At 32.1% G+C, this 72,089-nt stretch overlaps 7 protein-coding genes across 9 annotated transcripts; 5 read left to right on the top strand and 2 right to left on the bottom strand.

Moving 5' to 3' along the window:
• Nucleotides 1-2,707: 2,707 nt before the first annotated feature.
• LOC108345576 (senescence-associated carboxylesterase 101-like) lies at nt 2,708-5,760 on the top strand. 2 transcript variants are annotated; one of them, XM_017584183.2, is made up of 4 exons: nt 2,708-2,913; nt 3,078-3,423; nt 3,602-4,135; nt 4,423-5,760. In XM_017584183.2, exons 1-4 carry the CDS (start codon nt 2,897-2,899, stop codon nt 5,257-5,259), a joined length of 1,734 nt encoding a protein of 577 aa, XP_017439672.1. In that variant the 5' UTR covers nt 2,708-2,896; the 3' UTR covers nt 5,260-5,760. The 2 variants fall into 2 exon arrangements, with proteins under 2 accessions (XP_017439672.1, XP_017439671.1); XM_017584182.2 differs by having other exon boundaries at nt 2,711-2,913; nt 4,420-5,760.
• A 2,533-nt stretch (nt 5,761-8,293) lies between these two features.
• LOC108344586 (senescence-associated carboxylesterase 101-like) lies at nt 8,294-10,847 on the top strand. Of its 2 annotated transcripts, none has more exons than XM_052867949.1 (4): nt 8,294-8,446; nt 8,611-8,956; nt 9,134-9,667; nt 9,809-10,847. In XM_052867949.1, the coding sequence occupies exons 1-4, from the start codon at nt 8,430-8,432 to the stop codon at nt 10,634-10,636; spliced, it is 1,725 nt and encodes a 574-aa protein (XP_052723909.1). In that variant the 5' UTR covers nt 8,294-8,429; the 3' UTR covers nt 10,637-10,847. The 2 variants fall into 2 exon arrangements, with proteins under 2 accessions (XP_052723909.1, XP_017438506.1); XM_017583017.2 differs by having other exon boundaries at nt 9,806-10,847.
• A 6,359-nt stretch (nt 10,848-17,206) lies between these two features.
• Nucleotides 17,207-18,604, top strand: LOC108344786 (peroxidase 31). Its single transcript, XM_017583279.2, has one exon. The coding sequence runs from the start codon at nt 17,374-17,376 to the stop codon at nt 18,331-18,333; it is 960 nt and encodes a 319-aa protein (XP_017438768.1). The 5' UTR covers nt 17,207-17,373; the 3' UTR covers nt 18,334-18,604.
• An 8,845-nt stretch (nt 18,605-27,449) lies between these two features.
• LOC108344692 (U-box domain-containing protein 40) lies at nt 27,450-29,859 on the bottom strand. The gene has a single exon (XM_017583147.2). The coding sequence runs from the start codon at nt 29,430-29,432 to the stop codon at nt 27,708-27,710; it is 1,725 nt and encodes a 574-aa protein (XP_017438636.2). The 5' UTR covers nt 29,433-29,859; the 3' UTR covers nt 27,450-27,707.
• Nucleotides 29,860-42,142: 12,283 nt separating this feature from the next.
• LOC108345104 (zinc finger AN1 domain-containing stress-associated protein 12) lies at nt 42,143-43,472 on the top strand. The gene is made up of 2 exons (XM_017583676.2): nt 42,143-42,323; nt 42,771-43,472. Exons 1-2 carry the CDS (start codon nt 42,216-42,218, stop codon nt 43,239-43,241), a joined length of 579 nt encoding a protein of 192 aa, XP_017439165.1. The 5' UTR covers nt 42,143-42,215; the 3' UTR covers nt 43,242-43,472.
• A 4,441-nt stretch (nt 43,473-47,913) lies between these two features.
• On the top strand, nt 47,914-49,287 carry LOC108345238 (zinc finger AN1 domain-containing stress-associated protein 12). Its single transcript, XM_017583824.2, is given in 3 exon segments — nt 47,914-48,182; nt 48,662-49,020; nt 49,022-49,287. Coding segments are annotated over 3 exon segments (615 nt in total). The 5' UTR covers nt 47,914-48,008; the 3' UTR covers nt 49,104-49,287.
• Nucleotides 49,288-49,485: 198 nt separating this feature from the next.
• LOC108343942 (ferredoxin-thioredoxin reductase catalytic chain, chloroplastic) lies at nt 49,486-54,163 on the bottom strand. Its single transcript, XM_017582401.2, has 6 exons — nt 53,976-54,163; nt 53,290-53,402; nt 50,792-50,841; nt 50,551-50,622; nt 49,844-49,904; nt 49,486-49,704 (listed from the first exon to the last, which is right to left on the bottom strand). The coding sequence occupies exons 1-6, from the start codon at nt 54,070-54,072 to the stop codon at nt 49,660-49,662; spliced, it is 438 nt and encodes a 145-aa protein (XP_017437890.1). The 5' UTR covers nt 54,073-54,163; the 3' UTR covers nt 49,486-49,659.
• Between the last annotated feature and the right edge of the window lie 17,926 nt (nt 54,164-72,089).

Genomic DNA, 72,089 nt, shown 5'->3' with positions numbered 1-72,089 from the left:
TCTATCATCAATTTACTGTCTTCTATCCAATTTTCTACAAAGCTTTCATCTCTTCTGTTAATTCTGAAATCGGATATTTTTCAAATCAATATATTTTTGGACTCTATTCATTCATTGGAAACCCTAAAGTTCTGTAGTTCTTCGAATAGTTTTATCTGTAGTTTTACCTACATCAGTTGTCAGACACGGTGGAAAAGATACAACCACTTCTCTAGGCCTAGTTGTCGGTACGCCGTGGACGCGCCGGAGCTGTTGCGTGTTCAAGCTCTGCAAAGAGAAAAAGAAAAACAGAGTTGCGTTGTATGAAGAACAAAGAAGAAGGAAAGAGAAAGAGTAAAAAAAGGAAACTACTTTCAAAAGGTTTTTTATTTAATTATTTAATAATTTAATTATATTAATGATTCAGTATTTTATTAAAAACTGTTTTTTCTTAAGTTTAACATATTTTTTTATTTGAACATGAGATTTAATTCCAATATTTTTTACTTAAATTTAAATCTATAAATGAATTATTAGATAATTATATAATTATTATTATGTTGTGTTTATTTTTAATTGAGACCACTTTTATATTTTCATTTATTTTACTCTTAAACTATGGAACACAAATTTACAAATTTTATACTTTGGATCTCTCTCTTTTAAATGATAAATTAAAGTTTTATTAGATGTTAAAATTATGAAGTATAAATTAAACTTTTACCTAAGAAAAAAAATTAAATTTTAAATTATTTTTTACAATAATCATATTAAAATTAAAAATATAACATAATATCAAATAATTAATAATTTAATATTATTTTAAAAGTATATAACATCTTATACTATAATTAATTTTAATTCGTGACATTTTTTACTTTTTATATTTAAATAATTTAGTTTCTATTATTAATTTATTTGACAACATTTTATTTTTATGTTTAATTAATTTTTTATGTTTAGATTTTATTATTATAAAAGATTAAGATTAATATATCTAATTTAAATAAATTAAGATTAATTTGTTATATTTAATTTATATTAATGTTTCTTCTTCTTTTTCACATTATGAAATATATTAGTAAATACATATTTTCGGTTTAGTACTATCTGTCTTTGTCATATTCTTGTATGTGTATGTCTTCCAAACAACTATCCGATTTATGTGGTAAGTTGTGATTAAGACATAAATGTCTTCACACTACCTCTATTTTTTAACAATTGCAACTTTCTAAAAAAAATCAATTAGTAATAAGGATAAAAGAATTATTTTAATTTATGAGAAAATTTTGTTGAATAAACTTTAAATGAGAATTAATGGGTTATTGTTGAATAAATTTAAATGAGAGTTAAAAATATTAGTGTTAAATAACTTATAATAGAGTTAATGTATCAATAAGCACATTTTATAGCTTGAAATTGAAAAGTCAAATTTCAATCTACATGATTAGAACCGTAAGACTTGTTCTACACATATTAGAAATAAGTATTTCATATCACATCTTAACCTAACACAACACATCATGCACATTAAATATATATTAATAGATATTTTCATTGGCATTATACTTTTATTTTCGAAAGACTCTTGGGTTGGAGTCACTTTTTTCACCTGTCATGGATTTTAAATAAATTTTGACAAAATCACCCAAGCTTTACTCAGTCTCACCGTATTAGGATTTTAGTTCTCTTCATATTATAAATTAAGTTCATATCTATTTGAAAGGTTTATCTTCTACATATACTAGCACAAATACACAGATATAAAAACGCAAATGCAAAAACGCAAGTACACACAAGTACACACTTATACACACATTCACACACATGTAAATACACATACACATATACATACACACACATTCACACTTACATATAGAAACACACACAAACACATTTTCTAATAGATAATGACCGCTTGTCCTAACTCTGCTTGGCCTATCGCGATTCTCCACTTACTTTTAAAAATTTCAAACCTTTAATTTTCCTTTCAAAAATCTTCTTTTCGCTCAAGGAGTTTAGAAGTTCATTTAATAAGACTAATTAAGTTTTTTTTTCCTTGAAAAGTTTAACCTCCTCAAAAAAAAAAAGATAACAAAAAGATCCAATACCTAAATGAGAACACAAAAACTACTAACGACAACCACGATGTTCAATGAATGACGCAACCACGATGATTGTTCCACAAAGCTCCCAAAAACGGACCTAAAACCTTTACAAAAACACAAATCGCAACACCCACAACCATCACACAACAACAAATCGATGCGAACACTAGTGGTTACAGTGACACACCTCCTCCTTCTTGCAAAGAACTCTCACACCCAAAACTAATTTCGAAAAACAATTTTAAACCAAATGAAAAAAAAGCTACTAAATCGAAATCTCTAAATTTGAATTTTTCATATTATTTTTTTTTGTTTTAATTTCAAAGACATATGAACCAATCTTTGTTTAACATGTAACAAAGTTAAAATGTTATAAAAAAAAAGTCAAAATCTTACAAATAGGATTTCTCATAAAATAGAGAAAGATCATATTACAATAAGTCAATTAAACATAAACTAAAATGTTCTGAGAGCAATTGCGGAAGCATAAACCATAACCGTCCAACAAATTAAAATACTGTTTATATATATATATATATCCCAAACTTTCCTTCCACTTTCTATTCTTTACTAAGCAAGTTTCCTCAATTTATGAGAAAAAAAATGCAAATGCTAAGTGTTGACTTGGTTTACCTCATACTATACTATTGACTTCATCTTCATATCATTGATCTATTAAAACCACAAAATTTTCAAGAATTCACTGCAATGCAAGTTTCTTCCTTCCTTTTGCTATTTATAACAAAACAATTCTTCTCTTCTTTACACCTCTCATACCTCCTTTCAATTTTCTCACTCACACAACCACCATGAGCCTTACTCAATCGTATTTCACAACTTAACTCTTCCTACACTCAATTTGTTTGTTGGCTTTTGTTTTTATGTTTCAAAAGTCATAAACTTGAAACATTTGAATTGATCCTATGTAACCAACATGTTTGTTTGTTTGTGTCTGATTAACTTTGTGTTGTGAACTTCTTGTGATTGCAGATTTAGCAGTGGAATTGTGCAAGCACCCTTTGTCACAAGCTCTCGTCTTCTCCTACAAACATGGGATGTTATCGGGTCACGTGATGAAGATGTGGTTCCCCACGTGGGGAAGGGATTGGTCTGGAAAGTTTGTGAGGAGTCGGATTTGACGGTTTTGGTGTTTGACGTCAAGAATGATTTTGATCTTCAACAGAATTTGGTTTCTTCTACCTATCTCAAGGAGAACAATAATTTCCACCGCTTTGAGTTTCTATGTACGAAGAAAATTCCAGAGTTCTCTGTTAACTGGTCTGCTGTTTCGTTATTCATTGACAATCTTGAGAAGCTTGATGAGTTGAAGTCCAAGGTACATCTCCTCCTTCCCCTTTCATTATTCTGTGGTTTCTATTTGAAAAATTTACTTTTTTTGAAAACTAAAAATAATTTTTGAAAGTTGACATCAAACACACTTTGTTTCTTTAATTTCCTTAGAATTTATTGTTCTTCCTATGTGAGCCCTTGTAACTATGGTAATACTGATGCAGATTAATAGCTCCCATCCATTGATTGTTACTGGACATGGTGTTGGAGGAGCTATAGCTTCTCTCTTTACTGTGTTGCTTTTAGAAAGCATTGGCTCAGGAAAGAAACGCCCTCTCTGCATCACCTTTGGTTCTCCCCTTATTGGTGACAAAAAGTTGCAGGAAGCCATATCACGAAGTTCTGTACGGAGTTCTTGCTTTCTACATGTTGTCTCTTGCAAAGACTCACTTCCAAAGAAGTTGAATTCCCAACCAGTTGATTACATGCCTTTTGGGACATTTCTCTTTTGTTCTGATACAGGTGCTACTTGTTTTGAGAACCCCGAGTTTGTTTTGGAGCTTCTTGTGAGCTCAATCAATGATCAAAGTCAAGGTTTTGAGGTCGCAGATTATGGAAAACTTGTGAAAAATCTCAATCGTAAAGCAATTTGCAAGGACTTTAGCCTACAGGGAATGAACTTGACACATTCTACTTCACTGAATGCAAGTATCCGTTTGCAGTTGTGTGCAGCACTAGGATTGACATCAGATATGCAGGTAGCTGAATATCTTTTAAGTTGTAAGCCGCTTGCATTTAAAGTAAGAACAGAACTTATAAGCAATACAATAAGCCGTTTTCTTATCAAATTAAGACTTTCAAATTGATATTATATGACGATGACATTTAATAAATATTTCATTACGGACTTTAATACATTAGAGAACAATGTCTATGATTCTACATATGTATGCTCACTAAATCTTGTTAGTCTTGTGTGTAACTAAACCAGAATTTGGTGAGTAAATTTTTCATAATATCTTGTCTAAATTTGATTTTACAGCAGCTACAACACCAGAACATTGATATAAATGCTTTGGTAACAAAGTTGGAAGCACTGGAGAAGAAATTCATGTTCCAGAAGATGAAATTTGATCCATTCAGGAGATTGAATATGATGGAGATAGAGATGGCAAAACTTGAATGGTACAAGAAGCATTGTAAAAGTCAAGGTAGTGGGTACTATGACTGCTTCAAAAAGGGCGTCTCAACTATTGACCAAGATGCTTTTCTGTGGCAGAAAAACCTCACAAACTACTGGATTGACATGGTTGAAGAGGCAGAGATGAAACCTCAGAAAGAAGCAGCAGCTTTTCGTACTCGCTGGCTTTTTGCTGGAACTAACTACAGGAGAATGGTTGAGCCTCTAGACATTGCTAAATACTATGAAAATGGTCTTCGTAAGGACTATGAGGCTAAAGGAAGGTCTAGACATTATGTATTGTTGGAGAAGTGGCTGGAAGAATATAAGAAAGAAAAAGGTAATTCAAATGGCAAAATTAGAAAGAATGTGGAATTGATTTTAAGCTTTGATTCTTGCTTTTGGGCAAAGCTTGAAGAGGCTCTCTTTTTGTGTGGACAGTTGGATGATTTGAAGGAGAATGTAGAGGCAAAAGGGAAGTTGCTTGAATTTGAGAACTATGTTTATGAATCACTCAAAAGGTATGAAGTGTCACCAGAGGTTTTCTTGAAGGAAAGCAGTTACATGACTTGGTGGAATAAGTATAAAGGGTTTGCAAATAATCATAGACTAGTAAGGTTCATGAGCGATCTTCAGCATTTTGATCGGTATATGATAAGTGTGAAAAATTATGAATTAGCTCAAAGGTGTAATTATTCATGAATGTATTTTTCTCATAGAAATGATGTAATAATTAGTAGAAAAGTTGTGTAGTTCTTTGTACAAGAATCTTATACATCATTAGAGTGTTGTCAGCAACTTTTTGCTAAGCCAATCATTATGTGCTTAGCTACAAGGAAGTTCATTCGCTCAGCGCACCAATACCATTAGCTCAACAAGTGGGATCAATTAAGAGAGGATAAATTGAGTTTTTGCTTAGCGCATGCCTATCTGTGAGCTGAGGGAGTTATATAGTTCTGGATTGTTTTTTTAGTTTGAGACATAAAGAAAGGAGGTATCTGGTGTTAGAAAAATATGAAAAATATTCAGGAACTCCAGGTAGGTTGCTACAAGACGTCAGGACACCATTCTTCACCGAATTTCATCACTTAGTGTATGTTTTAGATGACTAGGAGTAATTAGATTTCTCTTTTGTTGGAATTGGATGTAATGACTTCACTGTTATGTAATTTTTATGTTCAATATATCTAAATGTTCAAATGCTCTTTTTGTTTTTACTATCATTGTATGGAAGTAGAATGAAATTTTGAATGTTTGTGTTTACTAAAAGTGAACTCGAATGTGGAGATAAGAAATAGCAACCAAAAGGAAAGATGTTAGGAATAACGTATTTTCTTCTGGTTATTCTTAAACATCAGATTTTGATGCAAATTATATGTTAAGTTAATTAAGGAAATAATAATTTAACATATATATTTAGAACTTGATTTAAGGAATTAAACTAAGTATACATTGATGTGAATGTTTGAATGTATTATATATTGTTCATAATATTATTGTAACGTGATTCATGAACCAATTCCAACTAAGCTTTTCTTAAATTTTCAATAGTAATATTTGAATTCTTGTTATTTCAATTCAGTATAAAATGAATCCAACTGTTATCATCTACAAATTGATTTTGGTAAATAAGTATGAGCAGACAACATAACACAAGTCATGTCCTTTGATAGAAGGATACTTTTGACTTACACGAACTACTAGAAACGATTTGGTTCACTTGTTAAAAAGTTATCAAGTTTTTGGTACTGTTGTTGTTGGAAATTTGTTTATTATTGTTTGATTGTTTACCAATTTCAATTTGTTTCATTATCTGTATATCCATTTGTCTTTAAATCTTTTGTAGTTAGGTTGCGTTTATTGTTTTTAGTTGATTTCTTCGTTTTGCTTAGTCTAGCTCTGTTTGTTCTGCATGAGAAGCAGAACAAAAGTTGAAAACTTATTGTTTGATTCTGAAATAGAGAGAACAACCTGTAGAAATAACAGTAGATGTAGAAGACAAAATAGAAAAAACTAGTTTAAGTTCAACTTCAAATACTCTTTCTTCTTCTGAACTTGAGGAAAAGGAAATGGCAGGAAATCAGAATGATGGACAGGATCGAGGTCGCTGCACTTTGTAGGACTATGCTTCATTCTCAACATCTTTGAATTTTAATAGCATAGCTTGTCCAGTGGTGAATGCTGCTAATATAGAAATGAAGTCGACTTTGATTCATCTTGTCCAAAGCAATAAAAAAAAGCCTAAAAATTAGAAGCAAAGAAACAAAAAAAAATACGATGACAAAAAGGACCCAAATATCTAAACCAGAACATGAAAACCACCAACACCGTAACCACGACGGCCAACGAACAGTGCAACCACAGTGATTGTTTCACGAAAGCTCCCAAAAACGGACTTAGAACTCTACAAAAACACAAACCGTGACGCCCACAACTCCCGCATGATGACAAATCGACACGAACACAAGTGGTTGCAGCGACACACCTCCTCCTTCCTGCAAAGAACTCTCACCCCTAAAACCAACTTCGAAAAACAATTTTGAACCAATAAACGTGTTTCGGTACGAATGTTGAGACCGAGATACGAACCAAACGAATGGCAACCGCTTTTTCCTGTGATGTCGTTACCGTGGTATCTCCCTTCCTATGCCAAGCTCTCTGAGGAGAAAATGGGCTGGGTAAGGTACTCCGACGCTCAAGTTAGAAAAGGATACCTTGAACCCTTTCAATTCAAAGTGAAGAAGATTAATATTTTCTCTCTTAATCTCTCTTTAAAAAAAAAACGTACCTTTTTTCCTTTCTGGAAGTTGTAATTGTTAGATTGTGCTTGACACTGGATCAGTTACTCCCGTGATTCGTGGCATTAAATGATATTCCTAATCGCTTATTTAGAGTTGACCGATTGACCGGACATATCCTGACATCGCTCATTAATCTGGTGTATCAACACAAACATGCAAGCGCTATATGTCGCGATATCGCTGTTTGCTTGTCGATATCAATATGCAAATGCTATGATGCAATCGTCTTAACGATTGATGCACAGAAGGTAAGCTCCGGGTTCGACGTTGACATCGTGATGTGTTCGACATACATACGATCGTAAGAAGGCTCAACATTGTGTATCCTTATTGTTGGTTTTAACGGTCGCCCCGGATTACTGGTCGACCATTGGTGAATTCAGGTATCCTACTATACACAAGGGAAATTGCGAAATTGAAATCTCTAAATTTGAATTTTCCATGAGGTTATTTTTTTTTGTTCTATTTTCAGAGGCATGTGAATCAATTTCACACATGACAAAGTTGTAAAAAAAAAATCAAAATATCATTATCCTTCGTTAAATCAACCTTACGAATCAAATTGGATTTCACATGCAAGTCATAATAAATTAAAAATATTCAAAATTTCACAAATAGGATTTCTCATAGAAAGATCATATTAGAATAAGTCAATTATACATAAACTAAAATGTTTTGATAGCAATTGCGGAAGCATGAACCATAAGCCTCCAACAAATTAAAATATATATATATATATATATATATATATATATATATATATATATATATATATATATATATATATATATATATATAACACCCAAACTTTCCTTCCACTTTCTATTCTTTACTCAGCAAGTTTCCTCAATTTATGAGAAAAAAAATGCAAATGCTGAGTGTTGACTTGGTTTACCTCATACTATACTATTGACTTCATCTTCATATCATTGATCTATTAAAACCATAAAATTCTCGAGAATTCACTGCATTATAAGTTTCTTCCTTCCTTTTGCTATTTTATAACAAAACAATTCTTCTATTCTTTACACCTCTCATCCTCCTTTCAACTTTCTCACTCACACAACCACCATGAACCTTACTCAATCGTATGTCACAACTTAACTCTTCCTACACTCAATTTGTTTGTTGGGTTTTGTTTTTATGTTTCAAAAGTCATAAACTTGAAACACTTGAATTGATCCTATGTAACCAACATGTTTGTTTGTTTGTGTCTGATTAATTTTGTGTTGTGAACTTCTTGTGATTGCAGATTTAGCAGTGGAATTGTGCAAGCACCCTTTGTCACAAGCTCTCGTCTTCTCCTAAAAACATGGGGTGTTATCTCGTCACGTGATGAAGATTTGGTTCCCCACGTGGGGAAGGGATTGGTCTGGAAAGTTTGTGAGGAGTCGGATTTGACGGTTGTGGTGTTTGACGTCAAGCATGATTTTGACCTTCAACAGAATTTGGTTTCTTCTACTTATCTCAAGGAGAACAATAATTTCCACCGCTTTGAGTTTCTATGTACCAAGAAAATTCCAGAGTTATCTGTTAACGGGTCTGCAGTTTTGCTATTCATTGACAATCTTGAGAAGCTTGATGAGTTGAAGTCCAAGGTACATCTCCTCATTCCCCTTTCATTATTCTGTGGTTTCTATTTGAAAAATTTACTTTTTTGAAAACTAAAAATAATTTTTGAAAGTTGACATCAAACACACTTTGTTTCTCTAATTTCCTTAGAATTTATTGTTATTCGTATGTGAGCCCTTGTAACAACGGTTATATTAATGCAGATTAATAGCTCCCATCCACTGATTGTTACTGGACATGGTGTTGGAGGAGCAATAGCTTCTCTCTTTACTGTGTTGCTTTTAGAAAGCATTGGTTCAGGAAAGAAACGTCCTCTCTGCATCACCTTTGGTTCTCCCCTTATTGGTGACAAAAAGTTGCAGGAAGCCATATCACGAAGTTCTACATGGAGTTCTTGCTTTCTACATGTTGTCTCTTGCAAAAACTCACTTCCTAAGAAGTTGATTCCCCACCCAACTGATTACATGCCTTTTGGTACATTTCTCTTCTGTTCTGATACAGGTGCTACTTGTTTTGAGAACCCTGAGTCTGTTTTGGAACTTCTTGTGAGCTCAATCAATGATCAAAGTCAAGGTTTTGAGGTCGTAGATTATGGAAAACTTGTTGAAAATCTATATCGTAAAGCAATTTGCAAGGACTTGATCCCACGGGGGCTGAACTTGACAGATTCTACTTCACTGAATGCAAGTATCCGTTTGCAGTTGTGTGCAGCACTAGGATTGACATCTTATATGCAGGTAGCTGAATGTTTTAAGTTCTAAGCATTTAAAGTAAGAACAAAACTTATAAGTAATACTATAAGTGTCGTTTTCTCATCGATTCAAGAGTTTCAACTTGATAATATGTGATGACATTTAATGAATTTTATTTTACAGCAGCTACAGCATCAAAACATTGATATAAACGCTTTGGCAACAAAGTTGGAAGAAGCACTGGAGAAGAAATCCATGTCCAAGAAATTTAAACCATCCAAGAAATTTGATCCATCCAAGAAATTGAATAACATGAAGATAGACATGGCAAAACTTGAATGGTACAAGAAGCATTGTAAAAGTCAAGGTATTGGGTACTATGACTGCTTCAAAAATAACACCTCATCAAGAGTTTCCCAAGATGTTATTCTGCCGCAGAAAAGTCTCAGAGACTACTGGAGTGACATGGTTGAAGAGGCAGAGATGAAACCTCAGACAGAAGCTGCAGCCTTTCGTACTCGCTGGCTTTTTGCTGGAACTAACTACAGGAGAATGGTTGAGCCCCTATACATTGCTGAATACTATGCAAATGATCTTCGTAACTACGAGGCTAAAGGAAGGTCTAGACATTATGTAGTGTTGGAGAAGTGGCTGGAAGAAGATAAGAAAGAAAAAGGTGATTCAAAGGGGAAAACTAAAAAGAATGTGGAATTGATTTTAACCTTTGATTCTTGCTTTTGGGCAAAGCTTGAAGAGGCTCTCTTTTTGTGTGGACAGTTGGATGATTTGAAAGAGAATGTAGAGGCAAAAGGGAAGTTGCTTGAATTTGAGAACTATGTTTATGAATCACTCAAAAAGTATGAAGTGTCACCAGAGATTTTCTTGAAGGGAAGCAGTTACATGACTTGGTGGAACAAGTATAAAGAGTCTGCAGATAATCATAGACTAGCAAGCTTCATGAGCAATCGTCAGCATTTTGATCAGTATACTGAGGGAGCCTATTCCTTCCCCTGAAGTGCAGTGAATGCAAGTGTGGTTGTACAATAAATTATGATTTAATCATTCCACATTTCCTTTGTTGATTTGGTAGGGATCCTGGTTTTGCCATCCCTTGTGTTTGTTCTATTGGAAACTCTTGCAATTGTGTTTCCCTTGTATACTCCACTGTCATTGTTCTTGAAAATTTGAGTGTAATGGAAGCATGTGAAAGATGGACTTTTCAGCAGATGAGATCATTAGGTTAATTTTGAGGCTTGCCAATGTGATCGTTATCCTAGATATAAACTTTACAGCAAGAGTTTAATAAAATTTAGGGTAATGGATGTGTAAATGATAACCTTTTTGGCAAGTATACCAAATCGTTACAAGTAATACAGTGAATAAGTAAAAGTATCGTTCTCCCAAGGGACTTGTGCAACACATGACAATTCTTCCTTTTATAACTCAATTAGACATCAAAGTGTACAAAAAAAACACAAGAAACTCTTTTTGGTATTTTTATCAAACAGTTGGTGTGCAAGGAATTATATTTAAAAGAAACTTTGCTGGAATTGGGTTTCATGAATCATATGAATATAAAACTCTGTTCAATATTTCATTATTTCATTCAAACATTCACATCAAGGCATACTAGTCCTAATCCCTTAGCAACTAGTTCTAAATTAATATATTAAAATGCTAATCCCTTAGTCAATTTAACATACAATTTGCATTAAGGCCGATGTTAAGAATGACCAAGTTATTGAGTCTATCCCTAGATCCCAAATCACTTAGGTGCTCTATCTATGTTCATGTTCAAAATTACTTTCCAGTAATCAGAGACATTCAAATAACATTATATTTTCATACAATGATAGTAAATACAAGAAAGAGCATATGAACGAACAACGATATATTGAACAGGAAAATTACATCAGAGTAAGTTCATTACATCCAATTCTAACGAAAGAAAAACTACTCCTAATCATCTAAACGTACACATTTGAAGCAATCCCTTGCAACAATGGTGTCTTGATGCCTCGAGGTAGTCTCCAGAAGTTCCTGAGATATTTTCGTTTCTTTCTTTTGTCTGGAACTTCTGTTCGAAGGAGAGTGTTTCTGTCGCTCTGTCACATCTTTTAAAGCCACTTAAATTCATTAATTCGCTTAGCGCACATGTGCTGGTGCGCTATGCGAATTTTCTTAACTGCTGCATTTTAACTGATGTGATTCGCTCAGCGCACATGTACTGGTGCGCTATGCGAATTTACTTCTTCTGGCACTCCGAATTTTGGCTTTCGCTTTGCGAAAATTGACTGACAGAGTCTAAATAATACACAATTTCCTGTACAATATTTTTACATAACAATCTACTACCTATTACAACTTTTCAATGAGGAACAACATGAATAATTACAAGATTGAGTTCATTTATAAGTATAAAAACAACTCTTTTTCACACTTATCAGTAAAACTGTTTATGACAGCAACAAATTTATTACACATGACATATAATTTGTGATTGAATACTGATGTAAAAGCATAGTTTGTGATTATATAATTTGTGTTTGAATAATTATATAAAAGGATTGTTTATGATTGGATCATAATATAAAAAAATGTCCTTAGACAGCATTTTGATTAAATTCCAATTTAAAAGTGACATTTCTAATATTTTAGATAGCATTGTAAAATTAGTTTAACAATTCCTAACCACTTTTGCCATCCTCTTCTATGGTGTAAAAAAAAGTATTAATTAAAAGTTGTCAATTATGACAACTAGTCTAAGACTTTTCTTGGTTCCCAAAAAGTATGGAAAGTAGTTGAAAATGACCATCAAGAACCAACAAGCATAAAAGGACAGTTGAATGCCTAACTTGTTGTGTTAGAGCATCGCGAGTGAAGGATAAATTAGTTTTGTACGTGCTATACCGAATTGTGGATAAGTAAGGCTTTAAGAAGATAACAAATACTACATCTTTAAAAGAAACGTGAGACATATTAGAAAAGACATATAAAGGGATAATCGTGTAAAGTAGATCAAACTTCAAACTCTTATACGCGAACTTGAAAGCATGAGAATGAAAGAGGCTGAAGGAGTAGTCGAATACATATCTCAAGTAGAGATCATGGTGAATATGCCTGGAATGAATGGATAAACATTGTTCGCTAACCGAGTATTGGAGAAAATCCCGAGGCTGTTAACTCATGACTTTAAAAATATGATGTGCGTTATTGAGGAGTTTAAGGACTTGTCAATCTCTCAGTTAAAGAGTTTTTTGGGTCACTTGAGGTGTATAAACAATAAAAAAGAAGAAGGAGAAGTCTCTTAAACAAGTACTTCAAGCAAAGACAACCATAAAGGAGAATAAGACATCTTATACATAGAACACTCAAAGTTATGGTGGTAGAGATAGAGGAGGATATGAAAAAAGAAAAGAGCAATCCAGCCAACAAAATTAGTGTGACCAAGGACGAGGTCAAATGAAAGAAGGTCAATCAAGCAACTAAGGCATTGATAGGAAGATTACATTCAGATATGTATTCTTTATGGGAAACATAACATTCACCTAACTTTCGAAAGAAGCCACCCATAGTAACACTATCAACATGCGAAGCCATGTTGTAGCATCTTGGGATGTATGTCATGTAATTTGACTTAGAAATCTTTTAACCAAGTTGAAGATGAAGAAAAAATGACTATGATTCGAATTGACAACAAGTTGACCATAGAATTGGTGAAGAACCCGATTAATTAGAAAAGAAATAAATATATTGATGTTCAATTTAATTTCATCTAAAAGAAGATAACATGGAGTTAGAGTACAAATCATTGTCAAAAACATTGCTCAAAAATAGTAAAAGAATGATTAAAAAAAGAGAAAATATATTTAAGTTTACAAAAGAATTTTGTTAAATAAACGTAAATATTACATTAGGAAATTATAAAGATGAAAAGTAATTTTTTATAATAATTATGACATAAGTTCATTAATTATATCTTGCTAATATTTCTAAAAGTTAAAAGAATATTTGAGAAACACTTTTTTCTTTTCAACATTAACATATCATTTAATTCCTATATATCTGATGCTAATTTTATTCATTCACATAATATACTAATAATAAGATTTAATAATAAGCTTTAATACATATTTTTCTAACCGACATTGTAATTTTCAATCAATAATTAAATAGTATGTTAACGGTGAATTAAAATTATTAATTTTAAAAGAAATAGAAGAACGAAATTGAGATTAAAAATTCATAGGAAAAGTTTACACTGTCACTCGTATCAGATTTAAGTTTATTTTATATCATTCTTATTTTTCTTTTCTTCTTTCTCTTCTTTTTCATTACATTCTTTTTACATGTATCATTTTTATTTCCTTTCTGTCTCTTTTCCTTTCACCCATGTAGTCAATCATTATACTTTTCATATATGCACTCAATATATAGAACCATAAATATATTGTTTTCCTTTTCAAATTCTGAATATAAAAACATTATTCAAATAAATAAAAAGCTGAATTGAGATTTTCAACGTGTGAATTGTTTGTTTGTTTGTAACGCGTTTATGTACTTTTTGTCTTGCCTTGTTAGAAACGTTCAAGAACTTGCTCAGAGCTTTCTATATTACTAAAAAGGAGAAAGAAATGTCTTTCAGTATAAATGTTGAGACCAGAACCTCTTGAATCGCCTTCACTCCTCCTATGATGTTTTTACCTTCACTTTCTTTGTCTTACCAATCAGGTTCAGAGAGAATGGGATGGATACCTGCGAAGGCATTCCGACGCTCAAGTCAGAAAAAATGTGTTGGAAGAACTTTTTCAGTTCAATCACAATAATAATCTCAATTTCATTCAGTAAAAAAGTACATTTTTTCCTCTCTGCTTTTCGTATTTAAAACAGTAAAATAAACCGTTTACCTGAAAATACGGTCAGTTATAGAAGTTGACCACTTGGAAATTGTAACCGCTAGATTGTGCTTAATACTGGATCAGTTAGTCCCTTGATTCGTGGTATTAAACTGATATTTCTAACCGTTTATTAAGATTTAATATGTTCAATTTGACTAAAGTTGACCAGATGTGTTTCCTCTTGTAACTTACTGGATTGTCGCGACATCGTTGGTTAATTGTCGATCGTCTAGAGTATCAACACAAACATGTGAGCGCTATATGTCGCGACATCGCTGGTTAACTGTCGATCGTCTAGTGTATCGACCCAACCATGCGAACGCTATAATACGGTCGTTTTAACGATTGATGTTCAGAGGGTAAGTCGCGGATTCGACGTCGATGTTGGCCTTATGATGTGTTCGACAAACGTACGATCGCGACATTACGATCGTAAGATGGCTTGCCACTGTGTACCCTTATTTTTGGTTTTAACGGTCACCCGGATTATCGGTTCGATCGACATTTGGTGAATTCAAGTAGCCTATAGTACAAAATGTAAAGAAAAGGTGAAGAGAATTGCATAAAACAAAACATAATGTCTCGTACATGTGTTTCCTTGGACCTAGCAATTCTATGTCTACCAAGTTTCCCAGTATACGAGAAAACAATTCATAAAGCAAAGTAACATGAAGTGGTGATTCTCAGTGTAACTTATGTTGGATTTTGTGTGCTTGCAACTGCAGATTTTGCAACTTTTCTAACAAGTTCTTATGTTGCTAAAAGATTATTGGGTTTTATGTTGTCATGTTATGAAGCATGGTTTCAAATGTGCCTTAGGGAAATGTCATGCATGTTAAGTATAAATAAAGTCCCACGTAAAATAAAACAGAGATAAAAGTTTTTATGAGATAAGAATAATATAAAAAACAAATTTATAAAGATTTAATCCTCACAAAAACATAATATGTATTTTGAACAATGCATCAAACACACCTTAAGCATATATAATTCATAAGGGGTAACTTGTTTTTGTTTTTTTTAATGTTGTGTTTTTTTTTCCCATCGTTCCTTATCAACAGAGATGAAAAATCATTTTGTCTGTCTCGTGAAAATTTAAATGTTTTCGTTGAATTTGTTGAAATTGATTAACATGATATCGTGCTATGGTATTATATTATATCAATAGATGAATTAAAAATACAACAATTATTATCGTTTTGGAACAGTATGAAATATGTTTATTAAAGCAAATATTTACATATATAATAATCAAAACAAATCTCATCAATTTAAGTACATTAATTATAATATTATTATTACGTAAGGTATCATATTATTATTATTATTATTTATTTAAGAGAAATTATTATTTTATTAATATTAATATCATATTATTAATCTTAATTTATTAATATTAATATCATATTATTAGTCTTAAGATGGATTTTATAAATATATTTGATATTTTTTAGGGAATATTTACTCTTATATTCATACATATTTTTTCATTAAAAAGATTCAAATTTTTTACTGATTAATGTCCAATGGTCTTTTACATATAAATCTCTGTAATGTTTCAATCTTCAAAAATTTACGTTTAATATCTCGATAAAAAAAATGTTAATTAAAATTTTTTATCCTTTTTGCTGCAAAACTCTCAAAAACCATGAGAATATCAAGATAGTTTGAACATTAACCTTTCTTTTTATTTAGGTGCTCCAAAAATTAACAAAGAATAAAAAAAATTCTAAAGCTCACAAAATTGTATAATTGGTTCAACTTGTCTCTTTCATGGCTATCAACAAACTACCTCCAACAATTGTTTCAAATTTTAAACTAAACCTGTTTTGACTTTGTAAGTGATAGCTTCGAAAGTGAAATCAACGAATGATTTCGATGTTTTATTAACTCATATCCATCCCTTAATCTAAATAGATTTAGATATTACTTAAATTTTCATGTTTTATTAGATGTTTTTATTTTTTTTTTAACTCAACAATTTTGAATGTTAAGATACACACTGTATTCCACCATTAACAGTGCACCCACCAAAAATCATATATTAAATAAAATAATTTAGTTTAATAAGAAATATTTTACTCCTATTAACTAGTATTCTTTATGTTCCAAAACAATTTCTCCATACCTATCTATTATACTCAAATTTATGCCAAACAATTACAATAAAAAAACATTAATTACATAGGCAGATCTTATAAAATAGAATTAAAGAGAGTAATATTCCTTTTAGTTTTATTTTATTTTATTCCTAAATAATAGTTATTTATAACTTTTTTCTCTATAGTATCCTTACATTTAATAAAAAGTTACCAATATATTACCACTTGAAAATTTAAAAGAAATATAATTAAAAAACTAACTTCTTTAGTAAAACTATACTAAATATTGAAAGAAGCTAATTAATAATATTTTAATTAATTAAGTATGCGTTTGGATTTCCCATAAGAAATTAATAACCTAATCACTCAATTACGCTTTAAAAACAGCAATATCCACCACTATATCTAAGAACGCGCTAATGTAAATAACACTTACTAAACATCAATGATAAATTTCTCACTTACTTTTTAATTTAATTTTTTCTAAAAAAAAGTATCTATTATTATTATTATCATCATTATTATTACTTGAATTTCAATTGCCAACTAAAAAACAGTAGCCGTTGATGTCGCCAATCTATTTCTAGCAAGATGCCAGCCCACAGTGTCCCACCGCACACATCCCGTGACCATACTCCCACTCTCACACTCTCGCGTGTTTCTCACTCTTCGTCACTTCCAACAAAACCCCTTCAACTCATCACTTTACTTCACTCTCTCTGTGTGTTGTTTTGGTTTCTCAGTTTCTACAATGTCTTCGTTTTCTCTTACGTTTCTCACATTATTATCGTTCTTTTGTTTCTGCGTTAACGCGCGTCTAACGTTGGACTTCTACAAGGACACGTGTCCGCAGTTCGCGCAGATCATCCGCGACACGGTGACGGCGAAGCAGATCGCGAGTCCCACGACGGCGCCCGCCACAATCCGCCTCTTCCTCCACGACTGCCTCATCCCAAATGGCTGCGACGCCTCCATCCTCCTCTCCTCCACGGCGTTCAACAAGGCGGAGCGCGACGCCGACATCAACCTCTCCCTCCCCGGCGACGCCTTCGACCTCGTCGTCCGCGCCAAGACCGCCCTCGAACTCGCCTGCCCCAATACCGTCTCCTGCGCCGACATCCTCTCCGCCGCCACCCGCGACCTCCTGACCATGCTCGGCGGCCCCTTCTACCCCGTTTTCCTCGGGCGTCGTGACGGCCGCTTCTCCTCCGCCGCCTCCGTCCCCAACCACCTCCCCACTCCATCCATGCCCATGTCCCAAATCACGGAAATCTTCACCCGGCGCGGGTTCTCCGTGGAGGAGTTCGTCGCTTTGAGTGGGGCCCACACCGTGGGATTCTCCCACTGCTCCGAATTCGTCACCAACCTCTCGAACTCCTCTTCTTCCTACAACCCTCGTTTTTCTGAAGCTTTATCCAAAGCTTGCGCCGATTACAGAACCAACCCTACCCTTTCCGTCTTCAATGACATCATGACTCCCAACAAGTTCGACAATGTGTACTTCCAGAACCTTCCTAAGGGTTTGGGCGTGCTGAAATCCGATCACGGCTTGTACAGTGACCCTGTTACGAGACCATTCGTGGAGGGCTTCGCCAAGGATCAAGCTAGGTTCTTTAGGGTTTTTGCCTCGGCGATGCAGAAGCTGAGTCTGCTCAATGTGCAGACGGGGAGAAAGGGGGAGATCCGACGCAGGTGTGATCAGATTAATTGATTCTTTCTTCTTTTTGGAAGCTGTTGATGATTTGATGAGATAAGATCTTTTGATTTAAGATGAGAACGACAATGAAACCTCTGTTGTGCATGAATTTGATGTTTTTGAGGTTGATTATACATACATAGATTTCGGTTGTGTGAGGTGGGGAAATGGGGGAATGGAGCAATTGTTGTTGATCTTGGATAGATGAATCAGAGTTATGGTTTTTGAATGTAATATTATAAGATTTAATTAATAAAGTTTCTCATTTTGATCTGTTTTCTCAGAATTCACGTAGTTTTGAGATTGCATATAAATAAATTGGTGTGGTGATTTAATATGGATTTGTTAAATAAATTTTTAATCTTCATCTCAAAGAGGAATGATTTTTGTAATTGAGTTAGATGAACATGGAATAGGATCATAATCATTGTTCAACCAAATTGTGGGATAAATAATGTTGCCTCTGCGACTGTCTGGTGAGTAATTTAAATCTTTTTGCCTTAAGGGTTTAAGAGATGAAACAGTTAGCAATAATTTTTTTATTAATAATAATATCGAACATATAATCAATTTATAACCACTCATGTTATATGTTTGGCTATAAATAATATATTTAAAAAATTATTAAGGTGTTGTTGTTAATAAAAGATGAATTTACAACTATTCATATTCATGTTATCTTATTGGCTATGAATAATATATTTATAAATTATTCTTCTATCAAACATTCTTTTAAGTGAAAGATGGAGTGTGAAATGGTAATAGTTATCACGATATATTTTATCTTATGGAAATCTTATTTTATACCAAAATCATGTATATGATCTATTTTTAATATGAAGTAATCATAAAGACTTCAATTTAAAACTTTTTTTCTTTATATAATTGAAGTAGTACGAGATTTGACTATTTCTATTTTCTTTTAATTAAAGTCGTCATCATTAAGACTTCAATTCAAAACATCTTTTTTCTTATATAATTGAAATTGTATGAGATTTGATGTTTTTTATTTTTTTATTTATTTTAAATTAAAGTCGTTATACATATGAAGTTGGAGTTCGATTATAAGTAGATAGGAGTGTGGTTATAGAGGTTTCAGACATACTGTGAGATGGAGTTGAAAAGAAGTTAGGTTGAGATGAAAAAATATGTGAAAGAAATATGATGTATAGATAAAGATGAAGCAGTTATGTTGTGAATGTTGCCTATATATATGAACAATGGAGGTGATTGAAACATGCCAAATTGAGTATCATTCTACGGTTGAAATTGTTGATAATACCCAAAAGATCTAATATGATTATATCGTGGAGGAGGTTGTAGATCTTGAGGTCCCTGCAGTGTGTCATAATGTTAAAAATGTAATTGTTAATTTAATTTGATAGTAAGATATTAGCATTTAAAAACCTACATCGTCGTTTAATGATGTTTGTTGTGGCATTATGTAGCGGATAATATGTTCTATGTATTATTGTATATATAGTGTAGTATTACACAAATTGTCATTTTTGTGGAATTCTTTTCCTTCAAAATTTCTTTCCTTTAAGATGGTTGTATAGATTATTTCACATTCCTATCCATTGTTGATGATTCCTTTTGTTATTCTTCACATATTTATAGAATGAAAGTTATCAAAGTTTAATAGCTTAGGTGGAATAGATTGTGGAAGTCCAAATTTGCATATTATATGATTCATATGATGAAACTTTACTATAACAAAACATATCAAAAGAACAATTGCACGACTCATTGAGGAGATATCAATAGTTATCAAGGGAGTATGAACTTTGTTTGAAAGAGAACATGTTTGTTACCGTTATTTGTTACCAATTGTTATTCTTGTTAAAACAATATTTGAAAGAACTAATTCTTGATTCAAAGAAAGGGGAGTAAGGACACCATGCATGTTTCGAGCAGGACATAACTATTTCGAATATGACACAATGTTACTCAAGAAAAATAAACAAAGATCGGTCATGTGTCTTATCCATTAATATGATCGATAATGTTATGTGTTTGATATTCAGGAGATAACGAATCCACAACTGCGTTGACAACTAATGTCATACACTTTTAAGTTAAATGAGTGGTGGTATGAATGTGGGGAGTTTGAAACATTTGTTGATCTTGTTTATAATCTTCAAAACATTTACAAAGTTTACAAAGTTCAATTTCATCTTGTTCGAAATAATTATTAACCTATACTAGTCCCAACTTTATCCTAGATTTTAAAATAGATTGTAGACAATAAAGAAGGTCAACTACTACTCATATCCATAAAATAGATCAAACAATTAAAAATAAGCCAAAAAAAAGTTATTCTTACTATCTATAATGATGTTCATCTAAGAAAATTAATTTTATATTTATTTTAAATAAAATATCGTTAATTAAGTTACGTATGAGGTTTTTTTTTCTTCTATGGAAATGCTGAAATTGGTCTCATACACGAGTAAATATGTTGTCTCATGTTCTTGATTAACATTTTATTGTAAAAAGTCATTCGAAAAATTCATCCATTTGGATACAAGTTTTTCATATAATTATAAAGAAAACTTATATTTGTGTATTAAATGTTAAATATATAAATAAAGAACTTACGCAAATGAATAGTATTTTTCTTACTTACATGAAAATTCAATCAAAGATCTATAGGTCAATATATAAGCACTTTGAGAGTATTCACTCGTTTTCTTTCCCTGTTAATTAATTTTCTAATTAAGTTTTTTTTTTATCTTTAACAAATTCAAGTTTCAAGAATCTGTGTTGATCTTGGTGAACATAGTAATAGATTTGTCATGGAAATACGCATTTTTTAGTTGGATATCATAATTTTGTGAGGGATGCGTAATTAAGGTATGGTGTTTGCTTAAATAATGGAAGAATTTGGCTTTGGATTTTGAAAAGCACGTTTTGTCTGCATTGTGGCATCTTTTTTGTCCCTTATTGAAAGAAGCTGTTTTTGCCCATGCATGTGCATGTGCATGTGCATTTTGCATACACACAAACGCGCGTTTTATGACACAGCTGGTGAAGTTGTTGCAAAATTTTTAATGCATCAGAAGCGCCGCGTACGCTATCTGATATAATAGTTTACGCGGTGATTTTCTTTAAAATCTAATAATACACTTTTAAGTGGTATAATTACTTATACAGATAAGCAATTTTTATCTTTAGTTTTTGTATTTAATATTATTCCTTTTAGTTTTGTACGTGTCTCATTGTTTCTTTAGTCTGAGTTTAGATTTAGATGAGAGACTGAAAATTATTTAGAAAGGTTAGAAATTAAAGGTGATTAATTTTCCTTGTGTAAGAATTAAAATGAATAAATTTTAAATATGCAGATAAAACAGAAAAAGTTAATCCAAAGATATTAAATAAATAATTAAACTCTTTGAAAATGGCCTTTTCTATTCAAATCATCTCCATCATTTAGATTATTAAACACTAGATATTAGTTTACTATTTTTAAATCCTGTGAAATTATTTTGTATACTAACTTTTCATACTTTTTAATATATGAATATAATTTCCTTATTTTTACTAATATTTGTGTTATATAATGATGAGAAAAATAAATAAATTATACTTCTTTATTCATTAAATGTTTGTAAAAAAATGAAATTTCATCATACAATCTTTGATAATTTGTCAAATAACAAACATTTTAAAATTCCAAAACTTCTACTTTGGCATTGGCTCTATGGTTGAGGAAGGAAGAAGCCATAAATGTCTAGTTTTGGTGTCATTAATGTAATGAGGAAGAAGAAAAAATGGGTTGTATGTGTTCTGTTTCGTAAGAAACCCTTTTTTGACATATGATATTTTTTTTAATATTTTTATCAACACAATTTTTCACACTAGAAAACATTTATGTGCCACGTATGCATTACTTGACAAATCACTATGCCTAATTATGCAATCGTTATAGATTTTATGACTTCAACTAAAAGGGACTTAATTGAAGTGTTTTAACAAATTTTGGAATACAATTGAAATAAAAAATTAAGTGGGAATCACCTTGAAATTTTTCCACCAAAATGAAAAAGATTTGAATAATATTTCCTTTTAATTTCGCATTATATTATTAACTAAATAATAATCAATATAGTAAATTGTAATTTTTTTCATTTAGTTATTATTTATAATTGATATAATATCCATTACCTCATGTCTCCCAATGCCATCAAGCTTCACAAATTCCTATAAAGTTATTATACCTCAAGAGAATCGCTATGATGGGAATATAAGATAGTAAATAAGAAGTTTAAAGTTGATAAATCATATAGTTGATGAAGACATAGTAAGAGACATGAATTAAATACAGAAATAACATTAAAATAAAGGAGAATCCAAGGAGTGGAAAAGATAGACATACAAGAAAATCTTGAAGGAGAGGAGGATAAAACACTTTAAATAAAATACTTTGGGTAATCGAACTCTAGCCTCTTTGGTTAGAACGGGTTTTAAATAGTTCTATGTTTAGTTGAAATTAGGTTTAATCCTTTTCGACATCCCTATTTATGTACGAATGTCTCAGATGGGTCCTCGTTTTTTAAAGTGTATCAAAATGGTCCTTAATTTTCAAAATTGATATCAATTGAGTCCTTTCCGTTAAGTTGGCTGGACGACGTTAAAAAAATTGATGAGTGGATGCTGAGATGACGAACGAACGCTCGTCCACCAGCGAACGAACGCTCGTCCACCAGCGAACGAACGCTCGTCGACCCCCGAACGAACGCTCGTCCACCAGCGAACGAACGCTCGTCGACCTCTTACTGCTGGACGACCGTTCGTTCCACACTGGACGACCGTTCGTTCCACACTGGACGACCGTTCGTTCCACACTGGACGAGCGTTCGTTCGGGGGTCGACGAGCGTTCGTTCGCTGGTGGACGAGCGTTCGTTCGCTGGTGGACGAGCGTTTGTTCGCTTGTCGACGAGCGTTCGTTCGTCATCTCAGCATCCACTCATCAATTTTTTTAACGCCGTCTAGCCAACTTAACGGAAAGGACTCAATTGATATCAATTTTGAAAATTAAGGACCATTTTGATACACTTTAGAAAACGAGGACCCATCTGAGACATTCGTACATAAACAGGGATGTCGAAAAGGATTAAACCTTGAAATTATTGTTTTCTTTAACTTGTTCAAAGAAAATATGAAAAAACATTATTATAATTAATTATTACATCCGCCCGATATATATTTGGTTTGAAGCTTCGTATATTTCATCTTTCACTCTTTAAGATTTGATTTCTTTAAATAAAAAATTTTAATAAAAAAAAATAGATAACATTATTAGGGTTAATTACTATTCAAAATATAATCAATTTTAAAACTTGAAACTTCGCCAAAAAGCATGAAAAAAAAAACTTAAACTCTTATTGACATTAACTACTAAGCGACTTAATAATTACAGAAAGAGTTTATAAATCACTTTTTTTTTGTTAAATGAGTTTAATGTATCCAAACATGTAAAAAGGAAAATAAGCTCACTAAAAACTGTCATTCAAAATGGAAGTGTAATGTTTTAATAGTGAAATTGAAGAAATGAAAGTAACTATTTAACTTGGTTGTTTTTAGTGAAGGTTGTGTTTGGATACATTGACTGTTGGACAGTTGAAGCAGTAAAATGAAACATGAACCCTGATTGAGGAAGAAAACCTAAACCGACACAGGCTTTTGCGTTGTGTAAAGTCAAATGAGGAATTTGGAACCAGGCTGTCCAATCCCATAATGCCGTCGATGTGGGACCTCGACTTTTACGATCGTTCTCTCTTTTCCATACTCAACTGAATATGTTACTGCTTTATTATTTTATGTTTCTCTTTAATTTTATTATATTTATATATTTTTATAATTTTTAATCCTATTAATTTGTTCTACCCATATATTTCTGTTTTTTTTTTCTATAAAATAGGTAAATAAATAAAATCCTATATGTACAATCAGAATATTTATTTATCAACAACATTAAATGATTCTTAAACATTATAGAATGGTGTAGGAAGTTAAACATCCGTGTCCATTGATTACGGCCGAAAAGACAGCTTTATTGCGGAATCCTAAAATTGTTTAATTTTGGTACACGCGGTTTGAGTTGGCTCCACTACAATTAGGTTTACACTCGTAAAAATATACTTTTTTTTACCATAAACAAAAACTTAAAGAAGTAAATAACTTTTCACCAACTAGTTTTTTCTACCTAAACAAAACCAAAATCAGAAAGTTTAATTATTTTTTTTTAATTTATTGTGCCGATAATTTTGGTTTTTGTAGTTTTAATTATTTCATATAATTTTGGTTTTTATAGTTTCACAAAGTTGATTATATTTAGTTAATAAATTGATTTTGATCACATATTTAAAAATTAATTATTTTTTTAATCGCAAAAAAAAAAAATACCCTTTTCATTTGGGTCTCAACATTTTTCTATTAAAAATATGTTTTTAATAAATCATATTTTTAATTATACATTTAGATGAGATTTATCCAAATACATAACAAAAATTGTTTAGGTATCTCAATAAATTTTATTTAGATACACAACGAGAATAGATTTATATAATGTATCCCGACAAGATTTTACCAATATATAATGGAAAAAACGCATTTTATTGTACATTAAGACAAGATCTATCGAGACATTGTAAAAATATATCGTGTTTTTGTCAAAACAAAAAGGGTTTGAGCTTAGTAAAAATTGATATGGAATTAATGAAACCCACTAGTTGGCCCAATAATCCCTTAATGGAATTGGGCTTCGATATCCTTTTTTTCTTCCTTCTCTAATTCAACCTCATTTTCTACAAAATCACATACTTTCTTCTTTCATACCAATAATATATATAAAAAAAACTATCACATATACTTAGAATTATACATGTTAGGAAGTTTATATTATATAATTCAAAACCTAACTATGAAATATACAATTTAAAAATTAATTACACAATCTGAAATATACTTCTAAATTATCTTATTTAATATAATATTACATATAGTTATATCTTACGTACTTAAAAATATAATTGTTGTAAATAACCTAACTGAGAAGTATTTTAAAATGTAGTTTCAAATTGATTTAAACACATTAATAATTTTGAATATAGAATTAGGAGAATAAATTATAGAGGAGTAAAAAGAAAAACCCCTTAATTACTTTATGGATCCAATGTTCTTGCCCTAAAAAGGCAAAATATGAACACATTAACATTAATTACGAAAAATAAACGTATTGATAATAGCTTTTAGAGAGTTTATTTAGTAGAAATGGTTTTAAATGTATAGCCATGATTTTATTTATTATTTTGTTAAAGGTAGTTCAACTTTAAAATCAAGTGATACAAAAGTTTTCCATTTAGTTTGGGCAAGCTTTTGAGACAATAACCAAATACTTTTGAAACTTTGGAAGTAGAACCTAATACCAACAAATAAACACACAGATATATATATGCCAAAAAAGCAAAAGACAAAAGAAATAGACAGAAAATAAATAATTAAAGCAGAAGTGTTAATTAAAAGACGACTTCTATAGTTTATTTTAGAAAAAATATATGTGAAATAAAGTCGTATTTTAAAAATCATATATCTATTTATTGTAATAAATTTAGAATTCATCCATTTATTTATTTTTTTAAAATATCCACTTTAGTTTTCTTAAAAACTAAGTTGGTTAAAATATCCTAACTTTATTTTCCTTAAAAAATAAAGTTGGGAAAATCTAAATTTTGAAGCCCACACTAAAATAAATTAGGTCTTTTCCATGTTAACTGTTCTTATTTTTGACAAAAATTGAATTTGGTGGAAGTGGGTGATCTGATTTTTGGTATAAGAAAAATTATTCATTATCCTAAGTTAACAAATAGTATCATATAAAAAAGAAAAAGTTACCTTTTAAGTTTGGCTCTCATGACATTGCTTTTCATAGTTAGTTGCATTTCATTTGATACACTTATAACAACTTGTGGGTAATATTCAACATTGTTCTGAAAACAGACGGCTACGTTTTCAAACCAGATAGTACAAGAACAGTAAAAATTAAAAACAAATTAATAATTTAACTTTTATATTTAAACTTTTGATATATATATATATATATATATATTATATTTAAATTAAGTTTATATTTTTTTATAAAATTGAAAATGAATTATATTAAGTTTTTTTATAAAATTGAAAACTTCATTGAGTACCAAATAAATATAAAAATCAAAATGAATGATAAACTTAAATATTGAGAATAAATTAATAAAGAAAAAGAATTAGAGTGAAAAAGAAATAAGTGTAACAAGATATAGAGTCAACAAATAAAAGTAGCTAAGTAAAGGCAATACAAGGAATGAGTATGGTCTGTGGGACATGAATCAATTCTTTAACACACCTAAAATTTTTACATTTATTTAATATTATTATTATTTATTTTTTCTTAAAAAAATATAAAATTTTATATTTTTATAACTATTTTATCCTCGTATTCTATATTAAATGAAAGTAAAAATGTGTGATGACATTATTTATTATTTATTTAGACAGCACAATGTTGTGAGACAGCTACTCTAATATATTGAGACAGCACAAGTTGAAGTTTGAGTGCAAAAGAAAAGAAAAAGAAAAGCGAAAAACCTATAAAGGAAACAGAACCAGCTACTACACTCTGTAGAAGAAGGAATAAAGCATATACACCACTTTCTGCTTCAAAAATCATCAACTTTATTACTCTTTCCCTTCCTTTATTCAATCTCCTCCTCTTATAATCAACACTTACAACGACCCTTCAAAGTTTCATCACTCCAAACCTATCCAAAACTCCAAAAACAAAATATGCTTTAATTTATTTCACTTATCCTTCTATTTTTTTTGCATAAAAAATCCATCTTTTCATCATATCATAAGATGATTACTTTCTAATCAATACATAACTGAAAAATTTTAAATTTTCTCCTTTTTTTTATATATATAAATTTTATCTCTTATTATTTTAATCATATTGATTTACGTGTTAACTTAACTTTTAATATTTAATAAAAATATTTGTGTGACGATAGTAGAATACCATGACAGATTTTTATTAAATATTAAATGTTAAGTTATATGAAAGACCATAATTAGTCGGTAATCAAATGCATAAAAATAAAAGGGCAAAATTTGTAATATTGTGAAAGTTTCAGATGAAAATACAATTAAGCCAAAATATTACATTGGTAATGCATATAAATTAAGTTAAAAAAAATGTCCCCATTTACCAATTCTCCCGTCCAACTTCAAAAATCATAAAACCATGGATTGTTTTTAAAAACAATAATCCAAAACAACCTAGTCTTAAAAAAGACCAATAATTACAGAAAATTAAAATTAAAAAAAAAGACAAAATATTCCACTGTACTCAAAACTCGGCCGAGTTAACACTCGAATCGTCCAACCCGCCACCGAGTCGGATCCGAGTCCGGCAACCCAGCCCCGAGTCAAGCAACTCTTCCCAATCCACATCTTCCTCCTCCACCTCCTTAGCCCTCATCATCTCCAATATCTTTCTCACCTTATGCCTAGCCCTCTCACTCCCCACTTTCTCCACCTTCTGCAACACCTCCACCAGCCCCGCCGCCTTTGCAACCGCCTTAAATCTCAAACCGCCGTGACTCAACGCGTACATTACCGTCACACAACTCTCCCGAGTCGACGCGGTAGCCGAGTCGGGTACATTCAGCAACCCGACCAAACACTCCACAACACCCGCATCCAACATCGCGGCCCGTCCGTCCGACCCGGAACCCAAGTTTCCCAAAATCAATAAAACCCGGCCCGTCATGTGACCCAATTTAACCATACTTAAAAGAACCGGAACCGAACCGAGCTTAACCATCTTGGACCGGTTACTCTGAACCAAAGACAAATGGTAAAGCGCCAAGGCCGAGTCATGCCGAGTCCGCTCGCTCTCGACTCGGAGCATCTGAAGCAACGGGCCCAAACCACCCAGAACACCAATGGCGGTTTTGTTATCGTCTTCGAGAGATAAACTGAACAACGCGCCAGCGCAGTGTTCCTGCGCCTCAGGGGATCCGAATTTCAGAACCTCGATCAACGGTGGTACCATCCCCGACCGCACGATCTTCACTTTGTTACTCTTCTCCAGAGAAAGGTTCACCAATGAAGCCAAAGCGTTCACCTGAACGTTCACGTGTTTCGACAGCACGAGGGAGCGTAACGCAGAGAGTATCCGCGGAGTGCAGAGTTGAACCCGGGTTTCTTCTCTCACTCGGGTGAGTTTTCTCAGAGAGAGAAGCGCTTCCTCGACTATGTTCTGTAGTGGGCTTTTGAGCTTCCCCGTTATTTCTTCTTCTTCTGGGGTTGCGGCGGGTTCGATTTCTGACGAGGAAGGGGAAGAATAGTAGCAGCAACTGGGGCGCGTGGCTAGTTGAAACGGCGGCGTTGAGGCCGACGATGTGGCTATGGATTCCTCGGAGCTCGTGTACAGATGCGTCGGTCTTATGGGCACCTCGGTTTCCGCGTGGCGGCGGAGGTTGGTCGGGGGTGGGTTTTCGTCCAGGGAATCCAGGATCGGATCTCTGTCGGAGAGCTTTTCTTCTACCGTACCGACGTTCGGGGAGATCGAGGTTTGTACGAGGTTTGAGTTGGGGGTGTCTGGGGAAATCGAGGTGTGTTGTACTAGTTTCGTGTCAGGGAAGATTGAGGTTTGCTGCACGAGGTTGTTGTGGGGGAGAGGAGGGGGTGTGTGGGTGGTGTGGCACCACTTGAGGATGGCGGATTTAAGGGCGAGGTTGGGGATGAGGGTGGAGAAATCGGGGGTAGTGCCGTCGGGGAGTTGTGGTGTAAAGTTGAGATTTTTACAGGCTTCGACGGAGGAGCGTTCGAAGGAGTGGCCGGAGGAGACGATGACGGGGTCGAACATGAGGGAACGGGAAACGGGGCAGAGGAACTCATCTGGGGGGTTTTGGATTTTGGGTTTGGTTTTAGTGTGAAAGAAGATTTTCTTCCATTTGAGCTTGGGAGTTGCAGTGGTGTTTATCGGTTCTGAATCTTTTGATGTTTTCTTTGGTGACGATGGCCATTTCTTATGGATGGTGAGCTTCAGCGATTGTTGAATCTCCATGGATGGTTGAGGCTGTGCCCTCTCTCACACCGTTGAATGTGAGAGAGTTAATCGGAGGTTGTCATTGGAGTTCCAAGGATATAAGAACATTGAGCTGATGATGTTACTGAGGTTAGTGTTTTTTGGGCTTGCAGACGTTGAAGAGTAGAGGGTTTTGTGAGTGGAATGATGATTTGGTGTTGGGAGAGAGAGATTGGATTCCTTTGCTTTTGGAAAATCTGCCCAATTGGAAACGGGTTAAAGGGAAAGTTAAGAACTTGTATGAGCAGTGATGATGATACGAAGAAACATCTTCAACATCAATGCAATGAGCACTGCATTAGACTGTCATTATAATCAATGATGGTTAAGTATACTCTGTTTTCATATAAATATGTTTAAGAATAATTATAAATAGACTTGTGAATATTAAAATTTATAATAATAACTAAATTAATGTATATTCATAAATTTATATAACATTTTGTTTGCAATGTTGAAATAAATTACTAAATATAACAAAAATTCATTCTAATTAAAAATTATATGTTTTTGAAATTTTATATATTATATTAAAATGAAGAGTAGCAGTATCGTTTAATAAATTTTACATTCATTTGACGATTGATGTGTTCATTTTATTATTATTTTAATTAGGATAATTATGTCATTTTGTATATAAGTTTATTTTTGTTTTCCTGTTTAGAATCTCACACTTTCAATTTGTTCTTGTTCTAATAATTTTGATTTCGATCATAGTTTTTGGTCGGATGTCAGTAATATAATGAAGGTTTAATACCTATTTTGTCTCCAGTTTCGTTCGCAAATGTCAAATTAGTCCATCCTTTAAAAAATGCGTCAATTACGTTCTCACTCAATAAAATTTGCATCAATGAAATCCCTTCGTTAAATCCGTACAAACGGCGTTAATTATTTTGCATCAAGATAATTAACGCTTTTTGTACGAATTTAACAAAAGAGATTTAATTGATGCAAATTGTTTCAGTATGGATGTGAAATCGAGATACGAACCTAACAAATCTCAACTGCTCCTTCCTGTGATGCCGTTACTGTGATATCTCTCTTCCTGTGTTATGCTCTCTGAGGGGAAAGTGGGCTGGGTACCTGCAAAGGCACTCCGACACTCAAGTCAGAAAAGGGATGTCCTGAATCTTTTCAGTTCAAAGTGATCAAGAAGAAGAATAATTTCTCTCTCTTAATTTCTCTAAAGGGAAAAACGTACCTTTTTTCTGGTCTGATCTTCATATTTAAAATTATAAAATAAACCGTTTACCTGAAAATCCGGTCGGTTACCGAAGTTGACTACCTGAGAGTTGTAACTGTTAGATCGTGTCTGATACTGGGTCAGTTATTCCCGTGATTCGTGGCATTCACTAATATTCGTAACTGTTTATTCTTAACCGCTAATGTAGACATCGCTCAATATATGTCGATCGTCTCGTGTATCGAGACAAACATGCAGGTTGTCGTGTGAGCGCTACATGTCGCGACATCCCTGGTTGTCGATTGCCAAGTGGTCGACATCACATGTAAACGCTATGATGTTAGAAAGCGTTCGACATACCTACGATCGTGACATTACGATCGTGAGAAGGGTCGACAAACGATCACCCGGGTTATTTGTCGACCGTTGGTGGAATCAGGTATATTACGGTACACAAATTTTATTAAGTGAGGACGTAATTGACGCATTTTTTAAAGAATGGACTAATTTGACATTTTCGAGCAAAACTGGGAACAAAATAGGATATTAAGCCTATAATGAACTCAACAAAACAACGTAAATAGGACAGTTAAATAATCGAGTATGTTAGAAATAAGTAAAGAAAGCTCAAATAGTATAAAAAAGACAGAAAAATACGTATATACACATTACTTTTTAAAGTAAAATATAAGTATATTATGAAATATTGTCTCGTCCAAAATAAATACAATATAAAATTAATGTTAAAATTTATAAATAGAAATACATACAAATATATAAACAGAAATATATTAGCATATAAAGTCAAATAAATTATTGTTTTTAATGATAAATATTAAGGTTAAAAACTAATATTTATCAATGAATAAATTTTAAATTAGATTTCCTTAGCTAAATATTACATTAAGTGAAATATTTTAGGGTTAAATATGTTTTTATCAAGCGAATTTGTTTTTAGTCTCTCTCTCAAAGTAAGGTACATTTTAGTGCTCCTCCCTCAGTAAACCTTAATTTTTCGTCCTCCAAAACTAACGGCGTTAAAAAGAAGCTGAGCTGGCTAATGGTGAAGTGCCACGTCATTTTTTCTCTGACACTAAGTTAATCTGTCCCCCACCGTTCGGTCACCATCATCATTCAGTCACCATTACCGTTTGGTCACCATCATCATTCAGTCGTCATAACCGTTCGGCCATTACCATTCAGTCACCATCACCATTCAGTCATCATCACCGTTCGACCATTAAAAATATCGTCCGGTCATTACCGTATGGTGAGGGACAGATTGACTTTGTTAGACAAAAAAAATTACATGACACTCCACCGTTAGCCAGCTCAACTTTTTTTTAACGTCGTTGATTTTTGAGGACGAAAAATTATGGTTTAGTGAAGGAGGAGGACTAAAATGTATGTTATCTTGAAAGATAGACTAAAAACAAATTCGCTTGATAGATTAGGGACTAAAAACATATTTAACCCTTAATTTTCTATACAAACATATAACTTACACTACATTCCTTTATTAAGATATCCATTAGATGTAAATAATTTTTTTAAATAATTTAAAATAAAAATAATAAAGAAACCTTAAAAGGATGTTACATCACAAGCAAATGCATATATATTTGGTCCCACAATGTAAATCTGTTTATACATTTAATAAACTATTATTTATTTGGTTTAATCATTGAGTAGATCCCATTTTTTGATGGAAATCTCAAATTGATCATCTTCTTTTTCAGCGTCTCAATTGAGTTCTTATTTTGTGAAAATTACAACAATTAGACCCCTACCGTTAAATTGGGCCCAACAACGTTAATGTATGGTTGACATGGCACACTGATTTTCGTTTTAAAATGACGTGTTCATGTTATTTACAAATAGGAAAGTCTTATGTGGAATTTTATTTTTTTAAAATTAAAAAAATTAGAAATGTTTATTACACATACTTGGAAATCAAGAGAAATTGGAAATTTGGTTTTAAAGTTCATTCGGAATCAATTAGCTAAATTAGAAATTTCGTTTTAGGATTCAATCACAATAGAAATTTGGGAATCAATCAAAAAAATTGGAAATTGGAGGATTTGACGGGTTTTGGACGCGCGAAGGTTTTGCATACTAAATTGTGATGATGGTACGATTTGAGATTTTAGGGTTTCTGCTTGTCTGTAATTTAATTTTCTGCATCGTGAATAGAAGACAAGAATGGATGCGGGCTTTACAATTAGTAATTTCGACCAATCTAGTCTTCTGCGACATCTTCGATTTCTTCACCCTCAGGGACTCCTCAAAAGGTAGAGAACATTGTTACATTCAGAGGGTCACATAGTGATTGCGAGATAGTTGCATTGGGTTATTGCAACAGTAGCAAGGTAGAAGAGGAGACAATTGAGGTATAGTAATAAACTTTGAAAGAGTTTTTTATAAGCTGAAATCATTTCAGTATCCCAAAATAAAATAAAAAATATCTCCATCAAATATCCTTATGATACAGAGAAATGTAACACTATGAAAGTGCATATGGTGGCCAGGGAAAAAAAGTGTCTTTCCTTATATTTTCTTTAAGAAAATAATTTCAGAGTCAGTTCTAGCTGTTACGATTTTGCTGTATGAGTTAATTCCTTTAACCTTGTATTATGATTTCAGATATAATTCATGCATCATCTTCCTCTAAAGAAGAAAAAGATGATCTTATCTAAACTAACATTAGAAGTTGAGTCGAAAGTAAAAGCATTAATGAGAACAATTTCTGACATTAATTCTCAATTTCTATGAATCCTAAAATCAAACTTCCTTTTTCCCAATCCCTAATTCGAACAAAGTATGCAGTTTAATGTTTAATTCATTTTTACCAATTTCTTTTATTTAAAAAGAATCAAAAAACACATCAGAATCACATACATCAAATAGTAAACTTTACATCATTTAAAAATGAAGATCAGCATATCACGTCAAACATACATTGGTAGACTCATTTGAACAACATGATCTAATTGTTGCAATTTTCACAAAATAAAGACCCACGTCAAAAATGAAGATGATCAATTTGAGATTTCCACCAAAAATAAGATATGCGGAATGATTAAACTTATTTATTTCATATATATATATATATATATATATATATATATATATATATATTTCATGCCCTCATGGAATAAAAAAAATTGCTTTTGATTAATGAGTGCAGTTTAGTTGGTACAATAGTGTCTGTGAATTTTGTACAGGAATAGAAAAACAATTAAAGTGGGTTTGAAAGTGATCCTGCATTTGATGTCAATGTTCAGAGATTGTAACACATGCATCCAAGCCAATAGAACAAAAACTCTTTTCAAGTTTCAAAGTGTTATTTGGTGGAAACAACTTTGCCCTTTTACACAGATTCCAACAGTCAAAGACTCCATTTTATAATCACAATTTCCATAACTTATTACTAGTTTGCTTTCAGTTACAAATGTTAATAAAGTTTCACATTACAAACTTATTTACTGAATTCTACATGTTTCAATTCTTATATAAAAACAAATTAAAACGCAGTAATAATGTATTTATTCTTCCATTATTTATCAACTTAGCAGCTATAAATTTATCCAAAGTTAAAAAAGTTAGGTGTGTTCTCAATTCATATAAGAAATATTATATTCTGAAATTGACATAAACAAGGTCTATAAAAAAAAATCAAATATATAAGATAGAAAAGATGATATATTTAGACACTTTAGTTAGACAACCTTAAGCCCTAATTGAAAAGTCCTATGAAAAAGCTCTAATTTTGACAAAATGTAGGTTATAACTATTTTGTACTATATATAATTTTCAGTTTGTTTACAGGATGCATCATAAAAAAATTCAAATTAAGAAAAAAATAAATTACGCATGATATCAAAATTTTATACAATCATAATAATCAATACCAAATAATATTTTCTTCTGATTTTTCCCTCTTGAAAGTCTAGAAGAATATTGAATATAAAAACAATTCAGGTATATCAAAAAGGTTGATCAACACTTAATATATACATTAGATACCGAATAAGAAAAATAGATTTATGGAATATATATTGTGATACTAAAATAAATAAAAAAATGCAATAAATATATATATAATTAATTTGTTCCAATCTTAAGTATCTCAAATGATATCATTAACATCAATTATTATATATTTATGGTATTGTTCATTTTAAATACTAAAATTTTGTTACGATTTTAATTTTAAAAAACGATTAAGAAAATGGAAGAAAAAAAAATTAAATTACATTTGACATAAATTTCTAAATTATGTGAGGTTATTAGACATATGTTAAATAATAAATTGGATAACGATACTTTGACAACATTTTTTTGATCACATTTTAACACCATCGACGTGTCATTCTGTGATTGGTCCATATTGATGTTTATGATGATTATGGAGTAATTTTGTATACCAATCACAAAATGATATGATGTTAAAATGTTGTTAAAAAAATGTTGTGTATTATTATTCATAATAAATTATGAAAAAAAACAATAGGTATTATGCTAGTTGAAGAGGAAGCTATAGGTGAGGAAAGTGTAAGCTATTCCTTTGAGGCAATCAACACAAAAAGGTAAAACAAAAGGATGTTGTTTTGTCTGGAGGAGACCCCACATGTAACCTTTTCAATTTTTGACTATTTTTTTATGCATAATTTTGTGGACAAAAAACGTCAAATGGTATCTTAGCATGCAATGCTTTCGTTTGCATGGAGAATGTTGTTTTAATGTTTTTCCAACCAAAGCCACCATTTGTCATTATAATTATTGCAATCTTAATAGCTAAGTCTACGTCGCACTAAGAACCCTTTATCAAACCTATTTGTATATATATATCTTCCTTTATTTGCTAAAAGTGATCGATTCCTTTTGCATTTTCCTACCCCACTTCCTTTACCCTCCCAAAATAATATTTTTTTCAATATTAAATTATTGTGCTCTTCACTATAATAATCATGTGAGAAAAATATTCAAATATTTAAACTCAACATTGTAGTTTTTGAGCAAGGAGATTTATCATCAAATTTTGAACTTAATTTTGGTTCCTTGCTTGTCCATTTAGTCCTTAGACATTGAGCTTTTATGTGTTTTATAACTCATGCAAGGTGAGAACATTCAAGTGACCACTTCTTTATATTTATACAATTTGTTTCTTAATTTTTTTTAAAAAAAATAAATATATTAACAATAAACACTATGCTATTTAGCTTTTATTAAAGAAATATAAACCTGTTAAATCTAAACAAGTGTTAGAATACTTAAATGTAATTATAATTGACACTTATTAATGAAATTTTTTAATTTTTAAATAATAAAATATAACTATGATCTTTCTTTCTTTTACCAACGTGATGAAAAAAATGAAAAAATAAACTTTTATAGTAAAATAAATAGATAATGAGAAGAAAGTGAATAAATTTATTTTATAACAATAATTGAATTAAACACTTACATTATTGAACCATTGTGATATTTGTTATTGTAATTCTTTTTTTACCGGAAAAAATTAATTAAATTATGAATAAAAAATCAATATTTACATTTATTATTTTAATCTACATAAATCATCATTATGTACATTAATTATTCATAACTGATGTAAACAACGATTATTTTTATGTTATATTTATTAAAATTGTCTGCGATATTTTTGTCATTATATCTCTTATTATGTCAATGTCACCACCTACTTTAGTTTAGATTTATCCAGCACAAAAATATCTTGCTAATAATCAACGTAAAATTTTTTTACATATGTTTTCTACCATTGATGTATCTACATCAATTTTTTTTATATAACCTAACTTAAAAAAAAAAAGGTTCATGTAAAGGACTTGGAAATAACTTATCTAAAACATGATACAAAATAGACAGGAATCAAGATTTTTACATCCTAGAACCTAGTAGACCACAATAACATGAACCTTTGGTTTCATTTCATTGTTACAATTATGGTTCGAATGTTCCTTAAGCGAATTCATTAGTGTTTTCCCAATTCTTAAACATAGCTTCTGTCTTACTTAACATTTACAGCCTATAAGACATTATCACAATACTTTAATTATTGGGTGGATCCACACCACGTGATAAACCTAATAATTCATGTTCCAACAAAAGTAAGTGTTGTATGAGTCCCAGGAGGGAGAAAATAACGTGTTCATCTTTTATCACTATTGTTTTTTATTCACATGTGTCTCAACTTTTAACATACTAGCTTATGGTGGGTTTCTCACGTTAATATATGGAATTTTTATCTTTTTATAATTTTCAAATATAAATGCACAATAAATAAATAAATAAATAAATAAAACTCATTTTGTCACATTTGTTTCATATGTTATTTGTTTCATGCCATTTCATTATTACGAGAAAAAGAAATATTCATAATTATATTTGGATTTCTTTTTAATTTCAAAGGGGTTAAGATAAAACAAATTCTCAATGATATTATGAGATTATCTAGCACTGTACTTCACTCAATTTTGTTTTAGCTTAAAATCATTTCAAAGTTATAAAATCTAAAATAAGAAAATTTGAAAAATAAAAATAGTTAATTTATATATGTAAGCATCACAATAATAGGGATTTTACATGGGAGGCACCTAGAGATTTGGTATCAATGAGTTGTGAGCAAGCCTAAATAAGAAACTAGGACATCACTTCCAATCCAAAACCTTAAGACAATGAGTTTGAGTCCTTCTACTTATATACTAGTCATCTTTCTCATTTTTATCCATTGTGAGACTTACTTCTCACCTTGAACTTTTAACAATGTCATCCTCAAGTGTGAGACTTTTCATATTGGAACACCTCCCTCTCTAACATGAGTACCTAGTGGTGATCATTCTTTTGTATTGTCATTCTATAACGGGACACACTTTACTGAAACAAGACTTTCGATACAAGGAACCCTTAGACTTTAGGATTCTTTACCTACTTTATACCATACTCGTTCAATTTGTCACTAAGATGAACCATAAACTTTGATACCATTGTAAGTTTTTTTATGAGGGGAGACATTGGGAGGTTTGATACCAATGAGTCGTGAGTAAGCCTCTATGGGAGACCAGACCACCACTTCCAGCTCAAAACCCTAAGAGAATGAGTTTATGGGTCCTTTTACTTATATACTAGTCATCTTTCTCATATTTATCCAGTGTGAGACTTCTAACTCACCTTTAATTCTTAACAACTATTGAGTATCAGAGTAATAACACAAGTACTCATAACTAAAATAAAAGGAACAAAATAGATAATAGACAAAGAACATAATTTGATTAAAGAAAGAAAAATTATATACTCTTCTCTTTAGCCCTAAGGAGAAAACAATGACAACTTCTCTCTTGAAAATAAAAAAAAAACAAATAAAAGGAGAAACTAACATTCTCTCTCTTAAAGGAGAAAGTAATCATCTCTCTTAGTTTTTTTCTCAAGCATAAAGCAAATGGAATGAAAAGGAATAGACTTTAGGATGTGTTCTTAAGGAAATAATCGTCTTTTTTATAAAATGAAAAGTAAGCTCCAAGATAAGTTCTTACAAATATGGGACTTCTCTTCTCACATTTTCTCACTTGAAGATTTTGATTAAATTAATCAAATCTTCACGTCATGCTTTATTATTTGTCATCATGTTGCAACACTCTAATACTCTCCACCTGGATTTGCTACAAACCTAATAACCACTCCCACTACTTATGTAATGTCTAGTCTTGTACAAATCATAGCATACATAAGACTACCCACTGTTGATACATACGGTACTTGAGACATCTCCATTCTCTCCGCTTCACTACTACAAATCATACATGAGGATAACTTACAATTGATGGAAAGTGGGGTAGAATTTGGCTTGAAATCTTGCATATTGAAGTGAGATAATATTTTCAATAAGTAATTTGTCTATGAAAGCCAAATCTTCCTATCTTTTCTATCTTGGTGAATTTTCATCTATAAAACCTTATTTGTTGGTCCCAAGTCCTTATTATCAAGCTCCCTATATAACTATGTCTTCAATTATTGGATTTGAGCTTTATTGAAGCCCACCTCTAACATCTTATCCATATACAACAATAAAATGTTAAAATCATCTTCACCAAACCTATTGCAAGGAAAACAATGGTTTGAACTTAGTCTATTGTAACCAAGGTTAACGATGAAGGAATCAAATCTCTTGTATGAACATTTGAGCGTTCGCTTTAAACCATACAAAGATTTGTTCAACCTGCAAACCAAGTTTTATTTTTCTTTAAAGCCTTATGGTTTGCATCCTTCTTAACAATAACCTTGTGGGTAGTGGGAACCCACAAACGATACCCTTTGGAATTATCAGTACAGACCAAACACTTAATTCTTTTCCCAATTTCAAGCTCTACTCTAGCTTTGGATTCCTTGAATATTGATAAGACATTTCTCTTCCTCTTGGTGAGGTATACCCATAATCTCCTAAAGTAATTATCAATGAACAAAAATATTTTCCTCTCCTAGGGATGATACTGGAAATTCCCACACATTAGAATGAATCAAGTCTAATATGTGTTAGTTTTGGTAGCCACCCTAGCAAAATTTAATCTATATTGCTTTCTTATCACACAGTACTTGCAAAAAGGTAAATCAATCTCCTTGAGCCCGAATAAGAGATAAAGTTTTGCAAGGATTTGCAGATCTCGCACTAACATATGCCCAAGTCTACGATGTCCCGTCATCATTGTTTCTTCTTAACTTGTCGATGCAATTGTTGCATTAACTTCTTGCAACATATCTCCCGTAAGATCATAAAAAATTGACATGATCTTCTCTGCTTTCATAAATACCATATTCTTTCTTGACATGCCCCATCTTGTTACAGTGCTAGTATTTGAGATGCTTCTTACTTTGAGACTTTGATCTATCATGAGTTTGACTCCCACTAGATCCATATTGTGTTGATCTACCTCTCATCATCACCAAAGCCTCTACGTACTTTGAACTTTTCACCATATCCAAACAAAATCTTGAATAAAGTAAGTTCAATTTATGCTCAGTTAAAAAAAACTTAATTAAAAAAATTTTAGTTATACTTTATTTTTAGGCAAGAAAAGGGAAACTAATACTCTAATGCAATAAGAAATAAAAAAAAAACCTATAAGCTTGGACAATTTTCTTTAAATTTTAACTAGTTGGTAATATATAATGAGGATAATTAGCGCACAAACACATCTCTTTAATCATCTATGGAGTTTTTTATTCATTTTTTCTTTTTTTTGTTATTTTGTGTTTTCCTATTTATGGATATACATGTTCTGCCTGTTTTCTTTACATTTTAACTAGTTAGTAATATGTAATGAGGACAATTAGAGCACAAAAACATCTCTTTAATCATCTATGAAGTTTTATATTCATTCTTCTTTTCTTTTTATTATTTTGTATTTTCCTGTTTATGGATATACTTGTTCTTGTTGACACAACTTGACATTTGACTCTATTCTTGAAAAACAAGTGCATTGAGTAATATTTAAGACCTTGCACCTGTAATCATTCATACATTTCAATGTAGTTATTGGTTATTGGAAATGTGATTTTTAGTTTTTATGTTATACATTGTATCTTGTGTATGCGTGATTGATTAAACTTGTTTGGTGTTAATTATGATTTTCAAGTTAGGTAAACTTTTTTGATTGAATTTTGACATTTTGTTGTTGATTAAATTTTGAATATATTTGTAGTATATATGAAATCATAGTTAAGAAGTGAAATTTAGTTTCCGTTTGAGATTTAACACAAATGGTTAAACTTTTAATCATTTGTATTAAATCTTGAATTGTCTGATCGGACAGTTTGGAAAAATTATTTTTCATAATTTGCTATAACATGTATGTTGGAGTTTATGGATAAATTTGATAAAATTTCGGTTGAGATTATTTATATTGTTCTCCGGATGCATATTTGATTGTGGTCATCAGTGACCACTTTCATTTAGTGTATTTCGGAGATCAATGCGAAATGTTGTCGAAATTTTATCAAATTTATCATGTTAGACTTCTTTGTATGTATGTTAGCAATTATAAAAAGTAATTTTTCCGAATGGGTATGGGCTTAATCCCGTGAGAGTTAAAAATTTGAGGCTGATGGAATTTCTTACGAACATACTATGGATCGAAACTAGATGAATGAACGTCACATCAGTCAAGAGTATAAAAAATGGGGTTTTGAGTTTTTGCAATATGTTAAAAAAAAATACCTACACTATGAACGAGACATATTTTTGTGTTTGTTGTCTCAATCAAATACTTTAAGACTTAAGCAATATGTGTGACCATCTATTCATGTTCGGTATAATGAGAACTTATATAGTTTAGACTTGATATGGAGAAGTATTGGACAAGCCTACAACATCACGAGGAACAAATTATGTGGAAGAATGTTTGAGTCATCATTTAGAGAACATGACAATATTGGTGAACAAATTTTGGAAGAGGTAATTTGTATTATTCTCTTAAGAATGGTACAGAGCAAGAGTTGTATCCAGAATGTTTCAACTTTACATGTCTGTCTACAACTTTGAAATTGTTTAGTTTATCATAATTATTTAAAACTAACATATAAAATAAATAATTTTATAATTTTATTATAAAAATTAATTTAAATTTTAAAAAATAATTAGAAAACTTTTAAGGGTTAAATAATAAAATGATTTATACAAGCAAGGATAAAATTGACAAAAAAAAATGTATACTATCAAACCGTTATAAGAGAATTACAAAAATCACTCCTTTATTTTATCATAATTATTTTAAAAAATAAAATATTAAATAAATATTTTTATAATTTTATTATAGAAAACTAATTAAATTTAAAAAAAATAATTATAAAACGTAAAAGATAAAATATTAAAATAATTTATATGAGTAAAAATAAAATTGATAACGAAATATATGTACACAACAGTTATAAAAAACTAATCTATTTATTAACAGATATATATACATAAAACTAAAATATGTTTCGTAAGATATTTTTATCTACTCTAGTTTTAGAAGTATAATGATAGAATGGTGGTTTATAAGTATGTTTCTGTAATTTTATTGATTTAATTATTTGAAAATTTAATTATTCACAGTTCATATTAATTATTATAGTAAAAATTATAAATAGTATGAAAACTAATAACATATAACCATTTTATGTATATATACTTTTTCTTTATAATTTTAACTACATTTAATAATTATTTATTTTAATAGTTAGCTTTTAATCAGAATCATAGCCTGTGTTTCCCCAGCTATTATGTATATATAGTATACAAACTAAAATACTCATCTATATATATATATATATATAATGTAGAAATTGGAAAGAAAACCAAATAAAGATGTTACAAAAAGAGTAAAAAGGAAAAAAAACTATATGACGCGTATGGGCCGCCAGGTTGGAAGTCCAGAATGTTCTTTTGTATCGCAACGGCTGACTTAAGCTCCAAGCTATTCCCAAAACTATAAATACTTCTCTTCTTTTCTTCTTCCCTAATTCAATCTCTTCAATTCAATTTTATCGGTTTTTCCTTTTTCCACAAACTCAAAACCCTAACAATGGCATCAGGCGGAACCGAGGCCTTTCCAGATTTGGGTAAACACTGCCAACACAGCGATTGCCACCAACTCGATTTTCTTCCTTTCACATGCCAAGGTTGCCAAAAGGTAATTCAACTTTCTCTTCTTCTACCATCAAAGGTTAATTGCAATACTTTATTCAATATGTTTAATTTCATCATACAAATTCCAATTTTGCTTATGTGATTTTCAGAAATTAATAGTTCTATGTTCTAAATATGGGTTTTCAGTTCTCAAAGTGTTTTTGATCATGCTGGTTATTCTTGCACTTATCTTATTTTTCCAAAATAGTAAATTTTTTATTATTAGACCAAAACATAGTCAATAATCAAAATAGAGGTATAATACAAACAATTCATAAAACAATATATTCATAACTGTTTGTCTCTATCTCTTTCCATAACAATCACATGTAATAAATTGTGTTAAGAAAATGGATCAAACAAGAAAAATTGTTGTACATGAAATTTCTCTTAATCTGAAATGTTTGTAAAGCCTCAGGCCAACAACACTAACATGGCTGCAATTTAACAGGTGTTTTGTTTGGAGCACAGATCCTTCAAGTCTCACGCGTGCAAGAATTCCGACCACAACAGCAGAAAAGTGGTTGTCTGCGAAACGTGTTCCATGTCCATTGAGACCACCGGCTATGTGGGACAGGAAGAGGAGGCAATCTTGGAGAAGCACCTAAAGTCTGGGAACTGTGATCCCACCAAGAAGAAGAAACCCGTTTGCCCTGTCAAGCGCTGCAAGGAGGTTTTGACTTTCTCCAACACCAGTACCTGTAAAACTTGCCACATTAAGGTGTGCCTCAAGCACCGTTTCCCTGCTGATCATGCTTGCAGCCGAGGAGTTTCAGCTTCTTCCTCATCCTCTGTTGCTGATAGTGGATGGAAGAATCGGTTTTTGGCTGCTTTAGGTTTAAGGGCTGGACAGAACTGTGCCAAAACTGGTTCATCTCGTTCTACCTCTCCTCCTAGCACTCCTTCTGTCAAGGCCTATTGAATGCTATTTGCTTTGAATGATTTCAGAGTGGTTTGATGGAATGTTGTAGTATGTTCCATTCTGTTGCAATTTGAATGTTCAAATTTACAGCATAAACTACGATATTTATTTAGATGTCGTGTGGTAGCACACATCATTGTTCCCATTTGATTTAGGTTCATAAATACCTTTTCAATGTACATCCTTGCTTATAAAACCAAATACTGAAAGGTTCAATTGCCATTCATACAATTCACGATGGTTCTCAATCTTCTTTAATATATAATAGTTTTATTTACATAACTGTCTCTTTACACCAGATTCATTGGTTGTGGTGGTTTTCCAGATGGGAAAGATATGATATGAAACTAGTAAAAACGAGTCAAAGGTTAGCATCCGCAGCCAAAAACTGAAATGATGAGGTGAATGGGATTTGTAATACAAAAGCAAGATAGGAATGCAAATACAAAATTACATCTGATTTTTGACAAAATACAAATATATTACCTACATATCATCACGCCTTTCGTTTTTAATTGCCTTTTTAAATGTGGGTGTTAAATTGTCTGCATTGCAAGAAGACGAATTCCACAGGATAAAACAGTACATTTTCATCAAAATATGTATGTGCTAAATGTAAAACGTCAGAAAATGGTGTTTTAGAAGTGGTGGTAGTCTAAAAACAGTCAGACTCGATTATTTTAATATTAAACGGTTTTACTATAAATAATAGTTTTGTTATAGTTTCATTAATTTAAAACGTACCATCTCTCTAGAAATCACTTTTCTAGAGTTCTCTACCTTTTCTCTAAGAGTTCTTAATCTCAAGTCATTTGTTCAACGATTAGGAAATGTTTAAGTGATCCTGGCATTGAGGGCTACCAATCTGACCGATCAATTGAATCGATTAGGTAAGTGGTAGACCCTTTTCTTTGGTGTTTAGGGTTCTTGATCCTGCGGAGGAATTTTGTTTGCATGGATCAAGAGTCTCTCTTCTTCAATTCTTAAATCAATTTAGGTTCTAAGATTTCTCTCCAATCACTAATCAGTGAGTTGTAGATTTTTGTAGAGTTTCCTTGTGATGCAAGCATCGTCGGGATTTTCTAGAGCTGTGCTACCTTTCTCTAAGGTAAGGGAAGCTAGATTTGTTTTGAATTAGAAATTTGTAGTATATGCATGATGAAATTGTGAATATTGAGCTGGTTGAACTGAATTGGATATTTTTAATATATGTGATGTGTAACTTGAATGTGGTAATGTGCAAAGTGATGATTTGTGTAATTAAACATGATTTGATGTTGTATGATCTGTAAGTGGTGGTGTGACAGGTTTAAAATCTGTTAAGAAGGTGTTTAGTTTGAAATTGAATTAATTTATATTGTTTGAAGTTATTGGTGAGGAAGTGAGGTAGTGAAAATGAGAAATTGGAGTTGAGAGCTCATTTGGTCTGTTGGGATAGTTTAGGTAAGTCAAATGTGACTTGTTTGAATCATCAAAATGGTCAAAAACATGTGCAAAGTGGTAGAATTGAATTTGGGTCTTTAAGTTGAGGAGTTTGATGTTTTTGAGTAGGAATTGGTTCATAACCACTTTAGATTGATGGTAGGAAGGTTTAGAATCACTTAGACAAGTATAATTATGTATATAATAAAATCTAGGGGTGTTAGAAGTTGGAAAAAATAGATAGAATAGATAATTGGGGTTTGAGTTGCATAATTCTGCAGATTTTCGTTCTACAGATTATGCAGACTCGCTGAGCGAATGGATTCGCACAGCGAGTCGCCCTGGCGAGATGCTCTCTTCCAGGGCATTCGCACAGCGAACTGGTGCGTTGTGCGAATGGTTTGAGAGGTTTTCTCTCTGTTTGATGATTCACATGACGAATCTGGGCGTTGTGCTACTAGTTGTGGTCTGGGAGCACTGTCAAGTTTATTCGAATGGCGAAAAGGGGACGCACAACGAGTGTTTGGGGAGTTTGGTCTATGTCTGGGCTTCGCATAGCGACCTGGGGGCGCTATGCGAGGGGTTGAGGTCTGGTACCTCTGCGAGTTAATTCTCACTGTGCGAGAAACTCCTGATTTCGCAATGCGAATAGGGTACGCTGAGCGAAAGGTCTGAGTTAGTCTACTCTTTATTTCTTTGTCTTGAATGGAACTAAGTCAAGTGTTGCATGTATTGTGAAGTGTGTTTGAGGGTGTATGGTAATATATAATTGAGTATTATTATGAGTGAATTTACAAGTAAAAGTATGTGATTTCAAAGTATGGTTGATGGACATAATTCCATGATCCTCACGGAGAGGTTACATGGTGGTGCCCTATGTTGTGTTCCAAAGTGAATCCTCTTGGTGATATTCAAGTATGTTTAGAATGATTGTAGGGAGCTCAGTCTTGGGGGTTATCCTGAAACTCCAATGATCTTTCATTCTCACGTAGAGAGGATTGATCCATGTCGTGAGGAGTAGTAGGAGGTCTTAGTCTTAGTCTTTGAGACTTCCAGTATGCTCCAAGGCCCGAAACAGACTAACCTCGTGAGTGTGGTAGGGTGAAACTCATTGACAATGGCTTTGTAAAGTAGTAGAGGTCACCACGAGTGCACAGTCCGCCATAGCTCGGTAATCATTTTAAGTCGGGACAATCAGTTGAGGTCTTTGTATGTTAAGATGTTTGGATTGGATTAAACTATATATGATTCTTATGTGAAATGCTTTAAACTTATAATGTATTGTTTTGTATCTAGCTTACCCTTGCTTTTCTGTGTCTGTCTTTGTATGTTGTTTCTCTTTTGCGATGATCACCTAATGGTGTGAGCTTAGGGATTTATCTTTTCAGTTGTTCCAGCTAGAGGTGAAGGAAGTAACAAATGAGTTATTAGATAGATCTACAGAAGTATATCTTTTCTTTGAGCAAGGTTTGTTTATATAGTTGTTCTTTTAGCATCTATGTAACGTTTTCTTTTTGGTAGTTTTATACTATTAAAAGGGGATGTTACTACATTATGAACAAAATGAATTGAAGAAGCAAAGCTGTTTATTGTGAGAGTGAAAAATATCATGCAGTGGCATTCCTTCCTATCAAAGAAATTCACGAATTGAAATTCAATATCCAAGGGAGAGCAAACTTAGGGCCTGTGTTTTTCTCATCAATGTTTCTTGACCAAAACAACACAACATGCAAGGGCTTTTATAGCATAAAATTGCTACAGTCCAGATAATTTATTTAAGCCTCAGAATAGTAAAAGTTATACTGTACCAGTAAAAAATATAAGCCAACAGGTTTCAAACCTTGATACAATGTCCTCACAACAGTTTTTGACCAACGTTATTTCAAGCTACCCATTGAATAAATAGTTATTTACAAGATAAATAAGATAATTTCTATAATGTTCTGTGATTTGGTTGTTTATAGGTAAATATACAATTGTAATTTCCTATAAGGAAAACAAATATTCCTTTAGTTGAGTTGTTTTTGTATATCCCCTCTTGTTGAACAAAAAAATAAAGATTAAGGGGTAAACCAGTCTCTGGATTCTTGTATTATAATAACCAATGCACAGTAACTGCCAAAACTGATATTTGTGCTGTGTGCTGATTTCAAAATATTGAATCCAAAATGAAACTAATTTAAACAGATACATGCCTGAATTGCAATAATACTTGGTCATTACAATAGAAGGAGCTTCAAACTTCATAACTTGTGATCAAAGAAGGCATATTTCTTCCCAGGTAGTAATACCAGATATAAATTCCTTTCTCATGGGAATGCTAGGGCAGACCCAAAATGTTGCCAGATGTTCTTTGGATATTGATTGTTTGTTCTTATTATATCAATTTATGTAGAAAATAAGAAAGCTTAACTCTGAAATTACAAGTTGCCCAGTGGATTAACCACTTCAACAGCTTCATTTTGTCTCTACTCTGCTGTGCAGATCTTTCTTACAATGCCATCTTCTCTACATGCATCCCATTCTGCTCCTTTGATCCATTCCGATATAGAAGACAAGCCATACTGGTTTTTCTTCACATTATAGTACATGGCTAAGGGGGTATTTGCATAAGATAAAAAGCAAATGCAGCTTGAAAACCTAAAAGTATAAAATGACCCTACAAAATGTTGATTTTAAACAGGCAAACATGAACATCTAGGACTTAAAAAATCTAGATTTGAGGTTGGTTGTCCAAAATACATAATCATCTATCTTCTTTTATAGTCTCTCCTTAATGCAAAAAGAAAACTTAATTATCTCTGCAACATGTACTGAATTTTCAAAGATCATGAAAACCCTATCAAAAACATACGATGTTAGAAAATGTTCTATATATCTCGTTTACAGACACGAAGGAAGCAAATTAACCTACTCTTCACTTTTGATTTGTATCTGTAGACCTTCACAAAAGCACCTTACATATTTTGTCTCATTACTTCTCATTTCCAACATCTTCTCTTCTTCAAAACTTGATTACACGTGTGAGAATTAGACGTTGCCAAATGTAAAATTTTGATGTGCATAAGATTAATATAAAATGCAACGTGTAAAAAAGATACAGTAGCAAATGTCACAGTTTAAACGGTGTTTCTACTACTCTTGCTTCGTTTTTATGTTTGATTGTTTTTAAAATTTTGCTATTGAAAGTATATATTTTGTAGATAATATATATATATATATATATATATATATATATATATATATATATATCAGGGGAAAAATATATCGTGGCTCGTCGTCGTCGTGTTGGAAAATTCTGAATTCGCGATTGATTCTAGAATCTTCTTTTCTAATTCATTGTTTATGATTGAATATTCTTCGAATCTATTCATCAGTTTTTCACGAACTCAGAACCATATCGGTGTATCCATGGCATCAGGTGGAACCGAAACTTTTCCAGATTTGGGTAAAAACTGCCAGCACCGCGACTGCAACCGCCTCGATTTTCTTCCTTACATCTGCGACGGTTGCCAACAGGTAATTCATCTTTCTCTTCTCATTGCATCCAAGTTGATTACAAAACCTTCTGCATCATTTCTGCAATTGAAACCTAATTTTTTTTTCTTTATCAGTTAACCAAACAGTGTATTTCTGCAATCAAAATAACAGTGCCCTAATAGGGAACTTTAAATAAATGAATAATTTTAAAAAAAAAAAATCAGTCACTGTAGAATCAGGATAGAATTTGTTTAAAAAAATAGAAAATTGTTTATTTTATTAAAAAATAACCGAAAATAAATCGGTAGATTTTGTTTAATTATTTTTAGTCAGATTAAAATTGTAAGAAAATAATTTATAATATGAAGCAATTTATTTTAAGAATTTAATCAGTTGCTGGTGTAAAATTCATAAACAAAAATATCATTACCAATAAAATACAAGATACTTTGTAAACAGCTATTAGTAATAATCACATTAATCTGAAATGGGCAGCACTAACATGACAGCAATGGTAGGTGTTTTGTTCGGAGCACAGATCATACAAGTCCCACGCGTGCCCGAAATCTGACCTAAGCAGAAAAGTGATTGTTTGCCAAACATGTTCCATGTCAATTGAGACCACCGGCTACGTGGGACAAGACGAGGATGCAATCTTGGAGAAGCACCACAAGTCTGGTAACTGTGATCCCACAAAGAAGAAGAAACCCATTTGCCCTGTCAAGGGATGCAAGGAGATTTTATCAATATCTAACACCAGCACATGTAAAAATTGCCAACTGAAGGTGTGCCTCAAACACCGTTTTCCTTCTGATCATGCTTGTAACAGAGGAGTTTCAGCTTCTTCATCTACAGCTGCTAATGGTGGGTTGAAGAATTTTCTTAGCTGCTTTTGTTTCAAGAACAGAACAACAGAAAAGGCCTAGAACCAGTGCAGCTCCTTCTGTTAAGGTCCATTGAATATATTGCTTTTATGTTATGATTTTTAAATGGTTAGAAAAATGTCATTATCTTTTTCTTTTTTTTTGGAATGTTCAAATTACATCATAAACTACAATATTGGGATTTGTTTTATTTAGATCTCATGTGGTAGCACACATCAACGCTCCCATTTAAACTAATGTCATAAATAGCACCTTTGCAATGTACAGCCTTATTTATGAACAGAAATACTAATAGATTTTCTTTGTCATGCATATACTATTGATGGTTATTGGCCTCATTGAATGATTCTATCTCTTTCATTCCATATTCCTCAATTTATATATTATTGTGTCATATTATTAGTCAGTGTGAGATTTCCATATCTCATCCGCAGCAAAAAAATAAAGGATCGATGATGTGACTGAAATTTGTGATAGAGTAAGATAGGAATGCAGATAAAAAAAATTACATAGGATTTTTGGTAAATACAAATATAATACCTACATATCATTACACCTTTCTTTTGACTTGTCTTTCAAAGCATACAGCCCGTAACAACTAACAAGTAACTCAATACACAATATTCTGAGTGTTACATATTAGCTGTTGATTCTTTAATTTCCTCCAAGGTGATAGCCTGCAAGGCAAGAAGACGAATTCAAGAGGAGAAAATAGCATGTTCTAATAAACTATGTACGTGCTGCTAAATGATGGAGATAGCACTTTCAGCTAACAGGGTAAAATTACAATTTGAACAAACTGAATTAAAGAATTACCTGTTCGTCGCCAGCAAAGTCGTTATCAGGAGTGAGAAATAGCATGCAGTGGCATTCCTTCCTGTCAAGCAAAGTTGTCACGAATTGAAAATCAATACCCGAGACGCACAATTTAGGGCTTAAGTTTTTTCTCATCAATATTTCATAACCAAAAACAATACAATATACAAGCGCTGTCATGGCACAAAAACAGACCAGTGGAGATCTTATTTAGTATATAATTCAGCAACCAAACTTACATTGCATATAAACAAAGGCAGTCAGGTTTCAAACCTGATAACAATGTCCTCACAACAGTTTTTAGCCAACTTGCTCAACTAGCTACCTCTTGAACAAATAGGCATTTACAAGATAAATAAGATCATGTCTACAATGTTGTGATATGGTTCTTTATACGTAAAAGAAAAAAAAATAAAGGTTAAACAAAAATTCCACATTGGTAAAAAGTCATCAAGTTTCCAGTTTGCTTTATCTATACTTCTCTAAAGAGTACAGACAAGTCTCAAGCTTCTGGTATTATAACTTCTGCCACGAATGGTATGTGTGCTATTGTGCTGTGCGGGTTTCAAAACATTATTAATACTACTAATCATAAATTAAACTAATAGAAACATGACATAAAACTTGGTCATTACATCAAACTCATAAGAATGAGATCAAAGAAGGGATATTCTTTTCCATGTAGTAATACTTCCAGATATACATACCTCTCTCTCATGGGAACACAAGGGCAATTCCAAAATCCTTGCGCAGCCTCAGCAGCTTTATCGTCATAATGCCTAAAATACAATGATTTTGGGCTTAGACTGGGAAAGTTAGAAGCATCAATACTGCCAGAACTATACTATGCAGACAAATTCTGCTTGACATCAAACTATACAGCCACACTGCCAGAACTATACTATGAAGACAAATTCTGCTTGACAAGCTAAAAGAACAGGTATCTACCGGCAAGGGCACAGTGGTGCACCCAATGAATCTTTATGGTCAGCCAACCCCTGTTCCAAAATAGAAATAATATAAGGAAGAAAGGTTAACTAATCAAATATGGTGATATGTATGTAGACTCTCGTACGTCATTCTCCAGATTAAAATACGTTTTATTAATTAAATATAATATAGTCCATCAAATCACAGTCTGTGAAACTATTTCTCAAACGGTGTAACTTCATTCCAACATGTCAACGTGATAGTTCAATTTTTCCCTTCATTTTCCAAGCTCTTTTTCAGAAAGCCTTAATATGACCATTGAATCATAATTTAGGAAACTCATTTTCAGACTCACTACATTAACTTTATTCCAACATGTTAATCTCCGTCGTTGAAATTATTTTTCCTTTATTTTCCTGATTTTCCCTTTTGATAAAGCCTTTATATGATCACCATCAGAATGCACCTCAATTTTCACGTTTACAATTGTGCGGATTCTAGATTAGAAATGCGATCTTATGCATCAACAGTATTAAATGAGGCTAGACAACTTATTTGGCTGTCTATTCTCAATATTCCACATTTCAAACCATGGAACCTACTGAATTTCAGTTCCAAGTTTCAATTCTTTAGTGTCATTTTCTGCCCGCCACATGCAAAAGTTGCATTTGGTATAAAAAAGACGATTTAATCACGTGCATTAAAACCAGAGAACAATTATGACAAGGGGCATGAATATGATAATGTTTAGAATGAACTTTGGTGAGATAACGCTTCTTTTCCTGTCTTACACACTCAATATTTGGAGTAGGTGGACCTAAATAACGGAGAAAAGTATTTATTTTCTATTCACAGGATTCAAATCAAAGCCCTTACTTAACAGGAACCAAGGTCCTTGCCACTCAGGAGAAGCTGAGAAATTGCTGTTTTTGGGTCAATAATTTAATACAAAATATCAAGTTTAGTAATTAAATGTCAAAAGCTTTTTATATAAAAAGCAGCTAGTGCTTTGGCGAAAATCTTTACAAAAGTTCATTGGATATTAACATTATCAACTTCCCTAAAGTGTAACTCTGAAATTCAGAGGTTGGCCTGTATATTAAAATGGAACAGCAAGAAAAAACACAAACACAGAAGTCAGAAGGGTCCCAAAATGCTGACAAAACTCCTAGCCTCCAAATTAACTCAACAGTGGCCTAAATAATGACCTGATCCCTTCTTCTCCACAGATCAACTTCCTTACATTTATCCCACACTTTGATGATGATACCAGAATCATTCCCCCAACAATCAACAGCCTCTTCTTGGTCTTTTCTCTGCTGTTGCAGATTTTTCCTACAATCCCCCATTTACATCCCTTCTCTACATTCAGCTCAATCTACCCCTTTGACCCATTCCTCTCTGTTGAAGACAGCCCAAGTTGTTTTTTCTTCCAATTCTAGTATTGGGCCAAGGGTGTGTATGACTAAGAAAAGATAAAAATATTGTAAACCTAAAAAACACAAAACCACCTTGGAAAATCTTGATTTAGAACAGGAAAATCGTGAACATCTAAGAGAAGGAAGCTGAAGTTGAGTTTCTAAATTACAAAAGTAACCAATCTCTTTATTGTCCATGAATTTCTGCTTAAGTGCAAAAGAAAAAATAATTAACTTTGAAATATGCACAAAATTTACAATATCCAGAATTCTCCTTTAGAAACATACTACGTTAGAACTTATAAGACCTTAACAAGTGAGATTCGGCTTAATAAACAAGCTTCACAAAGACAACTCCCAACATTTTCATAAATTACGTTTTCATGACTTCTACATTCCAAATGTTTCAAATTGGATACATGGGTAATTGTAATAGTTATAATCACAAGAAAACTAATTACTAATGAAAGGAATATATTCCACCACATTTTGTACTGTTAAAAATGAATTCAAGAATAAGTTTACAAGAGTAATGCAGGAATTGAAATAAACACTTGTAAACTTAAACTATTTGATTATTACACAACTTTATTTGCCACTCATTGATTCAATGCATGTACTCCATTTAGCTATTTAATTGGTTTGTTTCAATTATTTTAAAATAAAGGTTTTGCAAACTTAATGCAACAAATAATTTTGTTCAATATTATATATTTAAAGTAATTTTTCATTGTCTCTAAATCTTACTATTGACAACCTTGCCTAGAATACATCTATATGTACGTTGCACTTGATATGTTACTAAAAAAGTATAGATCCCACAAAAAAAAAAAACTTAAATTAAAGTCGAGATGGTCTCTTTATAAATTCCTAACAGTGAATATGAATTTACTTTTAAGTGCACCAATAATAACAATAACAAACCGCCAATTACTTTCACTTCTTACGAAATTGCATAACTTCCTCTGTCTCCGGAGATTCAAACTATGAGAGGTTGTTTGGCAATACCATCTAATCAACTTAAAAGGTATATTACGTATTATAATAATTGGAATTCAAATTAATAAGCTAATAATATGCCAAAGAAAGAAGCTGTACCTTGATGACAACTGAAGTTACTCCCTTGTCAACACAAAAGTATGTTCCTGACTTACGAGCGTACTGCTCTGAGAACTTCCTCATAATTTCAACGGATTTATCAGAAGGTTCCACTGAAAGAATAAGAAAATTATTCCGACAGAAACGCAATGTTAACAAATCATCAAATTGAAAGCAAACAGCTGCCAAATTGGGCAGCAGAATTAAAAAAATTTCAGACTCAGTAATAAAAATGGAAGCAAACAAAAACTAAAAAACTATATCATACTTTATCAAATTTAATAAATGTAAAAAAAAAGCATGATTTATTCTTATAAAAACAAGCCCACACTCCACACACAGCTCACAAGCATTTCTTCCACCAGTTCCATAATCTGCCAAAATCCAATACCCTTTCAAATTTGAACAAAATGAACCTCAATCCCGAAAACCCAATTCAAGTGTCACAAATTTCCCTATAATAACATAAAGAGGAAAGAAAACTCCGAATTTCAGGATTTAGAAAGTGAGCATTTCCACAAACACTTTCTGGACGAAGCATCAATGAAACTACACATACACACGAGAAGAATTGGGCTCATAAACACACAATTGGGGTGCTGGGAAACGAATAGAATACAATCGGGTAATGAAAAGGGGAGAGAGAGAGAGAGAGAGAGAGTGCACTACATTGGAAAGAATTCTACCTGCAGCTCGAACAAGAAGGGGATTGCGGTGGCGGCGGCGGAACGGGGTTGCGACGGAGGGAGCGGCGAGGGAGAAGGCGGAAGCTTGGGTGGTCATTGGCGGAGATTTAGTTGAGCGAGAAAAAGGGGGAAGATTTGTTGTGTGGCTCCCAGATTGTATGAGAAGGAAAAACCAAACCAAACAGTACCTGTGCTCTGCGTTTTATATGTTTTTATCTTAATTATTTTAGGTTATTTTTCTTTATGTTGTGGTCCATGCACATAAAAAATAATTTTTATGTGTTTTATAGCATGTTTAGAAACTCATTAAAAACAGATTATTTATTTTACTAAAATACGAAAGCCAGCAATTAGTTAATTTTCATTGCAAATATGAAAACAAAAGTCTAAAAAAAATAAATTATGCACACTATTAGTCTAGTAAGTGATCTCAAATTTAAATTAATATGTCATTAGTTTCTTTCCTACAAGCTTGTTTTTTTGTTTTTAAATGAAAGGAATATAAAATTGGGATATGATAATATTTTTTATATATAAGAGGTTATTAATATTAATGTTAATATTAATAGATGGAATAAGAAAAGTTGGAGAAGTGAGCGGAAGCCACTCATTGTAAAAATATCTAGATGGTTGATGACGTTGAAGATTTTGAAGTTCTAAATCCAACCATCATTCTTTCTTTTCTCTCTTCAATTTCTTATCCACAATCCACCTCATCACCAATCCCCTTCACCATTTGCATCATTCCAAACTTAAATGCTATTCTTAGAGCTCTTTTGTTCATCAATTTTTTAAGGAGTTATATATATATATATATATATATATATATATATATATATTCTTAATCCTTTTTAAGAGTATTATTCTTTTCTAATGAATTATGTTTTAGTATTTTGTTAACCTTTTTTCTTTAGCTTAATCATAATTTGTCATCTTTTAATTGACATGATTTTGTCTTGATCGTATAAGTTTTAATAGAATATATATTCGTTCAAATGTATTCAATCATGTATAATACTCCTTCTTTGATGAGAGAGTTCAAATGCATAATGTGTTTCAATTTTTTTATATATGAAATACTAATTTGTAAAATTCAATAAAAAGAAAATTTTATTAGGTATCAAAACATTAGTTTTTCAAATTAAGTTCTTATTTATTATTCTTCATTTTCATTACAATGTAATTATGTTATGATGTATATAGTATATATTAAACAACAAAGTAGAATTAGTTCTAAAAATGAAATAATATTACTTTAAAAAAAGTACAATAAATTGATAAACACACAATATAATAATATTTTATTGACACTCCATGAGTTTTGTATAATTTATAAGGATATTTTATATTGAAGATGTATAAAAATCATATTACCTATTATAAGTATGAGTATTTGTAGTTTAAGGTAAGAAGAATTTATTTGTATCTTAACAACTCTTTTATAAGCTGTAAGAAAATAGATATTTAGTATCGATTTTAACAAGTAAAAGTTAATAATAATTAGTCAATAGTATTGAACTTACATGGCAAATGTAAGTTACTTTAAAATTTTAAATATTAATTCATTAGAGTCAACTTTTAAAAACTGACTTTAAATAGGGTAAGCTTAGTTGACATTAATTCATCACTAAATTTTCAATTGATTTTTAATTAAATTGGTTTAACATCCAAGATTATGCATTTATTTTAAAATTTATTTCATTTAAAATTGGTTATTGTTAATATTAATGTAGTTTGTGTCTATTTGACTGGCGCAATGACACTGAATTGAAAAGAAAGTTCTTTCACAAGCTCCTTCTTTAACAAAATAAAATATTAAAAAAGAAAATTATAGTAGATGAAGGAATGTAGATAAGAAAATGAGTGTGAAAAGATTTACATTGAAAGTAAAGGAATAAAACTATAAGTGATGAGATTTATCGTATTTAAATGAGTTTTTGGATTAACAATAATCTATGATTCATATTCATTATCACAAAGGAGCGTGAATTTATAACATAAACTAACATCAACTTAATTGATGCTAACTTAAATAAATACAACTAAAAATAAATAAGATTAGTATCAATTAGGTTGATATTAACCTTGTAACACTACCATAAATAATTTTACTTATTAAACAATTAAAAATAGTTAATAGTGAGTCTAACATTATGATTAGCTAAGACAACTTTATTAGAATTCAACATTAAACGGATATTATTAGCATTAGCTAAACCGACTCTAATTTGACAAAATAAATCCAATAGTAACACATATTTATTTTTATTAAAAGAAGTTATAAAAGTTATTGTTGGCTTAGAGTTGACTAAGTTGACTCTATCAATATTTAAATAATTTCAAAATATTTTTATGATTTATGATCTTTTTATAAAAAAGTTAACATTTTGTATTATGTTATAGTCGGGTAAATCAACTTTAATAATGTGTAAAACTTGATTAACATTATTATTTGAAAGTTAATTTGATGTTTTCTTCAAACATATTATTGCCTAAGATATTATCATGTACATATTGTTATAATAGATGTACATATTGTTATAATAGACATAAGTTTTTTTATCACACAATAATAGATATAATCATCCTTTATATTAGGGCTATTAAAATATATCAGTTTTATCCATTAAATAGTTGACTTTAAAAATCTTTCTTATGGGTTATCTCAACTCAATCTACTTAAAATATAAAAAAGAATATAGTATAGGTCTATAACTTAGTATGTTAAACTCACTTACATTTAAAAGAAAATATGTTTATATAACTGAAAAACAATAAAAGTAGGAAGTTGTAACATGGAAACATTACTTTAATAAGAGAGAAGAGATAATCACTTGACACACACATTATTATTGAATGTATCTCATCATGGTTTTTGCAAAAGTTGTCATCACTCATCCTTATAATAAAATATGGATAAATGTGTTCGATGACTCTCTAGGAATTTTTATCTTTTAGTGATATGAGATGAAAGTAAGTGAATAAATGTATTTGATTAAATGAGAGAAATTTAGAAAAGATTATATATAATATGCTATAAAAAAATAAATAAAATGGTGAATTTTAACATATCATTAATTCAATCTAAATACATTAAATTATAAGTGATGAAGGTTATAAATTTTTATTGAACATAACATTTTGTTTAACCTAAACCAATTGTAGACTAAATTTATCAACAATAACTCATTTTATTGGCTAATGTTGCATGTACCATTACGAAATAAGAGAATATATATATTACATATGGAGTTTTTTTTATATATACATTATTTTATAAATATTTCTATTGCTCCTTAAAAACTATGGAATATTCTAGAGATTTTAAAATTTTTATAAGTTTTTTCATTTACTTTATAATAAATATCATATAATTTATATATAAATAGATACATTTTAAAGAGGGATGGAATTTTAATTGAAGAATTATCAACGGAAGACCAATTTAAATATTTGCTCACTGTTTTTGTCGTGATTATTAGAAGGAGAAAAATGTTTTCAAAACTAATACAAAACCACCTAGAAAACTTGAATTTTCTTTAAAAAGCGTTTAATATATACAACCTATTTTTGTTATTTCCACAAAGCACGAATTTGTCAAAACATAATTCCTAAAACCTAATAAAAATGAGTTTGATTAATTATAATTACAATATTCATGAAAGTATTTATATAATTTTAAAAAAAAACATAATATTTGCATTGGAAATTTTAATTATTTATCTTTTCAGATCACTGATATAATAGTTTTAGCCCTGTATTCTTTTTTAATTCAAGAAGGTTAGATTTTTATCACAAAAATAATATTAAAACAAAGGCCCAATGATTGAGGCCCAAAAAGGCTCAAGTCCGAGAGTCTAAAAGAAAGCTCTGGAAGCTTTCCTCTGTCAGAGAGTTGGTGGATTCCAACTTGTGCTGCTCGTGAGAGAAAGAAAGAGGCGAAGGAAGAACTCCATGGTGTTCCAGCTCCACTCGCAGCAGCGATGGACGTGCAGAATCCAGAGCCCAGTTGCAGGGAAGGAGAGGCGTAGTGACAGAGGTAAGAAACACTTCTATTATTGCTTTTGATAGAATGAAAAATGCTGAACTCAGTTTTCTTCTTTCTTAACTTAGACAACACACTGAAACCCTGTATATATAGGGTTTCGGTAAGATCAAGAAAGTTAACAAGAAACATTAAAACTCTAACAGAAAACCCTAAAACACAAATAACACTAAAGGACAAATTAATGCTCTTAGGAGCATTAACCATAATAACAGAAACATTAATACTCTCCCCTCAAGCTGGATTATGGATGTTCACTAATCCAAGCTTGGGAATGATAGATTTGAAATGTGTTCGGTGAGGAAATTTAGTGAACACATCAGCTAGCTGCTCTTTTGATCGAATCGGAAGAAGGCATAGGAATTTGGCCTGAATCTTCTCACGAACCACGTGGCAGTCCAGCTCAATGTGCTTGGTTCGCTCATGGAAACTTTGGTTGTGGGCAATATGTCTGGCAGAGTTGTTGTCGCAATAGAGGACAGCAGTAGCAGTGGGCTGAATTTGGAGGTCTTGTAGGAGGTAGTGAAGCCACTGCATCTCACAAACAGTAGCAGCAAGAGCACGATACTCTGCTTCAGTAGATGATCTTGACACAGTACTTTGCTTCTTTGACCTCCATGAAACCAATGAGGATCCTAGGAAGACACAGTAACCAGTAGTTGACCTTCTTGTGTTGGGGCAAGTGGCCCAATCCGAATCACTGAACCCTTTAATTTGTATGTCAGAGTCAGCTGCAAAGAAGACTCCTTCTGAGGGGCTGGATTTGACATATCTTAGAATATGTTGCAAGGCTTGATAGTGATAGTTAGTAGGTTCCTGCATAAACTGACTTAATAAGTTAACAGTAAAACACAAGTCAGGCCTAGTATTAGTCAAATAGAAAAGCTTCCTTATTAATCTGCGATAGGCACTGGGATCATCCATATAATTCTCTGTTTTGTATAATGAGTTCGTGTTGCTCAAAAAGGGTGTAGAGCATGGTTTGCTTCCCAACATTCCTGTTTCTTCAAGGATGTCAAGGGCATACTTCCTCTGGCAGAGATGTATCCCCTTTTTAGATCTAGCAACCTCAAGTCCCAAAAAGTACTTGAGTTCTCCTAGATCTTTTATTTTGAACTGTCGATGTAAAAGGGCCTTTATGTGAGTGATCTCATTCATTGAATTTCCTGTTAGGACAATGTCATCTACATATACAAGTAAGGCTGTGAATTTTGTAGAGGTTTTCTTGACAAAAAGAGAGTGATCAGATTTAGATTGAACATAGTTAGCAGAAATAAGAAAGGTAGATAACTTTTCAAACCATTGTCTACTAGCCTGTTTCAATCCGTATAGGGATTTAGTCAATTTACAGACTTGTCCCTTGGTGTTAGTGTCTAATCCAGGAGGGAGATCCATGTAAACATCTTCTCTTAAATCTCCATGCAAGAAAGCATTGTCTACATCAAGTTGATGTAAAAACCAATTTCTTGAGGCAGCAAGGGCAAGTAACAACCTAACAGAGGTAAGTTTTGCAACAGGGGAAAAAGTATCCAAGTAGTCTATCCCCTCCTGTTGGGTGTAGCCCTTTGCTACCAGCCGGGCTTTATACCTTTCTATAGTACCATCAGCTTTGTGTTTTACTTTGTAAACCCATCTACATCTAATGGGTTTCTTTCCAGGGGGAAGTTGAGTCAAAAACCAGGTAGAATTGTCTTGTAGTGCCTTGATTTCTTTTCGCATAGCATCAGCCCACTCAGGACTGTCCTTAGCCTCCTTAGAGCAGCTGGGTTCTTTGTCAGCAGTCATGGCAAGAGTGTACCTTAAATGTTTCTTGGACAAATATTCATAGGATAAAAAATTAGTAATAGGATAAGGAGTTTTCAAACCATTTTTGACACATAATGATGCAGATGAGAGCTGATCAGTTTGATGTATGTAGTCCTTCAAGTATTCAGGGGTCTTCCTTATTCTGCTAGATCTTCTCTGATTCATTTCTTGTGCCTCTTCTATAAGATTACTGCCTTCAGCAGTGGTACTGGTGCTCTCAGCTGGTCTTTCACTGTTTCCCCTATCCTTAACCAAGTCCCTTCTACGGCTATAGGGCAAATTATCAAGGAAAAACATCTTGTCTTCACTATCATTGTTGTTATCTTTATTGCTTTGCCCACTCATATAGGGAAAAATGTCTTCATAAAAGATAACGTTCCTACTAATGAAGATTTCCCTAGTATTTATATCAAGAACAATATATCCTTTAACACCATTTTTGTAGCCCAGAAATATACCCTTTTTAGCTCTAGAATCAAGTTTATTTCTATTACTTTTCAAAGTGGAGGCAAAACATAAGCAACCAAAAACCTTTAGGTCAAGATAAGTAGGGGAATTACCATGCAGTATATCATAGGGGGTTTTATTCTCAATAACAGAAGAGGGAAGTCTATTTATCAAAAATATACTATGAGACAAGGCATAAGACCAATAAGCATAGGGAATGTTAGACTGAAAAATCAAACTACGAGTAACATTTAATATGTGTTGGTGCTTACGTTCCACAACAGAATTTTGTTGTGGAGTTTCAACACAGCTTCTTTGATGTTCAATCCCATATGAATCATATATGCTGGAACAATTGAATTCAGGACCATTGTCAGTCCTAACAGTTTTGACAGTTTTATTAAATTGGGTCTTAATTTTTATGATAAAAGCTTGTAGAAGTTCCCTAGTTTGACTCTTACTATGCATGAGAAAAGCCCAAGTATGCCTACTGCAATCATCAACAATAGTGAGAAAGTATCTATGCCCATGGATAGATGGGATGGAAATAGGACCCCATATATCACAGTGTATTAAATCAAAGCAATTAGCAGACATAGAATTACTCTTAGGAAATGGCAATCTGTGTTGCTTAGCATAATGGCAAATGTCACAAGCATTATCATAAGTAGTTTGAACATAAGGAAAAATCTTGCATATTCTTTCAACAGTTTTGTGTCCAGGATGGCCTAGCCTATAGTGCCACAAATTTATATTTACATGTTCATATGAGAAAACAAAACTGGGTGTCTGGTTCTTTCCAAAAGACTGCAGGTAGTAAAGCCCTTTGTACACATTAGCACATCCAATCATCCTCAATGTAGAGCTGTCCTGAATTTGGCATATCTTAGAGGAAAAAGTCAGTGTGCAATTTATATCTCTAGTTAGACTTTGGACAGATATGAGATTGAAAGTAAATTCCGGTATATATAAAACATTAAAGATTATCAATTCATTAGAAAATTGTACAGTCCCTGCATAATGTGCAGTGACAATGGAATTGTTTGGCATTCTGACAGATATTGGTTTGATTTTAGTGAATGTTAAGAATTGATTCTTGTCATGGGTCACATGATCAGTGGCCCCTGTGTCAATAATCCATGAGGACATACCTTGTTTGTTATCTGCAGTATCTTTGTGTATTTGACTGACACTGTGAGAGGGACTGTCCACCTTTTCAAGCATTTGTAGCAATTTTTGCATTTGTTCTGGAGTGAAGGAACTCTGAACAGAACTTTGAGTAGGGTTCTGAGTAGGATTTTGTTGATTGGTCTGTGAGACAGTAGATGTAGAGCAAGCATTGGCAGAACCCCATTCACTTTGTCCCATATTACTCTGACTGTTACTGTCATTTTTCTTGTACCATGGTGGATATCCATGTTTAGAATAACACTCATCAACTGTATGGTTCATCTTATGGCAATGGGAGCATTGCTTCCCATAGTTTGGGTTTCTTCCTCTCCCTCTTCCTTGGCTGCGAGGTGCAGATCCACGTCCATGACCTTTCCAATTCTGTTTTTCAGTGGTGTTGACAAGTATCTTGATATCACTTTGATTGGTGAGGCCAGAGTCATGTTTTTCCTGTCTTTCTTGCTGCATGATGAGAGAAAATACACGGTTGATGTTAGGTAGGGGCTCCATCAACAATATTTGTGTCCTCACAGTATTATAACAGTCATTTAGGCCCTTTAGGAAACAAATAACATGTTCCATTTCTCTGTATTTATGAGAAATCTTAGACAATTCACAGCTGCAGGGAATCTTGCAGCTACAACTTGGGATGGGTCTGAGAAATTCCAGTTCTTCCCACAAGATCTTTAGATCAGTAAAATACTGACTCACACTCCTTTCTCCTTGTTTAATAGAGTGGATTTCTTGGAGCAAATCTGAAAATTTAAAGTAGTCTCCTTTAGAGAACCTTTCTTTTAATTCTTCACATAGCTCTTGAGCATCTTCCACATATATAACACTTTCTGCTATTTAGGCAGAAAGAGTCTTGATGATCCAAGACAGTACCATCATGTTGCTTCTTTCCCAAGAATCAAAAAGAGGGTCATTTCTTGGAGGTTTCTTGATTCCTCCATCTATGAATTTTAGCTTGTTCTTTGAAAGGAGGGCTCTTCTCATATTTCTGCTCCAAGATGTGTAGTTGGATTCATTAAGAATCTGAGAAATAAGGGAGGTGCCTGGATTCTCTCCTGGATGGAGGTAAAAAGGGCTAGAAGGGTTGTTGGATTGTTCCATATTTTCCATAACAGCAAGACAAGAAAAGATTATCCAAAAAAAAATAAAAATATAAGAGAGATTTAAGCACAGCAGAAACAGGGGCAGAACAGGTACAGGACCTGCTCTGGTACCATATTAAAACAAAGGCCCAATGACTGAGGCCCAAAAAGGCTCAAGTCCGAGAGTCTAAAAGAAAGCTCTGGAAGCTTTCCTCTGTCAGAGAGTTGGTGGATTCCAACTTGTGCTGCTCGTGAGAGAAAGAAAGAGGCGAAGGAAGAACTCCATGGTGTTCCAGCTCCACTCGCAGCAGCGATGGACGTGCAGAATCCAGAGCCTAGTTGCAGGGAAGGAGAGGCGTAGTGACAGAGGTAAGAAACACTTCTATTATTGCTTTTGATAGAATGAAAAATGCTGAACTCAGTTTTCTTCTTTCTTAACTTAGACAACACACTGAAACCCTGTATATATAGGGTTTCGGTAAGATCAAGAAAGTTAACAAGAAACATTAAAACTCTAACAGAAAACCCTAAAACACAAATAACACTAAAGGACAAATTAATGCTCTTAGGAGCATTAACCATAATAACAGAAACATTAATAAATAATTTCGTAAGAAATAGCAAAAAAATTAAAAAAACATCGTTTATGTCATATTTTGAAAAAAATAAAACATGACAAATAAATATTTTAAACTTCATATTCTATAAACTATGCTAGTAAAAATAGTATAGTGATAACAAAATATAATGAAATTATAATTATAAAAACTAAATACAAATTATTTTTACAATTTAATAATTAATATTTTTATTTATTTTGTAGATAATTTTTATTTATGTAGTAAATAATGTTTATTTATTTAATTTAAAAAAATGGTTAAATTTAAAAACTTAATTGATAAGTGTAACATCCCAAATATACAGCAATAAACTATATATTAGAATAATTACGATTAATAATAATCCAGTACAGTTTTTTCACTAATAAACGAACGCGCAAGGACGAACGTCCTTACAGTAGAGTTACAAGCTTTAAAGCCGAACATAAAGTAGTATCTGACCGAACGGTTTACAGGTGAAAATACCGAACGGTCGAACATAACCAAAATAAAGGATAAGGGGGGGTCGAACGACCACTCTATCAAACACCTAATACTACTAGCCGAACGTCCTACGGTTCGGCCTTCACTTCCACATCTACGAGGTTCGCATCTTCCAAATTTTCTTCTTCCAGCGCCTCTTCAAGTAGCGCACTTCCATCTGCTCACATCCACACGGATGATCATTGCAAAGACAAGACGGACGTACAGCTACAGGACAACACAAAGAAATACACAGGGTAAGCTTATGTAATTTAATTCATACATCAACATTTAAAACAAACATTCCAAACACACAAGAATATTTCAACATATATAATTATCCAAAAACTATCACTAGACGGACCGTCCGGACCGTATGAATCTGCGTTTCTACAGGCGTTCTTGCACCCGAGTGATCTAGTAACTGGGATACACTCAACAGCTGCCACTCGAGGTTAGCCCTATCCAAAGTACCCCTAAGGACTAGGACCTCCTGTCGTTCCCACACATGACCTACCCCCTCTACGTGAGGACGAGTACTCACGGAACATCAGGATGAACTGCCAACATTAGCATAACCACAGTCATACTTTACCAATTCCAATATTCAATACATGAGTCGTTCCTCCCCAGAACGCTCGTTCAAATTCCATAATCGTATATTCTTTCCATATAATGTTCACCCTTTATAATCCTTTACTTTATTACTATTTTCATCATTAGTTACAAGGACATGAAATAACGAACGTTCAGCCCTCTGAAGAACGAGGACGAACGATAATAGTGAGATCAACGATTCTCCCGTTCGGTACAGAAGAAGACTAAGAGAATATCTTTTAAATTTAAGAAGTTGTTAGAAATATTATATCTTTTATCTTTCAGTTTATCTTTCAGTTAGTTTGTTATTATTTATTATTTGTATTTTGGGCTTAGCCCATATTTTTTCTATTATAAATAGAGAACCCTATGTGTGTTTAACACAAGGGAGATTAATCCCATATATAATTTTCATTATGTTTAACATGGTATCAGAGCAGGTTTTCTGATATCTTCCGATGGTCTTTGCTGTCTGCCGGCAGCCCCTAAAAATTTCATAAGATTCATTTTCTCTTCTTCTTAAATCTCAGCACCCAGAATCAGAGACAAGTCTCCTGGGAACCACTGCCTCCTCTGAATCATCGGACCTCCCTCTCTCTGTTTAGACCTTCCGGAGCAGCCATTGCTGCCATCGACGTCTGTCTTCTTCTTGCCGCATGCTTCCACATCTTCGGACCTCCTTCTTCTTTCTGCGTAATTTGTCGTAGAGGGTTTCGCCTCTGTATTGCTGTTCTTGCCTTGTTCTTCCTTTCTTATTCTATTTGTCGCACAGATCTGTTGCGTTTATTGCATCCTTCTCCGCTGCTCTCCTTCATCCACTTCTGAAGTTGAAGTATTTATTGCCTCCTTCTCCGCTGCTCTCCTTCATCCACTTCTGAAGTTGAAGTGTTTATTGCCTCCTTCTCCGCTGCTCTCCTTCATCCACTTCTGAAGTTGAAGTGTTTATTGTCTCCTTCTCCGCTGCTCTCCTTCATCCACTTCTGAAGTTGAAGTGTTTATTGCCTCCTTCTCCATTATTCTCCTTCATCCACTTTTGAAGTTGAAGTTTCACAAGCGTGGTTCACACTTTTGAAGTTGAAGTGTTTATTGTCTCACTCTTGAAGAAAAATCATCTAGTTCAAAACCTAGTTTAGTTATTTCAAGCTTGGTTCATACAATTTGTATGCTCCAGCTTGAGGGGGAGTGTTAGAAATATTATATCTTTTATCTTTCAGTTTATCTTTCAGTTAGTTTGTTATTATTTATTATTTGTATTTTGGGCTTAGCCCATATTTTTTCTATTATAAATAGAGAACCCTATGTGTGTTTAACACAAGGGAGATTAATCCCATATATAATTTTCATTATGTTTAACATAAGTGAACTGAGTAAACTAGAGCAATCTGTGACGAACGGTAATTACCACATGAGTTAGTTAAATGAACTAACTCTCTTGAGTTAAATCAATTCTTAAGAAATAAGTCGAGTAAGAAGATCTTAGACCATATCCAATGCAGAGAGAAAAACAATGGATTAAAGACTATATTTCAATTAATTCACCCACGGAAATCCAATGCCAGTAAATGACCGAACATGGAAAAATATATTATTAGAGTTGAACGAACGCTATTTATCAAGGTTGATTATACAATAATACGAGCGCTTGGTATAAGACCGAGCACTACTTAGGACGAACGCTAGGTGTAGGACCGAGCGCTTCTTATTACGAACGCTAAGTATAAGACCGAGCGTTACAAATTTTTCTTTTAAAGTACGAGGGTATAAATATATTATTATTTTATTTCAGACATCCGGATACCACTAGGCTGAGCCGATCGTTCAAACCTAGTATTTTACAGGAGGACGCTCGTTCTCGACCATAGTTCTTTCCAAATGAAAGAATTCCATTTTAAACAGTTTACTAGAAAACCGAACGGTAAATGACCATTCGATAACGAACGTACATTGTCATAGTGAGAATGCCATATTCAGATTTTTCATCTATCTTTCAACTCACATTTCAACATAACAGTTCATATCTTATAACTTCATATCAAGTATCAATTTACATACTTTACAGAATTCCACATTAATAATTCATACTTCATAGTGATAACTCATATTCACATTTATACATTTCAAACATCATCATACATATCAACCAGCATGCATCATATTCATTCAATCCACCTAAACGAACGTTCATACAAAGCACAGCATACGAATTAAATCAAATAAGCTTCCCTTACCTCTAGAAATGACCGGACGTCCCTCAAACTGAGACTTAGTTCACCGAACTACGATCCTTCCAACTCTCAACGTTCAACGACTCTTCGAATCAAAGTAAAACAACAGACCACACTCGATCAGAACGAAGCTAAAGGCTCATGACACCAGAACTGGTTTTGCATGTTTACCAGAACGAACGAGAGAAAGAAGAGGAGGACTTACCAGCTCAGCTTCAAAAACCGAACGGTTTCTCTGGAAGCCCTTGTCGCCGGGAGTCCTTCTATGGTACCGGAATAGTGATCGGAGGAGAGGAAGGGTGAGTTTCAGTAGAGAGAAGGGGGAGTTTTCTAGAGAGAAGAAGGAGGAAATGGAAAGTCTGAGTTTTGGGAAGAAGAAGATGCATGCAGAAGAGAGTGGGAAGAAGGTTTCAGAAAAATCATTTCTCTTCCCATGTAAAACGAACGTCCGCTCTCCTGTTGACACCTGCATTCCACTATCTGATTTCAGATTCTCATTTCTTGACACTTGGCGTCAACGCAGAGGGGTTTTGAGTGCGTTTTAATGAGATTAGACAGGTGGGTTCTGGGTGCATATTTACGAGGTCTGACAGGGTTCTTCAGAAACGAGAAAGGAAGGTGCGTGCAGAGAGTGGAGCGTTTTCCTGAAAACTTCAGTTTTGCTTTCCCCCGCCGAACGCACGTCCACTCTGCAGTCGACACCTGCTTCCCACTACCGATTCCCGACTCCCCTCGGCATGACACCTGACATCCGTTAATGAAGTGTCTCGTCCTGCGGTCGTCACGTGCGTTGCTGAGGTGTCTCGCTCTCCGACTGCCACGCGGATTTCAGCGAATGTACGTTATTTTCCATGGTCTTACAATAAGAAAGTGAGAAAAAAAATAATATCAGACAGGGAATCTCATCTTTTATATAGGTTTTAGTAGATGATTCTTATTATTTAATCTAGAAAGATGATTAAATTTAAAAAAAACGATTAAATTTAAAAAAAAAAGATAAATTAAAGAATAAAAATGGAAATAAAAATTAAATAAAAAAAGATAATTCCATATAATTATAAATTATTAAAAATCATCATCTCCTTACAAGAATTGTGATTTTTCCAAATTTTGACACATTGATTTCATTACAAGAAAAACATATTTAGTGTAAGCTTTTTATCAACATTAATAAATAAAAGTTAATATTAAATAATGATTAGTATGGTATTTGCATTTCTTCTAAAATTGTGAATGTTAATTTTTAAAAATCGACTTATTCAATATTATTTTATCATTAATTTTAAATTTATTTTATAGTTAAAGCAAGGTCACTGATTTAAAGAATCTAAATATGTCTAATTAAAAATCAACACATAAGCGTAAATTTCGTGCACACTTTCTCGGAAATTCGTGTTAACATGTGTTATTTGTTTTTCATACCTTTGACATTATGACTTTTTTTTCTTAATCACAGATATAAACTAATTAAAATTTATTTAAGAAACTATTATTCTTAATAAATATTTTTCTATTCACAAAATATAGAAATTAAAGTGCCACTAGGGCACATACATTGTTTAAAAAAACACTTGAAAAGGAAATATTATTATCTATTAAGTATGATAATCTAGTTTAGTACTTTTTTACTATTATCATTGTCGAATTGATGATGTACTTCTTAGTTCTTCGAGAAAAATAAATATTGAAAATAAGATACGAACCAACTCGAGTAAGAAAGTAGAAACTAATTCTCATCTAAAATTTTACACTATTTATATATTACTTATTTTACAAATTATATATCTAATTTCAATTTGCACCGACTTTTTTCTTTGGATGCTTTAGAGGGTCTCACATCATATACCTTATTTTCCAATTCATGCAGCCATAGAAGCAATTAAAATTCAGAAAACTTGACTTTGACTGAAGTCAAATATTGAAAATAAAGAACAGTGAAAAAATCAGACTTTTTTTCCTTGTTAAACAGCCACATGATTCTTGCTACGCGCTTTATAGATCAAATACAGACAAAGTTAAGGTTTACTATGTAAATTTCCGATTTTATGAAATTAAATTAAATTTAAATTTATTTTCTTAAAATATGTTATATAATTCATCATTAAATTGTTGAAAATTCAAAATTTAAATCTCACAATAAATAAAAATCAAAAAAATAAAATATTATATAAAGTTTACTATTGTTTCTTATATAATTGAACTCAATGTTCGTGTTACATTATTCCAAACATTTTAGACTTTGTTCACTTGAATGAATTTGGAAGAAAGTGATTTGGGAGAGAGTGATTGAGGAGATTTAAGAGGATTTGAAGGTAAAACTTTTTGTTGTTTATTTGAGTGAATTTGGAGGTAAATTAGAGTGGATTTGGAAATAAATTTTTTTAATCTGTCACGTCAATCAAATCCTACACTAATTCACACAAACTTTACTTCCAAATTCACTCTCACTTACCTCCAAATCCACTCTAATAAACAACAACAAAATTTATTTTCAAATCCTTTCAATCATTCTCTCCCAAATTCATTTAAGTTAACTGATAAAATGTCTGATACTAAGTATACTGATAAGATCAAATTAAAGTTAAAACTCTATATTTGGTGTTAAGTCAAAACATTAGTTGTACAGCATTATTCCTGTGTTTGAAAAAGCTAGTACCATTTAATTAATTCTAAATTGTTATTATTTACCGTTACCATCTTTCTTCATTAACAGCGTCATTTTGGCTTAATCAATTAGCATGTCAGTTTGACTTCTTTCTGCTTTTACAGTAATAGTGAAAGAAGCCATTAATTTCATCCACCTATGGAAAAGAAAAAGGCTACACTATCTTTAAAAAGTCAAAAAGATTAATCCTGTATATATATGGTAGACACGAATGAATCCCATAATATATCTTATTAATCTCCTGTGAATAACTAGGTTAATCTCCTATGAATTACAACAATAAGATTATTAAAATCTAGGTTAAACTATGTTAAAAGTTTAGACTTAACTTAATCCATGTAAATGAAAAATTATCTATAGTACATCTGTTTACATTACAAAATTATTCATGTATATTAACGTGCATTAACTTAATGTACATTTAGAAAAAGAAAAAAACTAGATTTATAGGTTAGATGATATAATAAAAAAATGATAATAAATATAAACAAAATAAAAAATGCATATGTATGTGTATTAGTACTAATGTACACTTGATAATAATTTAAGTAGATAATGATTTGAGATATAATTAGTATAATTAGCGATAAAAACAACAATAATTCTTGAGATAGAATATAATATTATTTAAAACTTGGATTTAATCTTAACAAAATTTTGAAAAATCAATTTATAAAATTGAAATTGAATCTTAATCTTAACAAAATTTTATGAAAAAGGTATAGTACGTTGTTTCTATTTATATACTATACTTTGAATATATATATATATTTATATATTTGTTAGTTGTCTTCATTTCCAATCATGATTTATGGAACAAAAACATGAAATATTGCTTAAAGATATATATTGAACTAAAAACCAGTTAATTTGCATAATATATTCGATATATTTTTCTTCTTTTATTCAAATACTACAAAAATATATTTTTCTTCTTTTATTGAAATAGTGCAAAAATATTAATAAGAATTATCACTTTATTTAGACTAAGAAAATACTTGATAAATGAAAGAAAGTGAAGGTTGATATATTAAATTGTTCTAAAATTGTAAGAACAATGATGATACATTTCCTGTATGAGTGCATCAGAGTTAACATTAATGACATAGGACGAATTTCGAGACAAAAGAAATCATGAAGACCATTCATTGTGTAGATGTCATTATGAAGCATGCGAAACACTGGTATAACTATAGTAACTGTTGCTCCTATAAGGGTACTACTAGATCATTAAATAAGTATTCTGATGCATTAATTATAATGCAAACATAAAATAAATAGATCTCTGAATCACTATTAATTATATCAAATTTTCAATCCCACATAAAAATAGTAACATTCTGGGCTTTCATATATCTTCCAAAACGAACAATCAAAAGACCATCTATCTAAATATTCCACATGGATCTTCATCTCAATACTTTAGTTTATTTAATTTTCAGCATAATCAAACGGAAAATTCTACTAATCATACAAAACATCCCAATACGAGAAACAAAAGGGTCAGAAACCCAAAAGTTCTTCGTGAAAATCTTTCTGAAATCTTTCAGATGGATTTAACTTTTCTAGAATTTCAAGAACGTGTGTCATACTACACATTCAATATCGTTCTTCTCATATCCATGTGAGTTTCCAGATAAGTAATCTCAGATATTAAACTATTAAACTGTAACCAACACCACCATGAGATAGATCTAACAGAAAATTCGAATTTAATTAACATAAGCTCTAAACCTTGAAGGGACGATGATCATAGATCATACGAATCACTAAACACAATACATAGATAAACGAGAGAGTTCATACAAAGAAGGAAAGTTATAAAAACCACAAGCTAAACAAAAAAGATAACAAGCTCGCAAACTGTTCACTTTTGATAACTTTTCAGATACAACTTTTCAGATAGAACAACAAAAGATAAACCCTAGATACGTAAACATGAGAGAAAAGAAACCCACATGAAGGAAAAAGGTTTACAAAAGGAAACAATAAAGTAGAGTAGAGAAACCAACTTGCTTGACGAAGCAAGTTAATTATAATGATCGGACCACGACGCTTGATTCCCCAGAAAGATAGAGATGAAAAAGAATGAAGAGAGAGAGCAGTAGTAGTAGATTTTACTTTCTTGAAGGAAGAAGAACAGATGAGAGTATTGGTTCCATGAGTTTGAGTTTGGTGGTGGTGGTGGTGATGAGAAGGAGGTGGAGAAGAAGCAATAATGATGGTGGTGGGTTTAGGTTCGTGGGGTGGTTGAGGGCTAAGGAGAAAAAAGGGTGATGGTGATGATGATGATGTGGGCACAATGATGGCGATAGAGAAGATAGCAGAGGGACATGATGATTTCTGGCGTTGAAACAGAGGCAGAAGAGGTTCAAGGATGTTTATGTTTGTGTTCTCTCTCTCTCTTTATCAATCTCTGACATGGTGGAGAGTGGATCCATTTATGAAACCTATATCATCTATCTACTACAGTATAATCTATTCTATCCCGCTGTAAAGTCAATAAAATAATCATCTCATTCTGCATATTTCTCTCTGCCAACGTGGGTATGTTGCTCACACTTTCCCACACCCACAACAATTTTAACCTTTTCACAATACAAACCCTAATTAGCCTCTGTAACATTCTTTATGTATGCTTCATTATCCTTTCTATATCTATATATGAACTCAATATATTTTATTATTATTATTATTTAGTATAGATGGAGTTCAACGATTTAATGTTTCATAATTAAGGAAATATTTAAATGTTTTTTTTTTACTTCAAGTTTTCATACGGTCATTTGCTTGTGTTGTTTGTTTCATCAATTTCGAAATTACCTACAAAATGTAATTTGATTTTAAAATTAATAAAATTTTAACAGATAAAGTATTTCGAAATACAAAATTATTTATATTTTTACCTCAAATCTAGATTTTGAAATACACCTTTAAGTAATAACAACATAATTATGATTTAATTGTGTTGTGTGATGTTCGA

This window comes from Vigna angularis, chromosome 8 (assembly GCF_016808095.1).
Source record: "Vigna angularis cultivar LongXiaoDou No.4 chromosome 8, ASM1680809v1, whole genome shotgun sequence".
Lineage (NCBI taxonomy): Eukaryota > Viridiplantae > Streptophyta > Magnoliopsida > Fabales > Fabaceae > Vigna > Vigna angularis.
Note: the sequence above shows the minus strand (reverse complement) of the source record. Positions and strands in the feature narration are given on the sequence as shown.

Excerpts from the sequence above, each read along its gene's own strand:
- LOC108345576 (XM_017584182.2), top strand. Across the intron at positions 3,424-3,601 it reads TTGATGAGTTGAAGTCCAAG|ATTAATAGCTCCCATCCATT; the intron begins GTACATCTCCTC and ends ATACTGATGCAG. Across the intron at positions 4,136-4,419 it reads GATTGACATCAGATATGCAG|CAGCTACAACACCAGAACAT; the intron begins GTAGCTGAATAT and ends TTGATTTTACAG.
- LOC108344586 (XM_017583017.2), top strand. Across the intron at positions 8,957-9,133 it reads TTGATGAGTTGAAGTCCAAG|ATTAATAGCTCCCATCCACT; the intron begins GTACATCTCCTC and ends ATATTAATGCAG. Across the intron at positions 9,668-9,805 it reads GATTGACATCTTATATGCAG|CAGCTACAGCATCAAAACAT; the intron begins GTAGCTGAATGT and ends TTTATTTTACAG.
- LOC108344786 (XM_017583279.2), top strand. The coding sequence starts at position 17,374 with ATGTCTTCGTTTTCTCTTACGTTTCTCACATTATTATCGTTCTTTTGT.
- LOC108344692 (XM_017583147.2), bottom strand. The coding sequence starts at position 29,432 with ATGGAGATTCAACAATCGCTGAAGCTCACCATCCATAAGAAATGGCCA.
- LOC108345104 (XM_017583676.2), top strand. The coding sequence starts at position 42,216 with ATGGCATCAGGCGGAACCGAGGCCTTTCCAGATTTGGGTAAACACTGC. Across the intron at positions 42,324-42,770 it reads CATGCCAAGGTTGCCAAAAG|GTGTTTTGTTTGGAGCACAG; the intron begins GTAATTCAACTT and ends GCAATTTAACAG.
- LOC108343942 (XM_017582401.2), bottom strand. The coding sequence starts at position 54,072 with ATGACCACCCAAGCTTCCGCCTTCTCCCTCGCCGCTCCCTCCGTCGCA. Across the intron at positions 53,403-53,975 it reads CCTTCTTGTTCGAGCTGCAG|TGGAACCTTCTGATAAATCC; the intron begins GTAGAATTCTTT and ends TTATTCTTTCAG. Across the intron at positions 49,905-50,550 it reads TGTGTTCCCATGAGAGAGAG|GAAGGAATGCCACTGCATGC; the intron begins GTATGTATATCT and ends TTTGCTTGACAG.